Raw genomic sequence first — 66,510 nt, 5'->3', positions numbered from 1 at the left:
GTCCAGAGTCAGACAAGGAGGAGCAGACCGAGGAATTAGAAACAAATTGTGAACAGATGTTGGGCAGAATAATAAGGAATGTATGGGAGGCCCACCAGGATAGATGGATGAGGCAAAACAAGCACTGGGCTCGCTCTAGCAGCAGCTGCTGTCCTGGAGGGAAGAGTGTGGGGAGGAAGAACCAGCCTGGACAGAGAAACTTGTGCTGTGCAGATTCTGCTCCCCGGGGCCACCCCTCGCAGCAGCTCCTGCTCTGCTCTGGTTGCGCAGCAACATCACATTAGGATGCAGGATTTCAGCATCTCATCTCCCATGCTTCCACTTATCCTGTGAGCTGGGAAACTGGAGACAGGTTTCCCTCTCATTCCACCTCATCTGTGGCTGCAGATGGAGGGAGGAGAGCAAAGTCTCTGAACAGGACAGCTCACAAAAGGGGCAAAAAATTCCTTGCACAGTGATTAAATCAGTGATTTGGTTCTCCTCCTTGGCTTGTGTCCCTGACCCTAGTTGGAGAGAAAACTTTATTGCACTAACAGCTTGGGTGAGTCCCTCTTGTTTCTGTGTAAAAACTTAAAGCCCTTTTGCAGAGCAGAACATAGGGGCCCCCTGGACATGGGGTGGGAAGAGACAAAATCCTTTTCAAAAACCCCAAAGGGGAGTTTCTTTATTTACTCGTAACAGTAAAGATCAAAACGTATTTTTTGTCATTAGCACATTCTAAAATAGCTTGTAATGAGTGAGTCAGAGGAAATGCTGGGGAGAGAGTGGGGCCTGTCATTCAGCATATGAAAGGCTGGAAAAGCTCTTTGTCTGTTTTACAGATTAAAGTACAAAGATTGGAGATTACTACAGGCTGCAGATAATGGATCAGCTACAGCCTTGGAGCAGTGGACGGATGTGCTCTGGGCTGCTTCCCTTGTGGCTGGAACAATATTGGCAGAGGGGCCAGAGCCCTGACCCTCTCTGTCTGTCCTGGCTGCCATCCCTGCTCTGAAAATGCAATATTTTTTTTCTAGGAAATACTCCTTCTAAGTGCTAATATTGATATTTAAGGGTGTTTCTTTTTAAAGGGCTCTTTAAGCAAAATGGAGCTTTATCTGCGACTCATCCCCACTTGCCAATCAGGCACAGACGTCTCTGCATGTACAAATCTCTGCACACCCAGCCAAGGCTGTGGCTGTTGGAACTGGAAATCAGTCAGTGCTGGGATGTAGCAACTTCTCATCACACATGTTTGGTCACCAGGTTGGTTAATTGCTGCACTAATGCTGCACCCCATGTCAGAGAAAGGCAGACAAAAAAAAAAAATCTTAACAAATTAAAATGGCAATAGATACAAACTCCATCTGGACATTGCAGGATGGTTTTTAAAACCAGCAGCTGAATTACAGATGAGAAGACGCCAAAAGGAACCTTGTTTCCAATTCTGTTCTCTATTTGAGCAGGTCTGAAAACTCAGTAATTTTATGTCATAAAGAAACTTTCCCAGCAGCAAGTGCCTGACACTCCTGTGCTCACACCCTCAGTGACTCAGGGGCTCCTTTTCAGCAGAAAACCGGGCTTCATTTTCAGTGCTGTGGGTCATGGGTTGGCAAGGGACCGGGGATGGGACCAGGGAAAGGACATGCCCAGGGTGCTTCCCTTCACAGTGGGGCATGGATGGCTCTCCCCAAGGTGGACAGTGGAATATATCTCAGAAAGGACTGAGGTCACAGCACGGTTGACAGTAAAGGCTGGGGCTCCACATTTTGTGGGCTGGGCATTTGCAGGAGGGGAGGAGGGAGCTCCTCTGCCCCCTCTCCACGCCTAAAGGGTTAATTTCTGCATCCTCACCAAGAGGAGCAGGACCAGGAGTAGAATCAGGACCTGGTGCACTCCATCTGCCATGGCAAGGTCAGGGGACTGCGATTCCTGGCACTGCCGAGAGTGCGGACAAAGCCTATCCGAACCCAGGTAATTTGATTAGAAATTAATTGGTCTACATCAGAGCCTGAAAAATCCAGCAGATTTGCTGCTGATAAAATTAAAATTAGAAACTGAATTGATTAGCCTGTGCCAGCAAAGGAACCAAAATGTCAGAGGCACCAGCTGCACATTTGCATTTGGTACTTAACAAAGTTCTCACCAAAGCGAGTGAGAGATGTTTGACATTTCCATGATTTCTGCAATTCTAATGTATGTTTTATTGATATTAATTTTAAAATGCAAGGGAATAATGTAGTGAGGAATGACTGGAGGGAGTTTGGCCATTTCAGCTCAGTGTGTGATGTGTGGCTCCTGCTCTGTCAATGGTGGGAGCAATTGGTGTTGGACTGGGCGTGTGTCATTTTTTTGCTTATGATGCTGGAAAAAAGAAAACTTGGGAAGTGTAAACCCTAGTGAAGTTTTAATTGGGAACAGTTATTTTGAAACATTTTCTTCTCTAATATATTTTGCCATGGGGATTTATTACTGTGAGAAAATCCTATCACATTTATGCAAAGGTTTCTGCCAGAGTCTATTGGGATATTTTAATTTCAGTTTCACAATGAGATATTCAGGAATATTGTGAATAAATTGAATGATTTTACAATGGGAAATTATGAAAATTTTCACCAAAGGGGGAAATTTTTGGTTGTTTTTTAAATAAATGCTCCAAAAGTTAGTCTTCCCCTCCTCAAATCCAGGGGCATTTCCAGTGTGCTTTGTGAAATTGAGCCCATGATTGCTGGTGTTTACCAGTTGCCCATTGCTGCCAATGCCTATCACAGCTGGTGCCTGTCACTGCCCACTGGCTTCCCCCCTCCCCTTCCCAGCTCTCTGCCATCTCTCACCATGCTTTGCTTCATTTCTGTCCCTACAGACTAAAATTATAAATATGTCAGATGAAAAGCTTTGTTCTCTTAGAGTGAAGGTGAAGGAGAGCCTATAAATTTTGCAGCCTGTGTCTGAGAATCCGAAGGACAGCTGAAAATTCCCTTTAAAAGAAAAATCTGTCCTGCTTTATAAATATTAATTGCAAGTCAGTGGTAATGAGAGAGACGAGAAGCCTCTGGCTCTGATCTGTGATTGTTTGACTAATACAAGCAACAGTTTAAACACAACAGTTATTATTTGATACGACACTAAATTAGAAGTTTCACACTTCATATTAAAGGTTGGCTTATTGAGAGCAGGAGGAATGTGATTCTGCAGGTCAGGATGATGCTCGGCAGATCTGGAGATTAAATTACTGCCACATGGGTCAGAGAGGAAGGTGCTCCCTGGGTGAGGCCCCCGGGCTGTCCCCAGGGACAGCATGGGAAGAGCGAGGCTGTGCCAGAGCACCCACCTGCTCCAGGAATGGAAGTGGAAATGAATGGAAACTTACAGCTAGGCACTGAAAATGTGGGGAAAATGGAATGTTTCTTCCTGCCAGCAATGTTTCCTTAGGGACTGGGGGTCGATGCAAGTGAAGCCTCAGGAGGAGGTGGATGAGCCGCAGCTGAGGGAAGGAGCAGGATCCTGGTCCCGTGTTTCCCCCCGAGAATTCCAGGCCTGGCAAAGGGCTCCTGCAGCAGCAGAGCCAAAACAATGGGTCAGGTGTCTGAGCAGGCACCTGGTCAGCAGCTTATGGGGAGACAATGTGCAGCTCCAGAGGAGCAGGGAGTGGGCATGGAATCAATAGTCATTTGGATGATCCAGGCAGAGCTGGAATTCATCCTCTGGTACATTACCTGGGCATTACTTGTACCCAGCTGTATCACAGGCTTTGGGGAATATGGGGCATTATTTCTTTTTTATGCTAATAATTAAGTCAGCTGCTGTTTGTGAGGCGGGTTCAGGTGACAGGTGAGCTGGCAGCTTCCTGCAGTCACACCAACACCACGAACAATGCCGGTCCCAAAACCCGCCTGGGACTGAACAGAGTCTTGTGGATCCCTTGGGAACAGGTGTACAAGGAATAAGCTAAGGATAACCAGAAAAACCTCCCCTGGTTCACATCCACTCGCAATTCAAAGCCCAAGCCAGAGTGACCCTGAGCAACTCTGACCATTTGAAGTCTGTGCTATAATGCTGCTAAAATTACCAAACCTCACAATACTTAGGAAATAGCCATTATCAGAAGCTACTTTTATTGCCATGGAAACGGAAAGATAACAGAGGAAAGTTCAGCCACATCTCTCAGCTGAAGGTGGATGTGTGTGATGCTTATGGATGAGTTGCTGGTCTGGGTGGGACTGCCAGGGGCCAGGAGCTGGAGGGGTTCATGTGCACATGTATGTGTGGATATGTATGAGTGTATAAATAAAAATGTACCTGGGAACCTAAGAAAAAATACAGCTTTGTATCAAACCACCAGAATTCTTCATTTGTAGCCAAACACTTGTTGGGGGTTTAGTTTAGTCTTAGTTGTTTTCCTGTTAAAGGAATTTTCTCCCATATGCATGTTGCTAGGGGACAAATAGCTGTACTTAAGAAAGACAAAAAGGGGAGTGGGGTGGGCCTGGCTACTCCTTTGTCTACACCTGGGTGTGGGGTCAGTTCGCTCTGAGCGTCCGGAGAGAGAAGCTGCAGAGAAAGGAGCTGCTGCTTCTTTCTTTTTGGCCGTTCTTTCTTCCTGCTGGAAACAACGCCGGGACCCTAAAAGCCGCTTTCCCTGCCCTGCTGGAGACCGGGCTGTGGCTGCCCTGCCCCGCTGCTGCTTCGAGCTTTCGCTACGCTGTAGCCCTGCTCGCCCTGCCTGCCTGGGCCTCCGTGGGGTTTTCCCATCTGGATACATCTCGCCTGCCCCCCGGGATTTGCGTTCGTCCCTGCCGTTCCAGCCTGCCGTTCCAGCCTGCTGTTCCTGAGAGTCCGGGATCGGCTGCCCAGGGGTTTGTGAAGCCTTTGTCCCATCCCTTCCCGGGATCCCAGGCCGCCAGTGCCGCGTGCTCCCCGAGCTCGCTCCGGAGCGCCCCCTGCAGCCGCGGGGGAACCATCGCACCCGCCCTGCTCACCGGGAGCCGCCAGCGCCCCTGCCGGCTGCGAGCGGAACTGCACCCGAGGGGAAAGGGCCCGGCAGCCGAGAAGGCTGGGACTGGGTTTGTGTTTGCTGTTACTGCCAGAGTTGTTGTTGTTTTGTTTGACTGGTTATATACATATATATAGAGAGAGAGTAAAGAACTGTTATTCCTATTTCCCACATCTTTGCCTAAAGGCCCTTGATTTCAAAATATAATAACTTGGAGGGAAAAGGGGTTATATCTGCCACTTCAAGGGGGGCTTCTGCCTTGCTTAGCAGACACCTGTCTTTCAAAACCGAGACAACACTAAATTCCATTTTTCTGGACTTGTGGAAGGTGTAAGACTGATTCAGGCAAAACCCAGAGCAGGAAAGCCAGCACAGCACAAAGAAGGGTCACCTTGTTAACCCCTGTCTCCAGAATCTGCACCCCAGAATCCTCCTTGTCCCTCAGATTTGGGAAGAAAAACTGCGGAGCAGAGCATGGAAAGATGTGGGGCCAGGGACACAGGAGCAGCTGCTCCTCCAAGGCTATGAAGGCAGGGACAGTGCCAGCTGACAGAGCAGCCTGCAGGGCCCCTCTGCTCTGCGGAAGAAAGAGGTGATGAAATTTTAGTGACAACTTCCCCAAAGTGCACAGAGCTGTGAATGAGGGCCTCAGTGTGCTGCTCCACCTCCATCTTCCTCCTCCTCTTGTCTCAGGCGCCATTGTCTGCAGAGCCACCTCGGAGTGTTTTGTGTTCAGACTTTCCCCAGGACTTCAAGCCACCCAATTTACGTTCCTTTGAAGCAGGAGACCTGCTCAATCTCTAATTTATATTTTTTAATTAGGACACCAAAGTGTGAGAGAGCTCACGGGAAACATGTGCCTTTTAAAAACAAAGTTATTGCTTTAATAAACATGGGAGGAAGGCAGTAATGGACCAGGGAGCTTCCCCTGGTTAAAAATTTAGTATTCCAGCCCTGCTCTTAATGAGACTGAGGATTAGTCCTAGGGAACAGGAACGTTTTTCTTGGCAGTGTGATAAGGATGGATGATGTGACTGTGGGGAATGTGAATGGCATGGCAGAGTCCTGCTGGCAGGAGGCTTTGGGGCTTTAGAGCTTCCTCACCTGTCAGCGTCTCTCCATAAGGAAATTCCTGGCCAGTGAAGTGATGCTGGTGCCTGGCAGGGCACCCACACCTGGCACCCAGCGCTGCAAGGAGGAGTGACCCTCTGTGCACACAGCTGATTGCTGAAGATGCTGTGTCCTGTCTAACTGTGATCTAGGTAATGACTCTGAACTCCCGTTAAATCCCATTTCATGTTGTCCCTTTCATGATTCCTGTCATCTTCTTTATTCTGCTGTTCACTTTGAAGTAGCCCCCGCTTTGCACATGGCCCTCATTGGCACTGAGCCATTGTGTCATTATTTCTTAGGAGCACATTTGCAGAATGATCGTAGCTCTGTCCCAGAACAGAGGAGCCCGAAACACCCCAAGGAGTGCCAGGGCAGTGGTGGGAGCTGATGGGGAGCAGCAGAGCCTCAGAGCTGGTGCAGCCCCACTGTGACAGTGCCAGCACAGAGGACACTCGCAGCCTGTGGCATTCGGTGCAGCCCTGGTGACTGAGCTGTGGGAAGGCTGGTGCCTGGCGAGTGGGCTTAAAAACAGCAATGACACCTTTCTGGAAACAGAATCAGTGACACCAGAAGCCCTCCCATCTCTCTCTGTGGTCAGGGTAGCTGATTGAGCCATTGGGAACAACCCAGTGTCAGGCAATAGGAGTGGCTGCTCCTTTATTCTGCTTTTCAGCTTCTACTTCCTCTGTTCATAGTTAAAGGTGTAATTCTCTGTCATATCTTGCTTGGCAGCATGTCAGGAGCCTGTGCCAGGCAAAGTGGGAAGTGAAACTAAAGGATTTCCTTTACACACTCACTCAATGTAAAATTTTCTCAGTATTCATCAGATTGTTTTGCCTTTGCCCTTGAAAATGTGCAGAAAACTCTCACCCAACCCTGTCCACCTGGCCTGAACCTCCTCAAGGTTGGACCAATGTCTGGCTGTTCTCTGAACGGCTCCAGCTCTGTTCCAGTAGCAGGTGGAAACCCAAGGGCAGCATCCCATGGAGTGCACACAACAATGAGACAAACAAAGGAGGATGGTTTTTGCAAGACAAGCCAGTATAAAAGGCATTTATTCCTTCTTTATAGATCATTACAGCTGAAATGATATTTTTCTGCTCAGAATTCAGATGCCTGGGATCCTTTCTAAAGGTGCTGTGAGCTCTTCCATCTAATTTTGGAACAGATATATTCATACTGCTCCTGATGCACTTTGTTGTGTCCCGAAAGGCTGACAATCTGCTGGCAGAAATTGCAGAAGAATGCAAGTGAACCCAGATGAATGGTGGTTGCAGTGAGGCAGTGCCCACCACAGACCCAGGCCAGGTGAGCCGTCACTAGTCTGACCTGTGGCTCCAAGCTGTGCTGGCACATGCTGAGAACCAGATCAGCCCAGGGATGGAGATTCCCACTGCACCGTGCCCTCACTGCACTGTGACGCCCTGCTTGTCCCCAGGTGCCCTTCACAGTGAGTCCTGGCAAGGCTGGTGTACCCTCTCTCCCTGCAATCTCTCCCCCACCATTTAGGGATGTTTTCAGGCAGCCCATCCTTTTCCCCAGCTGTAGTGCAGAGTGTGACACTGCCCTGCCCTGCCAGGGGACAGGAGTTGCCTAATGCTGTCATTGGGATCATTCTGGGGGGCAGCTCTGTGTCCATTTGACATCTGCACTGTGCAACATCCCCCTGATGCCTTGTGCTCCCTGCTCTAGGGTTCTGATCCCCTGTGCTCCCTGCTCTGGGGTTCTGATCCCTCTTCTGGGGTTCTAATTCCCCATGCTCACTGCTTTGGGCTTCTGCCTTAATGCCTTTGCACTATATATATATATATATATGTATATATTTATTAGTCCTGTGTTAAGCAGTTTAATGAATCCAGGCCTTTGGGGAGAATTAACAGTGAATTAACACTGCATCTGAAAAATTAAAGGAATAGTCAAGCAAATTTCTTTTTATTGACTTTTAGTGAGCCATTTAATCCAAACATCTCGTTAACTGCAGTATAACGATACACTATAATGGGTTCTGCAGTAAGAACAATTAGCTTTGCAATTAGCAGAAGAGTGAGCGCTCTGCAACCAGCTGCACTTGGCACCAGGCTGTCAGGGACATCCTGCGGAGACCAAACAACAGCGTTTCCATGGGTAGAGCAAAACCATTTGACTTTAAGCCCCAATAATATTTCTCCTATTCTCCCAATGACCAAGGTGTGGGGCGAAGCTTGGCCTGTCAGGGCCATCTTATTTCTCCCTTGTCACTGGCATGGCATCGATCACTTGATTTGCAGGGTGACCCTCAGAGCCCTGCAGTCATTAACCCATCCTGTCAGCGCTCAGCCCATGGCCTCCCACGGTGGGTACAGGATGGATTTGCAGGGGAGCCTGGGCTGGCGAGCGTGGCTACTTCGGTGCAGGCATGGAGCACCCACTGCTGGAACCCTGCCTGCCCTAGGGATGCTCCTGGGGAGCACATGGACAGGTAGGCTGCATGTCTGAGGGTAAAGGTAGATATTTCTGCTATGGGAATTTTCTCTGTCAAAGGCGGAGTGTCTCTGTGGCTGCCCTCAAGCTTGTTTCTGGGAGAATATCCACCTGGGATTGTGCTGAAGTGTGGGATGAAATGGCTATCCATCACTCCAGGCCTGCTCTATCTGGAGCTTCTCTTCCTTGGAAAACTGAAGACAACAAGGTTTGACATCTCAGGCTATTGAATAAATAATAACCATCAAAATGTCAGCATTTAGGTTTTATTTAAATCTCCTCACCAACAACACTAACTTAAACTTTATGAGGCACCATTACAGCCTCTGAGAGCGTTCCGCCTGCCAAACAATATGTTCCATGAAAACTGATATAATCTGCTTGTTATCTGCAGCACTGCCTTGTAGTGGGGCTTTATTGATTTTCTGCACAATCACAGTAAAAAGCCTTTTTTTTCCCCTCTGGTATCTTTTTATGATTCTGGAGGATTTGTTTCCACTCATCTGTCATTTTTCACCCACTCATATCTTGGCTGGTTTATAATGGTAAAAACCCACAACTCACTATTTATTTGCTGAACCACATTAACAAACAGAAGCTGGAGTGGAGATGAGGAGAACTCCCTGGAGCTGCATGGGCACACAGACAGACACACAGACAGACACTTTGCAGGGGGTGCCTGGAGCAGGAGACAGGAGCTCACAGAAGCTCTGCCACCCTGGGAGATGTTGGCCACATCCTGCCCACACAGGTGACGTGCTGAGGGACACGGCAGTGAGGAGCGTGGTGGGGAGGCCCCGGAAGGAGGAATCGGGCTCTGCTGACACGGGTCTGTCACTGGTCTCTGCCTCAGGCAGGTGTCCTGGGACAAGGCACAGCTCTCTCAGAGCCACCACTCTCAGGGACCAGGGAAGGGCCACAGTTCTCCCAGGGGGGATGAGGGGAGCTGGTAAGTGACACAGAGATGTCGCAGCAGTGGCTCTGATTTGGCCATTGATATCTGAAGCCATCCCTACTGCGGGGTAAATGTCCCCCTGCTCATGCTCACACCTGCTCAGGGAGCTGCTGCCCTGTCCTCACTCCATCTCCAGCAATAATCTAAAGTCAATTTGCTATAACAATTGAGACTGTTGCTTTTGATGAATTCCTGTTTGCCTTTAATTTGTTACAAGATTATGAGACTTGGAGGAAATGTTCAGCTGTCAGGAAAGTGCACTCTCAGACACTTAAATTTGTGAACTTTGATATCATCAACGGAGTCATTTTCCAGGGACTCTCTTCTAACTCCCAGCATTGTCAGTGCTGGGTTTTCTGTCGTTCTCACATTTTCTCTGGCACCAGGCTGAATATTTTACATTAGGAAGCCTACCTGTGCCTTGGTGAGATTTAGATGCTTTGAAATGTCACTTGCCATATGTTGCCATGATTATTATGAATTACAGTCAGATGGAGAGCAGTTTCTCCTGGGTCTGTAGTGCCAGACCTTTGCACTTCACAGGATGCCAAAGAGGCCCTCATGCAATGCCAGTAATAAATAAATCTCATCTCTGCCCAACTAAGCACTTGCTTCATTTTAGGCTTTTAAGTTGTTCCCCCTTGAACTGAGGCTTTGGACTTGCAAGGGCCATGGCAGGACTCAGCAGAGACATTCATCCCTAGTGGCACCAGGGTCCTGGCCTGGGGGGCTGGGTAATGCCAGCAGAGCCATTACCTCAGCCCAAGGCAGTGGTGTAGGGCAACACTGTCTGCCTAGGCAGAGGATGCTGGAGCTCAATGCCAGACCCAAAACTGGGATGGTTTTCCTGCTCTTCCCCCACAATTTTGCTGCTGCTTCCCTTTAAAGCAGGCAGGGATACAAATGGGGAAAAAAAATCTCTTTGCATTTCTGAGAGTCATGAAATAATCAGGTGGCATCCTTTCCCTTCATCACTACTAATCACAAGAACAAGCTCTCACAAGGAATTGGTTTGCACTAAACCTTCTGTAAATCTTCGAAGCCACAGATGAGAGATTGCAGCACTGGAGATTATGACTTTTAAGTTTAATTCATTACCTCAAATTAGCATCAAACTACACAGCACTGCAAGCAGAGCTCATGGCACAGCCCCTGTCCTGAGCCGCGCTGCACAAACCCAGCGGCTTTGGTCGGGTGAGGCAGAGCAGACTTGAGAGCAAGGCTGGAGAGGAGCAGTTCATGTTGGTGCATGTTCCAAACAGGGTCTTCTCTCTTGCTAGAAAAGATCATTGCGTTATTAGGCAAAATAGATTTTAGCATTGATTTATCGTCCCCTTTGGAGACACCTTTTGCTACGCTGTTCCATTTAAGCTGAGCTAACATCCTGGGCTAGAAACTGTACCCCTGCAGCAGTGTGAGCCAGAGGTGAGGGAGGAGGAATCCTGCACTTAGAGTTCCCCTCTCCCTGGCAGGGACAGAAAAGGGGCAGCAGGCTCTAGGGGGATGTTAGTGATATTTGTACCTATTAATAAAAAAGAAGTCTGAAGACAGGAGATGAGGGACCTGCTGCCAGGGATGGTGGCTCTGCTCCCCTGCTCCTGAGGGAAAATGTAGGGATAAATTATTACAGCTCCAAGAGCAGTGGAAATTTCGGAAATAATTTCTGAAACTGATGACTGTGAAATTTCAATAATATCACTGAGGGGTGCTGGAAGGACTCGGGCAGTGGGAAACCCAAATCTGGGCCACCACATTCTCTGCAAGGGGGCTGCACTCATGAGAGTAAGGAAAGAGGGAGAGCTGAGCCACCCTGGTCCTGCCAGGAGCAGCATGGTCCCACTGGCCCTTCTCAAGGAGTGAGAGAGGAGAATGCAGAGGACAGGTCTGGCTCCAGAATCCTGGGAACATGCCACAGGGTGCACCTGCCCCCTCCCCGTGCCAAGAGCCATCTGTGGAGGCAGCTCATCGCTCAACACACAATCCAGGTTCATTTATATGTGCACAACAGAGGGAAATGGCTTTGCTGCTGGGATCAATCCTTCAATCTAATGCCTCTCACTCCATTGTAACTGTATTTCATAACCTGCTCGAGGATTTTCAGGTTTTTCACTTGACGGAACAAGAGCTACGGAGAGAAGGACGTAAGGATAAAGAGCTCTCATTCAATGCAGAATGACCTGGGCAGGAAAGGAAAACTCATGAGCTATGATGATACGCAGCTTATGTCTGTGCTGCACTCATGATGCTCTGTGTTATGGCTTTGTGGGGTTTTAAAGCAGGGGTCACCACCTCCTTGAGCATCTTCTGCTACTCACAAAATGCTCCTGCCAGCACATGGCTGTGCCTCAGCCCCTATGTGAGGGGAGCAGGGCTGGCCAGGCACAGCCAGAGCACCTTTGCCAACCCAAAGGGGATTTGGCAATGGCAGAGGGGGACCATGAGGGTGCAGGGGGCTGGGTGAGGGATCCTGGTCCCTGCAGACCACATTCCCTGGAAGGCTTTTCCAAGCTGCCTGCCTGGCAGCCACTGCAGACAGGGAGGCAGCCACAGCACCACTCACTCCCGAGTGCTCACTCAGCCTGAACCAAAGGCTGTGGCAGCGTGGGGATGGCCCAGTCCTTCCTCTGTGCCTTCAATCAGGTGATGCTCCAGTGAGCCAGAAACTGAACTGCAAAAGCCATTAGATCCAGCAACAACACAACCAGGCTCATGCTCAAAACCACAGACAGAGCTGTCTCCTCAGATCGACCCATCACTTCTCCTCCCAATCTTGTTTTCATTCATTTTTCATCACCCTGGCAGTGCTGGGCTGCAGCTGCATTGCAGTGTCCCAGGAGCAGGGCTGGGGTGGGCTTTTCCATCTTGGTTTTGGAGCAGACTGATGTGGGGAGTGCATGACCCCGAGCCCTGGGAACAAGCCAGCAGGGATGCTTCCCAACAGTCTCCTGGACCCTGTCCTGGGGGCAGGGGGGACCAAGGGCTGGTCCCCAAGTGCCACCTTGTCCCCAGAGCTTGCACCCACCACAGTGGGGCCGAGTCCAGGTGTGTCCGGCAGCACCGACCCTGTACTGGGAGGGCAGCAGGGGGTCAGGACACGAATACCCCATGCCCCACACCTGCCTGCACAAGGGCACATGTCCCCATGGCAGCAGTACCATAACGGTCCGTTAATTATGCCATTTAATTAGATGACAAATATTCATATTTCAGTAATGACTCTGCTCTGCTGCATTTAGCTCCTTGTGCTGCAGTGACGAAGCCTCCACCCGTTTGCTCGCTCCTAATGAACAACCACTTAGAATTTTAAAAAGTGGAGAATATCTTTCTGAGTTAATTAGCTTGAAATTAGCTTAATCACAGCTCATTTAAACTTATCTAAACAACAGCATGAGGAACTCTAGGAAAACTTGGGCTCAGCCTTACTCAGCTTTCCACCCAGTGAGCCGGCCGGCTGGAGGTTTTACGCCTCTGTATCAGACTGATTTGAATATTAATTGTGTGTGACCTGTTGCATTCAGCTCATGCAGACCCAGCCCACAACTACTTTATTTACCTGCTCTACCTCCTGCAGTAGCTGTCAGGAATAATGAATAAACCCTGAATTTGATCCTGAACAGAGAAATGTCATGCTGGAACAAGTTTATTATTTTATGTGCTTTTCAGGGTTCCTGAACACGATGTTAAGATCTGATCAGTTGAACATCTGGGTTTCCTGGAGGCTGAGGCAGGATCATGCAATATTTACATCAATATCCTGAGATCAAAGAAGGCTTCAAGTCTTCGAAAAAACCTCCATGCAGAGGGATAAAATGGAGTGCAGGAAACCACGGCTGAAATCCAAGTCAAGCCCTGTCCTGTCCAGACAGAACCTGACAGAGAAGGACATGAGGAGGTCCCTCAGTGCCACAGGGAACTGCTGGGACTTGGGTACCATAAGAAGGAAAGGATCTATATGATCCTGGGATCCATTTGGCCCAGTGCAGAGAGTGCCAGCACACCTCAGGAGTTTGTTCTCCTGTGCTTCCACCCAGACTGCCATGTTTTTAACCTGCTCTTAGCTTCAACTTCAAAGAGGGAGGCAGATCCTTTAATGCTGAATTTCAGCTTCCAGAGCAAGTTCCACAGCACATTCCCCCTGCAAGCAGCTGGGAGCTGCCTGGTAGCAGGAGATGCTGATGGCAGTACCAGCCCTGCTGCTACTGCAAATACGGGGGAGAGCAGAGAAGGGTGAAGGCAGAAACCCTCAGAGATCTCACAAATGGGACACATCCTCCAACTGCTGCCGTATGGTTGTCAAACCCCAGCCCGCTCAGGGTTCAAGCACAGCACAGAGAACCATGTCCCGGGCACAGAGGGGAGCATGGACAGGCTGGGCTGAGCTGGGCTGATGCAGTTACCTCTGACCAGAAAGGTCTGGGCTGCAGGGTGTTCCTGAGCACATGCCAAGCTGTGTCACAGCCCACTGCCCATCTCCTCACTGCAGAGATGGAGAAACACCTGTCCATCCCCAGTGCAGAGCAGCTGCTAATGGAATCAGAGGTGGAACATGGGAGGCCCCTGTTTCAGTTCCATTACCCCAGGCTGAGGCATGTTCTGCTGAGGATGAGGAGCAGCTCAATCTGGCATATCCTGCTGGGGATGACAGGCAACTCACCCAGGTACCTCTCTAATTGCAGGTTTGCTGCATGAGCGGATTATTTTCACTGTGTCAGTACTTCCCAGAAGGAGTTCCTTCAGGAACACTCTTATTTCCCATATCATGGAAAATATAAGTAGTATTTAGGGCCTGCTTCACCACTCTGGTATTTGTGCCACTCTCATTAGCTGTATGAGGCAGCGCTGTGCTGCAGCACAAGTGGAGCAACTCCTGTGTTTTTAAATCAGACACAATATCAAAATACTTCAGGGCTCCTTCAGCAGAGAAACAAACACCCTCTGCCCACTGCAGTGATACCTGGTCCCTCTGGCTTAGTAATTTACTCTGCAGTTAGCAACAAGGTGAATTTTAATTCCAGACCACTTTTTCAGTCTTGCTGCTCCTTGTGTGCGTTATGTCTAATCACAATGCAAGCCATATGGTGCCTCCAGCACTGGGACTGCAGCCATGGGGTAACAGATGCAAAATGGCCCAAGATAATAGATGGAAAAGTTTGTCTTCTCACTTTTGAGGAGTTTGAAGAGCTACCAAAAACAACAACATGAAATATTCAGCAAATTAAACATGGCTGGAGTACATAAAGTCCTACCCAGCTGGAAATTAGTTCTTCTGGGGACCCTTTCTAGGACACTTTGGAGGCACAACTCCAGAACCATGCCTGCAGGATGCACTGCCTGAGAGCTGCTAAAACATCTCCTTCACCAATCCTTTTGGGAACTACCCAAAAAATGTCCATCAGAGCCGACTGGGCAGGGCCTGGCGCAGGGAGAGGGGTGAGATGGCACCCTGAAGTCCTTCCCTTGCCTGGATTTGAAACTCCCAGACTCTTTTCCTACCCAGATGCTGGCCTTGCCTACAACACACAATTGAACTCTGCAGAGCTTACCCAGACAGGCAAGCCCCATTGTCCAAGAATTTCCAAACTCATTGGCACAAAATAATTGAAGCAAAATGAAAATTAGATTCTAAGGGACAACTTTTGCAGCTCCTGCAAAGAGCAGACCTGGTAGAGGACAAGTCAAAGCAGTTCCCAGCCCATGTCAGTACTGGGCTGAGACCCCACTAGGGCTTGGCTTTGCTGCCAGCTCTTTGCAGCCCCTCAACTGCTCCGACACAGGGAAAGGAGCGGACTGGAAGGCAGGAGTGGATTGAACACCAAGGAAAGCTCCTGAGGATGGTGTGTTTGGGTTCATTGCTCTCAGTGCATGGCCTGAGTGGTGAGGAGCTAGTATTGCTCATTAGAAAGGCGTTAAAACATGACTTACAAATGACTGCGGAGTTCCACAAATGCCACCACCCCATCAAACAGTTATTCAGTTATTGATTCGCATTAAACAAGTAGATAAATACTTAATCTGAGTAGGAGCAGTGCTCTCATCATAAAGTGAATTAGTGCCTAAAATGTCTGGCTCATTAGCAGACTCAGAGCTGTGTCACTGCTCCCAGGTCTGCAGCCAGAGCTGTTCATTACCCACATCCCCCCAGACCCCATGGCCAAGCCCCGCAGGCTGCAGGACACAGCAGGGCGGCAGCAGAGCCACAACCTGCTTTGTGCAATCTCTCCAGCAGAGGATCCATGGGTAGCAGGAGCAGCTTGGGGGGACACTGATGGCAGAACTGAGGCACCTCCCAGCTTGCCTTCCCTCAGCACCCCTGTGGCAGAAATGAGCTGTAATATGGTGTGGGATGCCAGTCTAAGGGAACAGCCAGAATCTGTGTCCCTGCAGCTCCTCCTGCAGCCTAGGCTGTCCTGGGGGGCTGTGCTGGGGCACAGGGGCCATCCCACTCCCCACCAGTGGCTTTGCAGAGGGGTGCACTGACCTGCTCCCATGTTCCCTTCTACCCACGGGTCACATCCCTCTGTGGCACCAGGGCTGGCTCCAGGCTGCTGGCAGAGGCAGTGCGGTATCAGGACTGGCAGAAAGGCCACAGATGGAGGCAGGAGGATTGTAAATAGTTTTAAAAGGTAATTAAGACTTTGGACAACTTTCTTATTACAGGTGAGAACTAATATTGATAACGATCTTCCTGAGCTATTCTCCTGTGGAAGGATTTGCTGCAGGAAAGCAACTGAGCAGCATATTAAAAAAAATCCATTCTCATCATCCCTTTTCACATCCCATCTTACTTCCCAGGGTGCCTCCTCTCCTCCCATCACCTATCAACAAACAAACAGTTTGGCTCTAATTGCGAAGGACACACTTTAAAGTTGGGAGCTGCGAGCCCAGTGAGATGGATGGGCGGGATGGGATGTTCTCCACACTGACACCATGTCCTGGCACGGGGCGGGAACCGTCTGGGCTGATTTACTTTAGATTTGATCTGGGAGTAAATTGGAAGACATGAATCATCTTGACGCAGACGCTCCGGAGATGGATTACCTGGTTTGGCAGCTTGCTCCTCTCTTTCCACAGCCATGCTTTTCTCCTTTCAGTGAAGTTTCATTTCCCAGACCCAGAAGCTTCCTGCTCCATGGCCACGCCCCAGGGAGCCCTATGCCGCTCTCCAGGTGCTCCCATGGCCAGGTTGAACCAGTGGCTGCCAGAGGCACTGGGTGATTCCCGCTGGTTGGAAGCTGGTGTCGCCCTCCAGACCAAGGCCTAGGGCTCCCTCCTTTCATCTGGCACCTCCAGACTGTCAGCCACAAATAGTGTTGGGCTGAAATAGTGTCACATTAGCTCTATCTCTTACACAAGTGAGTGCAAAGCGCACAATATCTTTCTGCCCAGGCTGCTACGGGTGCTCAGCACATCCCTTCCCAACTTCTTCCCCCCCAAGAATTGCATCTTCTTTTAAGACATGCAGCTGAGCAGCCACATGCAAGGAGCCACGTGCAAGGGCTGGATGGCTACTGCCCCTCATTGGCAAGTGACTTTTGCCTTCTCCATCAGTCGCTCTGTGGAAACCAGAGCTGGAAGCACAGGGAATAATGCTGCTCCACATTTCATTTGCCAGGCAAATGGACTCTCCCACTGTGATCTCTGTGGCTCCAGCAAAAGGCAGCACACCAAAAAGAAATCTTGACTCACTTGTTTGATGAGGCAGGACTCAGCCTTGCTCTAGTCCAGCAGGCCTAAATTCCCAGTCAAATAAGGTCCAGACACTTTCTGACCTTAAAGAATTCAGCACTTCACACCACAAATCATGAGCTAAACAAGCAAATAAGCCCCAGCCCCATTTTGCAGTGATTGTGGCAATCAGAGCCCAGCTCAGGTTGGCTCCCAGGGACTGTAAATCCTGAACTCTGCAGGCACAGCCCCGGCTGATGGTTGATAGCAAGTGATTAGACTTAATTCCACTCTTCCTCTCTTTTAAGATGGTTCATCTGGAGCCCCCACAGTGTTCCTCTGATCATGGCCCTGCACAGGAGCAGGGCCATGTGCGGGTGGCAGAGGCTGCCTCTGCTCCTGCTCAGCCACCTCCAGTCTCCCCTTCTTGGTTTCCTTCTTGTCTCCAGCTTAACTCCTGCTGGAAATGATTTTTTCCTTGGTGGGAGGGGAGGGCATTTGGAAGCAGAGGAAAATCTGGGAATGGAAGCAGCCCTCTCCTGAAGGGTCATTAGAGGAGCCCTGCACCTGACACAAGCTGCTGCTCTGGGCCAGATACATTTTGGGAGCCAACCTCTCCTGCCACTCACAGCATCCAGGCCCTGACTTGGGACATCCCCAGCTCTCCCCCAAAGCTGGTGTTTGCAGGCTATGTCATTCCACCTGGCCTGTGGGGCTCTGGAGCCCGTCTAAAGAACATGAGTTAAGAAGCAGGTTGTCTGCATTTATTTTTCAGAGATGGTGGATTTTTGATCGCAGCCTTGCTTCCTCCCTCCTCTCCATCCCCTTCTCAAACTTTCTTTGAACAAATCATTCCATTTGCAGAGTCCTGTTGCTTAATTTTGCCAGTTGCTGAGTCTCAACCTCCCGTTAATTGGTTTTGCCTGTCTTTGTGCATTCCGTTAAATGAGAAAATGCCACACATAAAATTTTAATTTTGAAAGCTGCCTTGTTTGTTTTATATTGAAATTACCCACGCCACGCCGGCCTGCAGAAACAGACACTTTCTCATTTCATTAAAAACTCTTTGTGATGATAAAAAGCAGAAATGAGATAAAAAGTGGTGTTTCCTTAAAGGCACATGAAAGTGAGAGAGATAAATCCCATGTATTGTAGGGATCAAATCCAGCACAAGGCTGCGAAGTGGCGATACCAGCAAGGAGGCTGTGCCGGCGCAGCGCAGCAATAGCTCCTCTCCCAGGACGCTGCAGGCTCTGCCTGGCCTGGCCTCTGTCACCCGCCAGTGCTTCTGTCCCCTCTGTCACCCACCACTGCTTGCCTCTGGGTATCTGCAGTGAAGCGCAGGAGCCCTCCAGCTGTGTGCATCCCCAGCCCTGCGTGACCCAGACCTGCTGATGGCTGGCACGGCAAAACCATCAGTGCTCAAAACAACAAGGGCAGAGGGGCCGTTTGCTGCCTGGTAGGTGGGTATGGGGAAGAGGACCAGCTCCTTCCTCTCCAGCCCCGTCTTTCAGACCTGGTGTGTGAGCGCACACGGGGGATTTATCCAGCTCTTCAGGAGGGACCCTCAGAAGAACCAAAGTAGCTTCAACCACTCTCCAAGAGCTGCTGGTCATGGCAAAGCAAACTTGTTGCCATCACTCTGCTGTCCCTTGCTCTGGAGCAGATGTGACCACTGAGCACAAAGGGAGCTGAGGCCAGTGGTAGTTCCTGTGCATGGGGAGGTGTTCACTGATCCCTTGGGTGCCCAGTGATCCCATATTTATTCTGCCCAATGGGATCTGTAAATCAGCACAAATGAAGAACAAACTTCCAGCTTCAGACTTGATTGCTTCACCTTCCTTAACATCAAAGTGAGTTTTTTCTACTTGATTTTCAATGTTCTTCAGCAGTTGCTGAATTGCTATTCAGCTTTGCACAATTTTTCCACCCACTGCCATTTTAAAGGTCATTTAATTATTATTACAGAGAATTACAAAAAGATAGAGAATTTTTTAAATGCCTTAAGCTGCAACAGGTTATTGGCATGGATTTTTTTATAGTCATGTTAAATGGATCAGTATTTACTGCTCAGGAGTCTTTCATCACACTGTCACCTGGTGATGCTCAGAGTACTGAGCCAGCCCAGCAGCACTGCAATGGGAGGTGCTCAACTTTTCCCTTCAGGAATAGTCAAAGACATTTCTTTGGAAATTTCAGACCCCCAATCCCCACAGCATTCCTCTCCAGGAAGCTCTGGGCAGTTCTGCAGCTCTGCAGACCCTCCTGCAGGACCACAGAGATTGCAGCTGTGCGGAAGCAACCCAAAGCATGTGACAACAGCAAACCCCAGAAACTGAGGCTGCTGGCAAGGCACAGCACACTTCTGAGGAGTCAGAACAAGCTGCTGGCTCACTGCTGTTCATGGTTCTTAAGTAGCTGTTGCATGCACAGGTTTTTCCCTTAATTTCATCAGCACATTAATGAGTGTCTGTTAAAGCAAACCTAAATGGGAACCAAAAGCCAGCCTCCTGTTTTCATGAAAACATGTTTTCTACCAAAATGCAATTATTGCTGGTAAATGGGCAACTTTCCACCTTCACAGAAACACTGCATGGAGCAGGGAGGAAAAGAAGGATGTGCTGCTCTTCCAGGTTTGCAGAGAGGCAGGATCACCAACAGGGACAGGGGTGAGGCACATCAAATCCACCTCCTGCTCTGACCAATTGGAATTTGCTGGTAGTTACTGTAGAGAGAATTTAAGATTATAAACCAAAGGACAAGTTTCCATTTCTGCACATCAGATTAGACAGACAAGCCCAGCAAAGAACATGCATTTATCAGCAGGACTGGGAGCGGCATTAACCAGCCTTGGCCTCTCATTCACCTGCTCTCTGCATCGCATCATCCTTCTCATCCCAAATGCTTGTTTCATAAAGCTGGGACAATCAATCAGAACATTTAGTCTAAACTGTAAAGCCTTGCTTAGGCCTCTAGGTGGAAGGCTGAGAAAGCAAATCTGATTCTTAGGAAAGGGGTAGTTGTCCCAAAGAGCAAAACAAAAGTGCAATCACTTCTTTGCCCCCTTTACTTGATGTCATCTGTGAATCAGGTGTGTGGGCTTGGGAGGATGTTAAGACTGGCGAGTCTTAACTGAAACTGTCTGACAAACAGACCTCAGATCCCACATACTGAATATTGTGTCTCTTGAGTCTCCACTCCAGAAGCTGTTTTGCAATAAATGCATCACTTCTGCACACGGTTGTGTAAAAGCGGAAAGACAGGCTGGGGCCGGGCTGGGCTCTCCCACCGTGGCACAGCAGCAAGGATCAGGACTGGGGCTGGGGGTGGCAGTGGTCCAAGCAGCCGGCCATAGCATCCTGAGTACAGTGCAGTGCCAGGGGAGCTCCCCCTGCCGCGGACACCACACGAATCCACATCTCCCCAGCAGCAGGCAGGGTCCAGCTCTGCTCCAGCCCCACACCAGCACGGCACGCCCGCGCCGGGGAAATCCCCAGCTGAAGGGAGCGAAAGCACGGTCTTGCCTCACTTTGCTGGGTTGTTCCCACAGCAGTGCGAGCGGAGGGAGAGGCCGGTCCTGTTTGCTCGGCTGCATCGTGAGCGTTGCACAACTGCTGCGAGGGGTGCGAACGCGGCGCTCCCCTCCGGTACCGCACAGCTCAGCGCTCGTGTCCGCGCTCGTGGCCATGCCAGGCATTGGGAACGACCTTTCCCCTGCTTCGTGGGCCAGTTAACACCTTCTCCAGGCGTAGCCTGAGCAGGTAGGAACCACCTCCTGGCCCCTGCCCGCCACCACGCTGACAGCTCCTGAGTCATATCAGATGGGCCGCCGGCGCTGACATCACGGGAGCCGCGAGCGGAGCTGCGGCTGTTTGTCTCGCTGCCCCGCTGACACACATCCGTCCCGTGGGAGGGCCGGGGCGGCCGGCGCTGCCCCACATTGCGCAGGCCGGCGGGCAGCGGCACGGCCCCCGTGGCCACGCGGCCCCGTGTCTGGGGTCCGCGCTGACCCCGCCGGCCCGGCCCGGAGAAGGAGGAAATGAATTTCCTGACAGGCAATGTGCGATCAGAGCCAGGACCTCTCATTCCTAACAAAAGCGTTGGGGAAACCCAGCCTGTGTCCCGAGAGATTCATGATGAGCCCACTCAGCAGAGAAGGTCCCAAAGTTGTCCAGGAATTAACCACTGGGTTTGGGACTTCAGCGAGGCTGCCACGTCCTTCCCTGACTTCCTGGGTGCCCAGAGTAGACACTCCTGGTCTGCCTTCAGTTCCTTAGAATGAAAACCACTTCCCAGATGGATGTGACTTCTTAGGAGGTATTTGCTTAGCAATAGGCATAAATCTTCTGCTCTTCACATTGCTCTGGGTGGGATAAAATAGTCTTTGACTGTCTATTTAAATATCTTATGTTAATACCATGAAGTGTTTGTTCAACTTCTATTATTCTTTTAGTTCTGAAGTAGTGACTGCTCCCAGGCATGTCAGAGAACAGCAAATCCAGAGCTGCAGACACTGCATCCAAACTAAACCGGGGCTGAGATACTGGGATATTTCTGGATAAGGGGACCACTGACATTTTCTGGCAGAGACGCCACATCTGGGAAGAGCTTAGCAAAACAGTAAATGCTGCTGTCACAAGCACTTGCGCAATTGCTTGGTTTTCCTCAGCATTATTTATTACTTGAATTTGTTGCTTCTCTCTGCTCTTGACCTAGCTGCTGGAAACCTGAGGTTGCCTGGTGAGCCAGGGGTGCTGCTTCAGAACAGAGAGGGTGCTGGTGGAGTGTGGATGCTCTGGGTACTGCTGCTAGACATGATGCTGGGGCGAGGTGATCACAGAGGGGAGGAATCATCAGATATTGAATCCCTGATGCATCCTGGGCAGGGACAGTGGGACTGTTTCCCCCTGGCTTTGGCACAGGGATGTGGAGGAGCTGCTTTCCTAGGCTCAGCTGAGACCCTGCACAGCCCTGGAGACAGCCAAGGTGATGGTGAGGCTTCTGCTGCTTCTGTCACTTCAGCCCTCAACAATAACAGATTTATAGTCCAAAAGCCCCTCAAAGCCTGGCTCTTTTCCTTGACAAAAGCGCATGAGAAAAAATTGTCAGGGTGTGCCCAATCCATCTGTCATTGAGGAAATAAGCTCGTCCTATAACTTAATGCCATCAATCACTAAGACCAAAGGTAGAGATCAAGGCTGCTTACTTGGAGGAGTACCTAAGGCCATGTCTAGTCAGGCACACAGTGACAGCCAAATAAATTTCCTTGGTATGGTCCCTTGAAAGCATGCGCTCTCCTCCAGAGCTCAGAAACCTGCCTGCTCGGCAAGGAGCCCTTGGGCTACTCAGAGAGTAGTTACTCTGCAGACTGCTTATGAGGATCTCCTTAAAAGCCATGGAATAAGTTTAAATTAGAATGTTTCAGAGAAAAATCCATCTACTTGTCTGCAGCTGTGTAGGAATCCCATACTCATGGGTGAAGGCAGCACTGGGAGGACGTCAAGCAATGTGACAAGGACTGCAGGTATACAGGCTCCAAACGTGAGTTCTGCACATTCTTGATAAGCTTCTCCTCTAGTCCTCCCTTGCTATATATTCCTTTTTGCTGAAAAGACCTAAGCCCCATTTCTCCTCTGGAATCACTACAGCACACAGCACTAGGGTCTGGAGGCCAGGAGATCTTGCCCAACATACGAGTGGGGGTAACCTTTCCCCAGTGCCTCCACTGGGCATGTGTCCAAACCAAGGCTTTGCTCAGCTGGTGGGCTTCACTCCAGCAACCCACAATGGTGCTGCCATCAGAGACTTCTTTATCAAGGCCAGCCAGAGCAGCAGATGGTCTCTCAGGTAGCATCTCCATGAACCTGAGTGGCTGCACTGTAAAAGCAAACTACCATAAAGGGATGTTGCTCAGCTTTGCTTCCAGCATTACTGCTCAGCTTTCCTCACGAGGCATGGTGACCCTTTTCAAAAGAAAGGGCATAAATCGTTATTTGCTTTTCCTTTAATTCCAGAATGTTCTGAGTCCTCTGTTATAAATTATACTGCTCACTGTAAAAGAAAATCCAGAGGCAGCTCTGCGAGCCTGTTGAGTGCCTGAGCTGCAGGTGATAGGAGAATTCAGTTCATCACCAGAAGCACATGTAGGTGAGTGCAGTGAGATGAGCCATCAGGTCACTCCACAGATGAGCAAGGCATTTAGGACACCAAAGCTGTCAGAAACATATAGATCCCAAGGCAGCCAGCCCCAGCCCTATCAGCTCCCAGAGAAGCTGAAGAATGAGCTCAGCTTGGAGCAGGTACCTTAGTAGGTACCTCATTGCTCAGTGTTTGTCTATACAGGATTCTTAAGAAAATTAAATTGAATTAACTAAATCTAAAGTAGAACATTAAAATTCTGCATTGAATTCTCATCCAGAATTAAAGGGGCCTTAATTCAGTTTAATTTACTCCCAAATGCTACTAAATAAGGCCATTTAAATTGTCTTTAATTAACATAGTGGTCCCATATAGGCTTTTATAAATGAGGTTTAATTAGTCCTTTTTTAGAAGTGAGCTAGCTGCCTTGAGCTTCCATAGGTAAGCAGCCAGGTACGGGGCCACTTTGCTGACAGGGCTCCTGGTTGCGGCTGGTTAGCAGGAGTTGCAAAGTGCTGGCATCTCTTCCCAAGGAACTGGCATGAAGCCAGCTTCTTCTCACCAGCAGATAATAGGATCCTTGAATATCACTTGTTTTGACTGTGTTAAATGTATGAGTGGGAGATGAAAGGCTCTGCCAGAGGACGAGCTCTTCCTTTAAAATGTGGGACATGGGGGTGGTAATCCCTAGAAAAATGTGACATCAGGATTCTACGAGACTTGTTCATGAACAAGGAACCAGGCTGGAGGAAAGCTTACACAGAGTCAGCAGAGAAGTGGATGGAGGTGGAGGACTGGGAGGGACTGAGCCCATCCATGGGATAGGGCTCCTGCTGTCATAGAGCACCTTGGGGTCCCTGCTGCCCCTGGATGCTTTAGTTCCTTTTTTGCATACTAGAATTCCCAACTCGGCAGGATGAGATGCTGCTGGATGCTCTTAATGACCATCCTGAGGGCATCTGGCCTTGCTTGTCCCTGTCCTCCCCTTGGTCTCACAGGCTCTTCCTTGGAACAGCCCAGTGCTCTCTTGTGCTATGATGGGGACTTCCACCTCTTTCCTGTGGCCACGGATGTGTCGCAGATGGACGGAGACGTGAGCCCTGCTTGGCAGCCCAGCAGTGCCAGCTGGCAGCCTGTCCCACCACAGAAAGGGATGATGCAGCTGCCCGGCTGTGGGCACAGCAGAAGAAGCAGTCTCTTGCCTTGTACATGGTGGTCAAGGGCCTCAGTGTGTCTGTGATCCCAGCAAAGGCTTTGTTCTGTGAATCTTCATATCCTCAGAAGCTGCAGCCTCCACCATAGCCCTTGCAGTACCAAAAATAAGAAGTACTGTTCAAAGCAGTTTGCAAATGTGAAAAAGAAAAAGAAAATAGTCAAAATCACCCATGAGGAGCTTTGAGGTGTAACCAGCATGTGACTCCTCTGACTTTTCAGGTGGAGAAGCCAATAGCCTCCCTCTCTCTTGGCTTCTCTTTCACCAAATTAGAGCCATGCAGCTGCTGTCACTGCTTTGCATAAATCAGGAGATTCATCTTTGTGCATCTTCCTTGGGGTATTTCCTATAAGAAGTACGTCTGTGGCCATACTTTCTGGTGCAATAGACTTCAGTCTGGAAGAAAAAGCACACAAACAGTGCTTAAATTCATGCCAACTGGAGTAGATTCCAAGGGAAAGAAGTGTTGGGAAAGCACCTACTTAAGAACTGAGTAAGGATTATCTCTGATCTGAACCTCGCTCTGTGTGTGTCTTACTGTTGAGCACACAGTGCGGTTTCAGACATGGCCAGAGACAAGGAAAAATGATTGTTTCGGGGTAACCACAAGGAAGATGAATGCAAATGCATTCCTGTAACTGGGAGAGTTCCTCACTCCTGAGTTGGGCTCCAGTACATGGCCTCAGGGAAGCAAATTTGCAACTACCTTCATTAAATTGTTTAAGCATGATTAATCAGAAGTCAGAGATGTGAAGTTTTTGCACGTTTCACAATGTAGATTTTAACCCCTGCAGTTCCATACAGTCTGCACGTATGGTTTAGCCCGTGGCAAGGGACAGGTACTAGTGGGTGACAGATGCTTTCTGACAGCGCTTATCTCCTCTGCACGCCCGGGTTGATAAGCCACCACTGGCTGAATCACAGCCACCTGCATCACTGGGATCCAAGTGTCGGAGAACCCATCCCCTCGCAGTGCCCCGGCCCCGCCTCGCCGGCCCGATTCAGCACGGGAGCGCCGGGGCCGGGCCGGGCCGGGCCGGGCTGGGCGGGCCGGGGCCGGGCTGGGCGGGCCGGGGCCGGACCGGGAAGCGGTCGCCGCTCCGCCCCTCGCTTTGCCCTTCCGCCCTGCGCGGCGCTCCGGTATAAATTGGCGGCCGCCGCCCGTCTTACTCTGGCCCCATGGATAGGCAGCGGCAAGCCGGCAGTGGCAGCGGCCCGGTGAGCGCGGGGGGGATCGGGGCGGACGGCTCCAGGGCGGGGGTTCGGCTGGGCCGGGAGGGGAGCGGGAGCGGGGGCCGGGGTGCGGGGCCGCTGCTAACGCCGCTGTCGCCCCGCAGGTCCGGGCGGTGAGCGGAGGCCGCGAGTCCCCCGCCGGGAGCCATGAGCGCGGGCAGCGTCGCCCCGGGCTGGCCTGAGGCGCTGCCGGCCGCGGCCCGGCCTGCAGCGGGGATGAGCGCCAGCGAGAGCCCCGAGGGGCCCGGGGACGGGCCCGAGCTGCAGCTAAAGGTGGATTTCTTCCGCAAGCTCGGCTATTCCTCGGAGGAGATCCGCGTCGTGCTGCAGAAGCTGGGCCTGGGCGCCGACACCAACACGGTGCTGGGGGAGCTGGTGAAGCACGGCCCGGCCGAGCGGGACGGCCCCGAGGCTCCGCCCGAGCCCAGCGAGGCCCCGCTGGTCCCTCGGGGCGGCGCCGGCAATAAGTCCCCGGCGCCCGGCCCCGAAGAAACGGAGAGCGACAACCTGAAGCCCATCGTCATCGATGGCAGCAACGTGGCCATGAGGTGCGTCCGGGGTGGGCGTGGGGCTGTCGGTGTGTGACCTCTGGGTACGAGCTCTACCAGGCGCACAGAGCTCGGAGATTGGTCGCTCTCTCAAAGCAGCCGCTTCTGGGTGCTTGGAAGGGGGCTGGTAATATTTTCTAAGGTGCCTCTCTAACACGCACGGCTCTCACGAGGACGAGCACCACGTTTGCCGGTGCGGGCCGGTCTTGGCACTGCTCTGCTTGCCCAGAGCCGCCAGTCACGGGGCAGTGATGAGGGCAGCAGTGCTTCCTTTGAAACAGACGTTTCCTCCTTTGCGCTAGCGCTGAGGGGATAACTGAAGAGACGTTGTCCTCTTAACTAGTGGCTTTGTCTAAGTTTCCGTAGCAGGAAGTTGCTCAATAAATAATTACAGGGTTAATTAGAGAAGGCTTTGTAATATGGAGCTCCATTGGAGACCTGTCTCCAAATTGTGCCTCTTGTATTTTGGTGAATTTCTGTACAAGGTAGAGAACGATTAGATGTCAAAGGTGTCACCAAGGCAGGGCTGTGGCTCATCTGCAGCATCTCCTGCGTCCCAGTGTTGCTGGAGCAGGTACTGTTGGACACTGTGACTAGAGGCCCCAATATACATGAAGCATCCAGAGTCTCAGGGCTGGACATTTATTGGTGTGATGTCCCAAATTTTCGCCCTGGGTTTTGCTCCCACAATGGTGAGCATTGCGTGCCCTCACCCCACCCCCAGCAGTATGTGTTCCCCACCTCTGCACAGTGGGGGTTCTGGGCTCTTGAAATGTAACGCACCAGGTTCTGAATTGGGTTCTGAAAGCTTTTTTCTGTTACAGCTCAGAAGCTGCCTCCTTTGTTGCTTATGTTTGTGTATGCAGATTTTATAAAAAATAACCTCTGGTGCGGGTGGAGCTGCCATGTGGGTTGCAGTAGGTTTGTCTGAGGTGAAAGTGCTGCATAGAGGTTTGTTTGCAGGTGTGGTTTTCTCCCAGCCCTGGCTGACAGTTCTGAGAAAAGATGGGGCAAGGGCTACTGTGCCCATGAGTCCCAGGGCAAATGAAGAATGGTGATGGCAGTGGAACAGGGCTGGAGAGTGAAAGCTGTGCCTGGTGTCCCTTAAGAGAACCTGTTCTAGTTCCTACCCTCTCCACAGCTCTGGGAACACTATGGAAAATGGCCTATTGTGAGCCCAGGCTGATAAGTGACTTTGGCAGCAAAGTTTACCTTGGATAAGTGCTTGGGCTTTAACAGGCTTAAAACACAGCAGGATTGGCTGTGTTTGTTAATGAGGAGCTTCTTACCGGTGAAAGTTACCCAAAAATGCAGAGGGGAAATCACAGCAGCTGTGAGTCAGGGCAGGCCAGAGCACAGGGTCTGACATGAGAGAAGCAGTCTGGCTTTTTTAAGCAATTTGCTAGAAGGGGAATTCCATTCTGAAACTTCCTGTATTGATGGTGTGATGTTCCCTGCTGATTCATTTGCAGTGTGTACTGTGGCCTCCCTCAACAGCTCTTGACAAACTTATGCAAATCATAGTGGAAATTAGCTTTTACTTCCTTCTAAGGGAATTTTTCCTTGGCTGCTGCCAAATCAGATCAGCCCAATTAGCTGCCTTCTGGAGATTTGGAGTTGGTAGCAGGGACTCAAAAAAATAAAAAACAACCAACAACCCCAAACAAAAAATAATCCACCAAAAAGCATTTGTTTTTCACATTTATCTCTTTAAAAATTGCAGTAACCTGTGCCTGGCTATTTATAGCTAAATCCATCTGATATTGGAGAAAACTTTTAGAGCATCTTCTGATGGTGATTGTCAGTCTTCTGTAATTTAGGATTCTTACTGGAGTTATGTTAGGTGTCTCTTTAGGTGTTAGTTCTGTTGCCAAGTGTTTAGTTCTTCTAGAATAAGTACTTTTGTACAGCTCTTCAACTTTCTTTGTAGTTTCAAGAAAGCATGAGGCTGGGAGGGGAAGTGAAATTTCTCTGTAGTGGTGCTGCAACAGTGCCTCTGCAGGAATGGCTCGGGTGAGGGGCCTACTGGGCTGCCAAGGGGTGGTGGGAGCCAAAATGTTGTTCAGGTGCAGATGGAAGGAGTGCCCAGGTGAGGAAGATCTTCCTGAATTCTGAGAGCAGTTCCTTTTGGTGTAGGGCATCTTCCCAGAATGCTGTCACAGAACACAGGCATTGGATCCCCAGAGTGACATATCAGGCTGGAATAGAAGTGTTGAAAGTTTGCCAGAACCACTATCAGCAGAAGGGCTGATTGTACTGTAAATACTACTGCTTGTAAACCAGGAGGGGTAGCTTCCTCCTAGATGGTCTGGAAACTTATTGATATAACCTAATGAATAATTAAGAAACTTTTTGCATCAGTCCGTGGCTTCTGACAAGGTTGTCAAACTTTGTTCTCCAAGTGCCATGAGCTGTTCACTCATCCAGCACTGATCACAGGAGATGTTACCATTTTGTCCAAATAGTGCATTTGTAGATGAGGTTTTTGAGCCGTCATGGTATGAATTGTCTTTCCTTGAGGTGAGAGTGCATAAAGTATCTTGTTTTCCTGAAGTGATCAGAACAACTTTGCAAGCAAGCCCCCCGTGAGGGTACAGTGCACCCTGGCAGGAAACAGCCACTGGCATTAGCTGTCAGAGTAGCACAAAGGGTTTCAGATCACATTGTACTCTGGGCTAAAAATAACCTTCAGAAGCCCAGGGTTGAAGCAGAGGCTGTTTCAGAGCTGCTGCAACAGTTCCAGCTGCTGTCTCCCTCCCTCCCTCCCTCCCAGTGAGTATTTGGGTGTTTACTGGTATCCTGAAATGAACAGGAATGCTGGGCAGGTCCGAGTGAGGATTTTGTTACACAAGGTAAGCACCTGTGTTTGCTGCCTGTGCTCCTCAACACTTTACTGAAGCTTGTCCTAGTTGCTGGCTGCCTTTGCTCTATGCATTGCCTGACTAGCCTGTACTGAATCATGAAGGAATTAAAGTCTTAATTTTCTCCTTTGCAGCCATGGGAATAAAGAAGTGTTCTCCTGCCGAGGTATCCTTCTGGCTGTCCAGTGGTTCTGGGACAGGGGACACAAGGATATTACAGTCTTTGTGCCATCATGGAGGAAGGAGCAGCCCCGACCAGATGTACTCATAACAGGTATGAAAATATGAAAACCAAAAGTAGCTTTTTGGGCTGACTGCTCTGTCACTTAATGAGCTTGCAGAGTTCTGGCTAAGTCAGTAATTAACTTCAGAATGGAAAGTCTGAGTAGTAGCAGATGCAATGAGCTGATCTGACCAGGGAGAATTAGTCATTAACCTCTCCCCTAAGCCAGCTTTTGCCTAAATCAGTTGAAATAATTCAGAAAACAAGGAATGTAATACTGCTCTGCTTCCTAACTTCTTGTCTTTTATTTCTTGAATTTTTTCCTCTTGCAGGGACTCACTTTGTGCTTTGTATTTAACTGAAACATATTTAGGCAGAATGATTCAAATTGAGGGGAGTTTGCTCTGAACTTGCAAAGAGATTTCTGAGTAACTCAGGACAGTGTGAGCAGGGTTGAGTACAGTCCGGGTTGTGGAGAAACGGAATGACTTCACGTGAATTTTTTTGTTCATTTATAATGTTACTCTGTTTGTGCAAAGGCCTTTGGGCCGTGCAGTTGTGCTCACAGTTGTGTTTGCTCTAGACCAGTACATTCTGCGTGACCTTGAGAAGAAGAAGATCCTGGTGTTCACGCCATCGCGGCGGGTCGGGGGCAAGCGCGTGGTGTGCTACGACGACCGGTTCATTGTGAAGCTGGCGCACGAATCCGACGGCATCGTTGTGTCCAATGACACCTACCGGGATCTGCAGAACGAGCGTCCCGAGTGGAAGAAATTCATTGAAGAGCGTCTGCTGATGTATTCCTTTGTTAATGACAAGTATGCTCGTGTCTTCCTGGGCTTTTAAGAAAGATCTGTGTGAGCATGCTGGTTTGTTCTAATGAAGCAATAGCAAATAATGCATGAAAAGAGAAAAATGCTAGTAGCGAAATAAAGAAAAGCTGTAGGATACAAAGGCAAAAGAAGTTGGTGGCATCCCAGTAGCTGCTCCTAGTTTAGAGCTAGGAGCTCCAAGGAGAGCTTCAGGGTGCAATTCCCTCGCAGGACAATTATTAGCAGGCTCAGCAGCAGGTACTAATTCTGGTCAACAACCAAGCATTGAACCTCTTCTGTGCTTGAAGGGAAGCATTTTGTGCTGGTGTGGACTGGGTGGCAGGAGGGTTATCTCTGTGGGAATTGGGAGAGCTTTGTAGGGCTCATATAACTTTTGATCTTCAGTGAAATAGGAGGCTTTGAGAAGAAACCAAACCTCAGCTCAAAGAAGTGAACTGCTTCTGACTGAGATTTGTTTTTCCTTAGGTTTATGCCTCCAGATGATCCCTTAGGGCGTCATGGCCCCAGTCTGGATAACTTCCTCAGGAAGAAACCTGTAATTCCAGAACACAAGAAACAGCAGTGCCCTTATGGTAAGATGTGCCTTGTTTATGTGAAGAACAAGGTGTCTGTGCAAGTGTCATTCATAATCTAGTCAAATCTAGCTGGTCACTCCATGCTCTGGCTTTCCTTACAGGGAAAAAATGCACCTACGGAATTAAATGTAAGTTCTACCATCCTGAAAGGATCAACCAGCCCCAGCGCTCGTTAGCTGATGAACTCCGTGCCAACGCAAGGCTGTCTCCAACCAGAAGTACCAGTGCCAAGGAGGAGAAAAAGGGCAAAAGGGGTTCCCAGGCAGAGCTCTTGTGCTCTGTGCCCACAGAGAGCGACAAAAGCTCTTTGCAGAAGGTCTCTGCAGAGAGGAAGAGCTTGGCCCACAAAGCCAAGGCCAGTGACATTCCGCTTCAGGCCAAAGGCTGTGTGTCGGGCAGTGTCTCCCCTGACAGGTACCAGCAGCCTCACATGGACTCTCTGTCTTACATCTCTCAGGAGCATCTCGACTCAGGCATTGGGTCTCTGGAGAACCAGCTGTCTGACATGTGGCCTCACAGATGTACCAGTCATTGTGACCATTCCCATGCGGAGCAGGTGGCCGTCTGCACCTGTGGTAGGCAGAGACCTGTCTACCCACATTCTCCCAGCTTAGAGCAGAATGGTCTGATCTCTTACAAGCATGGCTCCCATAAATCTTCTTCCTCTGGTGCTAGCTTCTTGCAGTACAGCCCTGAGATGTCTCACTCAGGAGCACCCCACTCTCTCTCAGGCTATGGAGTACCTGTGCACCCAGGTACCGCGGGGCAGTACAGCCTGCCCAGTGAGTTCAGTGCTGCCCTGCCCCACTCTCGGGAGTTCTGGTCCGAGCCGTACGCACTGCCTCAGGTGAGATCCCCCGGTGTGCGTGACCCCTGTGCGGTGCAGAGGGCCCCAGGGCCGGCGTACGGGGACTCGGGGCCCTGGGCTGGCTCGGAGCAGTTTGCTGAGGAGCGGGCCAGCGTGCACGTCAAGCTCTGCGGCATCTTCCACCCACACCTGGTTGATGCTGTGATGAGCCGCTTCCCCCGGATGCTGGACCCCCAGAGGTTGGCAGCAGAGATCCTCACCTACAAGGCCCAGAACCCAGGTATGTGAGGCAGGTGCCAAGGGCAGCTGGGCATGGGGAGAGCTTGAAGGGCTGTTTTTGCCTCTGCAGCTGCCACAGATGCCTTCTGAGTGCTCCTTCTTATTCCTTTGGAAGTACTGGACTCCAGCTGGAGGTTGGATGCCAAATGTGTGCTCACAGCAAATTCTGCTCCAGCTATGACTGCAGGCCTGTGGGAGAGGTGAGAGCACCCCAGGGTTCCACCTTCCCCAGGGGCTGCTAAGCAGGGAGGGAGGCTACAGTTCTATAGCAGGACTGTTCCTTTGGGGTTCATGAGAGATTGGCACACCCCAAATTCCTGCAGTTGTCCATAACTGCATGTGAGAGAAGTGGGTGCTGCCTTTGTAGTGGCCTAAGGCTAGTTTTTGAGAACCCACATGCCTTGCCAATGCTGTTGTTAGGTCCTGGCTAAGCCTCTTCACTAAATCCCACCATTCAGATCTGCGGTGAATGTTGGGTTATTAATGTAATCTGAAACTGGGTTTATCTGACTGGTTTTACTGGTGCACTTCTTGAATGATGTTTTCCACACCCCTCCCACCTCAGCTTATCTTCCTGAGGTGAGGTAATTCTGCCACATGGACCACAAGTGCCTAGTGAGCTGCTCAGCTCCCAGGAGCCAGGGGCAGAGTCCTTGCTCCAGAGGAGTAGCCAGCCACTGCTCCAGAGCTGCATGTGAGTTGTGTGTTGGGCATGTGCTGAACACTGCAGTGTCAGAGCAGGTGGGTGAGCACAGCATGCTGTGAGCACTGCTCTGGAACTGTCACCTTGCTGGTGCCTGTTCCAGGCTGGCTCTGTACAGCATTGGCAAGGATTTGTCACGTGCCTTTTGCCTTCAGAGAGCAATAGAACAGCTGCATCACATCTGGACTGCTGCCAGGGCCCTTCCTGGGGAGTCTTTAATATTTTGCTCTGTAAAGCTGTTGCTTCATCTTCTTCCTCACCAATATATTCCCCTGTCCCCTTTGGCTGTGCCCAACTAGAGCAGCATCCAGAATTGTAGAGTAAGACTTATTTGGCAAGGCTGTTCCTGTTCACTTCCTCTTACTCTGTAAGATGTTTTCTATTGTAGGTACTGTAAGAGATTTTAAATATGCAAAACAAATTGCTGTAGTAATTGGTTCTGGTCCTGGAGTTCTGCTGTGCTTAGGATGCAGAAATGTTCCTGACACTTGAAGGCCAGAAGCAGTTGATTTGTTGATACACATTGTATCTCTGTGTGTTGTTGTTTTCTAAATACAATACGCCCTTCTGTGGTTAAACCAAGGTTATTGAGTGGCAAATTAGGAAGGGGAGAGTGGAATGCAGCTGAAACCCTCCTGGGAACAGTGTTGTCTATTCCTGCTCTTCCTCTGATGTCCGCGGAATGACCTGCCCAGACTGGCACCATGTGCCACGAAACCACAGGGACACAGAAACCTGTATACCTGGTTAATAATGATACATTACAAATTAGTAATGTTTCATGTTAGTAAGCAAAATGCTTCTTAATTTTAAGTAACCTGATACTTTACATATTTGTAAATTACAGAAAAAATGTTTTTTAATGTTATTGTTCAGCACCTTGCTGCTTGCAGTTTTAATCAGTGCTGTTCTCACCTCAGCCATGTTACTTGGCAAGGTGGGTTTGGGTTTCTGGTGAAATGCTGGTATCTGCTGCCTCTCTTGCAATGAGAAGATTAACATTTTATATTCCCCAGCTGACACTTGCTGAACTTTCTGTATCACTATGCAGTATAGTCATGTACTGAATAGCCATGTGACAGCCACGGCAAAGGAAGAACTGTGTTATACAAATAAAAACTGCTGAGTTGACATATTTGGTCTCTGGTGGCTTTGTGGAACAACAGTCAACATTTTGGCTGGCGTTTTAGGAAAGTCAGAGAAATTATCCTTCCTCCCCAGGGTTCCTCTGACAGGCTTTGGATCTCTGTGCGCAGTCTGAGGGCTGGTTATTGACAGGCTGTTAATCAATGCAGCAAGACCAAAACATCCATGTGCTGTGGCAGATAAGGGCATGTGCAGTGTTTGCTGTTTATTTGGCTTTACTGGGGTTGCTCACTGCCTGGGGCAGGCGCTGGCAGGGGAGGTGGGACGAGAAGCAGCACTGGCTCTCAGCACCACAGTGTGGGTGTCTCAGGTGCTAAGGCACAGCACACTCCTGGGAATTTTGGAATCAGTGTGGACTGTGTTTGGCTTTAAGGGGCAATTCCACAGTACAGCCTGGAAATAAATACATATTTTATTCAGTTACAGTACATCTGTGTCAGATATGTGGAATATGTGAATGGTAACATGTCCAGACTTCGCTCTGAAGATTTGTTATGGACTGGGAGGGAAGTGCAGCGGGAATATCGGCGCTCACCTTGCGGTGTAAGGATCTTCCCTTCCCACCTGCTCCACTGCAGCACAGCATGTTCTTATCTCACTGGTTAAATAACTTTATGGTCTGTATTGAAACTTGTGCTCTTCATTTACCACAGGGCAGTGACTCTAGTTAATCAGAAACCAGGGGGGCAGGTGCTCCAGAGACCAGCTGCATTTCAAAACAAACCTGCAACCTCACAGTCTGAAAGGTCTTTACTTACTGTGGGAGAGGAGCCCTCTGAGGATGTTACTACAGTGACAGAGCTCACATGGCTCTGTGCGTGTATGGTGGGGGGGATGGAGTGGTGTGTCAGGCATTTGAGCACACCTTTAACCAGGTGAGCAGTTTGCTGCTGTCCATAATGGGATCTGTAATTGGAAAATGCTGCAGGATTTTAAGGCTTGTGTTCCTGTATAAGACAATAGGTAACTTTACGGGATGTGTAGAGGGGGTGAATGTTTATTTTTGCACCTCTCAAAGCTGCACTGAGACGCAAGTAAAGCAATCAGTGCCGAGGTTCATTATTACAACCAGGAGAGGAAGAGCTGGAGCTGACTGACTTGGGTTGTGATGTTTCTATTACAGTGACAGTCCTGGGGGCACATGGAGTAGTTTGGGAAGGTCAGGCCCTAGCACAGATCTGGTCAGTTATTCCCCCAAACTGCTGTGTGTGCTGCTGGGGCAGCCAGCCAGCCCAGCCACACTCCCACTGCTGTTCTCCAAATTTTCTCCTTCATTCACACAAGGTTCTGTGTCCCCATTTCCCAAGCTCAGTGTGGTGCCAGAGATTTGGGAAATGACAATTTTTTCCCCCTATACACTCCTCAGTGCCAGGAGTGGTGGGGCTGCCTGTCTGCACACCTTGGCAAGCCTGCTGGGACTGTTAAAGTGAGGGTTTTGGGGTGCATGCTTTGGCTCAGCACTTCCTGGGGCTTGCTGTGACTGCTGGGTGTTTGCTTTGTGTTCCTGGGCAAGCCAAAATGGGTCAGATCTGTGTGTCAGCTCACTGGGCTGTTGGAGGGAAGGAGGTCACACAAGGGCCTGTTGAAGGTTTCCTGTGCTCAGGGGCTTCCCAGCCCTCATCCTGTCAGCTGTGTGCTACTGAAGCCTCGTGCTGAGCTTCAGGAGAGGCTGGCTCCTCCAAGCAGGGCCCATCTGCTCTCCAGGGCTTGCTTGCCTCTCCCTGGCAGCACTGCCCTGTGCTGCCCTTGCTCCCTGAACTTCCATTTGAACTCAGCTGGTTCCCTCCCATTGGGGGCTTCCAGGGTGTGGCTAACTCAGTTCTAGCATTTTAAGGCATTTTCAGAGGCAGAAAGCTGAAAGGTTCCTGTGCAAGCTGTGGGAAAGGAGATGGTGTGTGTGGGCACCATCACAGGGGCTGTGGTGATGTATGTGCTGTACATGGGAGCAGATTCAGCATCAACTCCCCTGTGTTCCCCCAGTGCTGAGGCTGCTGGGCTGTTGCTCTCCCCACAAAGAGGAACAGAGGTCCTGAGCATGGCAGCAGCTCTGCACCCTGTATCCCAAACTGCTTCTGCAGCACACCCTCCCTTTAAGACAGGACTGCAGGAAGAGAGTAACTGCAAAGTAAATATTGCATACAAGAGAACGGAAAGGTGCTGGGAAGGAGCTGGGTGCTGCCCCAGGGCAGTGGGGGGGGAGGCTGATGCTGGGATGGTGATGGTGGTGCTACCTGTGCAGATGCTGTCAGCACTTGCCCTCCAGCCACAGGCTTTTCAGTTCTATCACCTTTCCTAAGGGCCCTGAATCCCCCCTGGGAAGCTAAAGCCCTGTCTGGGGCAGCAGCCACCTGCTCAGCCCTTTTGACAAATCCACTGAGGCTCCTGGCCTGGACTGAGGAGCAATGTTGCACAAATGTGTTGGAGTAAATACAGCTTCAGGTTAAGCAATAGGGCAGGAGGCCTTGGATGGTGTGGTGGCTGGGGAGAGGTTTACATGGCCTGTGCATGGCCTGTGCAGTGACTCTTGCCTTGCTGCAGGTGCTGTGGTGAGGGGCTGCTCCAGCAGGGGGTAGAGCTGGTGGCTGTAGCTAATGCTGCTTGATGTCACCCTCCACCTCCTGCACCCTGGCCCCTGAGGGCTGGCTGGCGATTTCTAGCCCAAGGATTGCCACAGGAGAGGTGGCTACAGCAGGAACATGACCTTGTCACATCACTGTCTGGTACTCCCATGGTCTCTCAGCATGGATGCTGCTGTGATTCCTGTGGGAGTGGGGGGAGCAGCTTGGGACTGGGGTTTCACTGCAGCAGGGCCCCCAGAGCAGCTCATCTGCAGGACTTGGTTTACTTTGGTATTTCTGAGCAGCACGGGGCTGTCCCACCTCTACCACACTGGGGCCAGGTGGGTGCAGGGTGAGTCAGGCCGCTGCTATTTGGGTTGCATCAGCTCCCTGCGTGTGGGAGCTGCACGGGCACGTTGGGAGGACAGATCCCTGCCGATCCTGCCTGCTGCAGGTGGGTGCTGGTCCCTGCTCTGCTTCAGCAAGAGCTCATCCTGTCCCCAGAGAGCTGGGCCTGGGGGCGACTGCCAGGCGCCGGTGCAGCTGTCCCGGCTCTGCCGGACAAAGACCAGGCAGACACAACTGATGGAAAGTGGCTGCCTGTATTGAAGAGTGGGAGCCTGGGGCAGGATGCAGCCCCCCTGTGCTGGGCCAGGCCTGGGCACCAGGCAGCCCCTCAGCCCTGCAGTGCCGGTGCTCCCGTGGCTCAGCATCCCGGGCCCAGTTGTTCTGGCCAATGAGGGGCCATCAGCCATGCCTGGGGAGCCGGTTGCCCTTGACCGCTGTCTCAAGGAGCTGGCCCAGGGTTGCGACATGTGCGGGAGTGGCTGACTGAGAGGATGGATCTGGCCGATCAGGAAGTCAGTTGGGTGAGTTTTGCAATCGTCACCCCCAGAGCAAGGTGACTGAAGCCAGCGCTGACCAGACTCCTTGTTCCTGGAACCTCCCACCAAGCAGCAGAGCCGGAGGATGCTCCTCGGTGGACTTCACCAGAGCCAGCCCCCATGGGGCAGAGTCAGCCCAGGGGCGGCCCTGGGCAGAGAGGGCTGTCACATGTCCTGGGGTAGACCCAGGGCCAGTGGCTTGTCCTGACCTGCTTCCCAGCTGGTTCCTGCTCCTGGGAAATGGCTGCAGTTCTGCTGGCTGGGGCCAGGCCCAGCCAGCACCGAGGGATGGAGGCACATACAGGGATACAGCTGGGCCTGTGTCCTGCAGGGCCTGGGCAGGGAGGAATGTGTGGATCCTTCCTGGTTTGCTGAGGCCCTGCTCACATCTTCACTTACATTTTCTGCCTGTCAGGCTGGATGAAACTACGTGGTTTCTGTGGTGCCTCCATCCATTGGCATCCTGGAACAGACAAAAGGGAGGGGACACCAGTGGGAGTACCCAGCCAGGCTCCTGGTGGGAACTGACGCAGAGAACTGGGAGCCTTTCCCAGCACCCTCCTCCCAAGTACCTCCCCAGGCTGCCCAGTGCCACCCAGGGCCCAGATGGGAGTTGGTGCATTGCCCATACTGCCCATTAGCAGAAGTCAGCACATTGCCCCATCCCCAGCTCTGGTTGCAGGTCCCCCCTCCCCAGCTACTGGTTCCCTGGGCCCCCTGCAATTCCCAGCCCCTACCTTCTGGGCTCTTTCCCTCACTCCCACTGGCACTTTGGTCCTCTGCTTCCCCGAGCAGCTCAGGGCTGTCACCCCTGTTCCACTGCCATGGCAGCTCCTGCAGCTGGAATAGGGTGTGAGGGTCTGGAGTGCCAGAGGGGACTGTGGGGGCTGGACCCCACAGGGGACTCACCCGTTGGTGCAGGCTTTGCTGTTCCCGCAGCAGCTCCAGGAACCGGCTGCTCCACAGAAGCTTCTCAGCCCCCAGCTCCGTGCAGAGGAAGCGCACGTCGGCCTCCAGTGCCTCCAGCCTCCGCAGCATGGCCTCGCTGGCATCACCATGCTGCTGCAGCCCCACCACTGCCCTGGCACCACAGCTCAGCTCCTGCCAGTCCCCCATGACACCTGCCAGCCCCAGGGACACCCCCGGGCCAGGGACGTACCTGTCTGTCCAGGCTCCAGTGCAGAATCTGAGTCCCCATCCTCCTCCTCCTCACTCCCCTCTAGTCTCAGCTGCAGGGCTGTGCCGAGCTGGAAGCCAACACGGACAGTGGGGACTGACAGGTCCATGGGCAGCTGAGCCCAGAGGGCCCCTGGCACCATCCCTGTCTGGGGAATCCCCCTCGTGCCACTCAGTGGGCCATGTCACCGGGCTCGGCTGCGTCCCGAGGGTTGGCGAGCGCCGCGGGCCTCCCACGGGGGGAGTTACCTCCTCGGTGACCTGGAAAGCGCCATCCCAGCAGCTCTTGTAGCAGATCAGCAGGACCTGGGGGAGAGGACGGCTCACACCTGCCCTGTGGAGTGCAGAGCCTGGAGCGATGTCCCCGTGTCCCCAGGGCTCCTGGTGGGCACAGCCACACAGTGCCTTGAGCCAAGGACCAGCCCCCCGGCACGAGGGTGCCAATGCCGCAGCCGAGCTGCCGGGTGCTGTGGTGACGCGCTCCCCCCCTCCAGCTGCCCCAGCGGCTACAAACCACAGCCCCCAGCACCAGCGGCACAGCGATCGCCCCCCAGAGCTCCCCTGCCCCGGCTCCGCCCGCCCGCCACATTTGGAGCCGGCACAGGTGCGAGGAGGTCCCCGGGGAGGTACCGACCCACGTCAGGCTCCAGAGCCCCCGCAGCCCCCGCAGCGCCGTCCCGCAGAGCGACAGCAGCCACCAGCAGCCGGCACGCAGGAGCCGCCTCCAGCACGGCCCGGGCGGTGCGCGCTGCCGGCCCATGGCTCCCTGCGGACCAGGAGACACAGCTGACGAGCCCCGGACTATGGGAGCCATGAGCCAGGAGAGCGAGAGGGGACCGGAGCGTCTGTGGGCCGGATCCCCCCACGCGGGACCCCCGCTGCCCCCTCCCCTCTGCCCCCTTACCCAGCCATGCACCGGGCGCGTCCCCTCCTGCCCCTCGGCGACCAGATGAACTCCTGCCTAATCCTCTTGGTGACGGGGCGGTGCAGGGATTAGCGTTTCTCTAACGCTCCACCTTTGGGGTCCATAAGGACAGTGGCTGCTCTTCTACTCTTTTCTTTGCTCAGGATTCATCTTTCACCAGCAAAGGACTCGGGATATATTTCTAACTGCTACTTTTAGCTTTAATTAGCATTCAGGTAAAGCCTGTGAAGTTCCCTCTAACTCCTGTGCCCAGGCACTGGCTGTCCTGGGGGTCTTTAGTCACTCAGGCACTTTAGGAAGTAAAACCGAAGTGCTCCGAAATCAAATGGAAGTTTTAGGCACAACTGCTGGAGTCAGGACCCAGCAGGGAACAGCCGATCCTTTAACTGAGTCAAGTGTTTGCCATTTCTCTTTCTGCCCCGATCAATGTGCTCCCCCCAGGCTGCTGCCATCAGACATCGACCTGGGCAGAACAGCTGTCCCCTCCTTTGGTGACAAGCACAGCTGCAGGCACAAATGGCTGCATTGCCCCATTGTCCCTGCAGCACCCCAACGTGTCACAGGGAACGTGGAGCTGACCCTGCCACACAACCTGCCTGCACATAGGGCTCCAAGCTACACCAGCCCTTTGCTGCTTCTCCAAAATGTTCTGCCTGAAGAAGTCTGGCAGCTTTCCTCGAGGTCAGAGGTGCAGCAGAGACTTCAGCCTCTGCAGTCCAGGTTCTCCAGCCATCCCTGCTTGGAGCAGCAGCAGCAGCAGCAGGAGAACTGTTTTTTGTACTGAGGCCAGGGAATGAAAACCATCAGCTGAGAATTCCTTTTTCCAGAACTATGGAAGAGCAAGGCCTTGCTGTTTCCTAGATCTTCCACCCCGCTGTACTTAAACTCTGTAATTTAAAACACACAGAAGTAGGCCAGCTTCGTAGCTTGGCCTTTAAGCTGCTCTATCCCAACCCCCCCGTGGAGAAGCAGCCGCCAGTCCTCGAGCAGAGACACAGCTCCCTGTGGGATAAGCCAGCTCCCTCTGGGAACAAACAAGGAGCTGCCTTGATCCCCGGATCAGATACAGCCCAAAGGAGAATTCTGCTCCTGCGCACTCACCTTCGCTCAGGCCCTGCCCTGCACACAGTGGGGTGCCTGGAGAGAGCTGAGGAAGACCCCAGGGGGGAGCAGAGGTGCAGCAGAACACACGTTCTGCACGTTCCTCGGCTCTTCCAAGGGCTGTGCACACTCCAGGGACTCAGTCCCATGGCCCCTTTCCCACATCTCCCTCCAGCAGCAGGGGTTACACAAACACATCCCAGCACAGAAAAAGAAGGCAACTCCCCATGCTGAGCGAAGCAAAGCTCAGTTCAACAGCAACACCAAGATTCTGACCTGGCTGCTGTGAGGAGCACCCAGCCCTCACCCCTTTGTCCTGCTCCAGGGAAAATCCAGCTGGCTCAGCCCTGATCTGCAAGCAATATGCCCTCACCAGCAGAACCATGGACATCCCAGTCCTGCCTTGCAGCAGGATCAGCCAAACACAGCTGGGGATTAGAGCCTGGCACTCCCTGCAGCACTTAGTTACAGCTACCCCGAGGAGAGAAAGCACCAAGTGAACCTCCCATGGGCCATGGGACAAGGAACAGCTCCAGTGCCAAAGGGGAAGAATTCCAGAGAAGTCCTCATAACGCAGGTGGAGACTAGAAAAGCACCAGGAGTCAAAGTTTGGACTGAATAAACCATGAGAAGAGACAAACATTGAACTTTTATTGTTTATGTACAAATGACAGAAGTTTGTATTAAAAAGAGAACCCACCCAAAGTCAGCGACAGAGAAGAGCTGGCTCTGAGCTCTGGCCCTTCCTGCACCTAATGCACTGAGGAATATCGGGAGACGGTGTTTAAAATGAAAGTAAGAGAAAAGGGCTAAACTACCTTCTTCTCTGCTTGAGTAAGAATCAAAAGAGCTGCTCCACAAAATGAAGAACCTTCCACTACACGGACTAAACAAATAAACCCAAAGTCAACTTGTACACTTCAGCTTTAAAAAAAGCACAACAAAACCAACAAAACAAAACAAAAACAAAAGAAACAAACCTGCAAAGCTAAATATCAGCAACAAAAGTAATCTAAGTCTCACAACATGGATGGGACACACTGAATCCTACCCCAGTTCCAGTGGAAAAGGAAATGCCTCTCTGTGGGTCTGCAGGTGACAGGGGGCAGCAGTATCAGCCGTTTCAGGAAGTTCCCGACCAAGGTGGAAGCACAGAACAGTCAGGAATTCAGAACTACTACAACTACTACATCACCTTCGTCTTCCTGCAACTCAGGTGATTTAAAAATGATGCAAAGTACATGGTCCAGGATTTCCTCCCCCCATCCAAGTCCCTTAGAGTGAGTCACTCCTGCTGCAGCTGCCATCCTGCTTCAGAGCTTCTCAGTGGGGAGTCACAGACCTAAATCGCAGGAGCATCAGCACTGATGGCTCTAGTAGTCCTGCAGAGAAAGGACAGCACAGGCACGTTAACACCTTCCCACCTCCAATTCTGCTCTCGGAGCTGGGGGTCTCAGTCCTCTCTCATCTCACACACCACTAGTTGCAGGCAAAACAGATCTTTTACTTGCAGATAAACATTGAAAAGGAGGGACCCTTCCAACCTTGAGTATCAACTCAAACCAGATTTGATGCTCCAGATCATGACAAGATAACAGGATGCAAAGCAGCTTTTTCCATGAGAAGCACACAGGAGTTATCTGTGACCCGGGCTCAGAACAGCCCACCTGGCCTCAGCTGCTGTTACAGCCAGGAGACAGTGCTGATCTCACACTGTGACACTCCTCAACCATGACAGTAAGAACTTAAATGACAGCAGCAGGAGGGTTTTTTTAAGCTTGGGTGTCAGCCAGCCCCTCCGGTGAGCAATGAAAACACAGAGCACGGATACTTACAGCTCTTGGCTTTTTGTTTAACTTGAGATCAATCCTGTGGTTGGAAAGACAAGAGAAACGTCCATGTCAATACCTGACCCAACACCGGAGCTACTTCACAGGGCACAGCTACGACAGAGACTATGGTTAATCCATCCATTTCCAACTGGCTGAGCCAGGGCACTGTCCCAGGGTTACTGGGCACGAGAGCAGCAGAGGAGAGTGGAGTTATTATTTGCCAAAAAGCAGATTCCAGCCACTCCCAGACAGAGTTAATCAAGGGGCACAATCAATCACAGGGCACTTAGGTGAGCAAAGGGAACTAGGCATGCTCTATGTTAATTTAATCTGCCAGAGGTGTGACTATGCCACAGGTAATTATCCAGACATATTGTGAGAGTTATTTACTTGGATAGAGAGAGGAGTTAGGATAACAGGGATTATATGAGCCAAAGGTATTGAGTTTAGTACATTTTTCCAGAAGGAAATATCCAAGTCTATACTAATCTCCTTAAGCAGCAAAGCCAAAAGAATCAGTTCTAAAACTAAGTTTTAAAGTTAAAAAGTTTTATCTATTTAAATATGAAACAGAAAGGTAAAGAAGAGTGAAGTTAATTTATAATTTGCTGAAGTTATTAAATAAAATGTTACCTCCATCACGCTTTTCTGTTTTTAAAAAAAACTTCCCAGCCTAACCTAATATACATACCTACAATTAAACAGATAAACTAGGGGTTAGCGAGGTCTCAAAAGGCACATCAGTGTCTACACACTAACAACACAGCACAAGTACTAATTCAAGTCAAACTTACTCAAAGTCATAATCAAACATGCCAGACGGGCTGAGGGGCAGCATTTGAAAGGAAGAAAGCAATAGAAATTAATATACTAATGAATTAAATCAATTAGTTGATTAGCCACCCTAGCGAGATTGCTAAAAAATAAAATTAAATAAATAATAAAGCCAGTGTTCAAACATCATCAAGTTCTTTAGATATCTTAACCAGGGCTGGGCACAAAAAGCACTCCGGGTTGGCGATATAATGTCCCCCTCCCCACTGGATTTCTGGGAACAAGAGGTGTTAGCAGAGAGGTGGGTTTGGCTTACACAGGGGATTTTAGGAGCTGAAAGAGGGGCAGCTGCCAGACCCAGAGAGGGCAGAGCTCAGGGGCAGGAGAGGAACCCGAGGGCTTGCAAAACCAAAGTGAGGGGTCAGGAAGCAGGGGATTTGGGGAGGTGGCTGGGCTGCCAGGGCAAGGCAAGGCTGGCTCAGGCAGAGGTGACACAGAACTTGGTGCCCAACCCCGCCCTGGGCTGTTCCCTGCACGCCCCCAGCGCTGCTGTCCCCGGCAATGGCAGCCCAGGGACATTTGGCCAGAGCTGAGCAATTTGGTGACTGTCCCACCCCCTCATACAAGTGCCACAGTATGGCCTCCAGACACGGCTCTGTTCACAGCTGACACTGGCCAGGAAGGATTGATCACGGAATCCCATTCCAGGACTGCACTGCTAAGAGGAAACAGCACTGGATTCCCTCAAACACTTGTTAGCCGTGAAAACAGCTGAGCACACTGAAAATATCCACCCTGGCCTTCCTGTGGTGTGGGAGGGAGCAGGGGGACAGCACAGCCTCTGTAGCCCACACGTGAGGCCCTGTGTGCTCCTGAAGCCAAACGTCCCCATGCTGACCCAGTTCCCCACACGGGAACCCCAGAGAGGCCGTGCTCCTGCAGGGGCCTTTCCCAGCACCTCACGGTTCTCCAGGAACAGGGCAGTGAAACCCAGAGTTGTGCTGGCAAACGGAAGAGCTTCTGAATAAAGAGAAAAGCCAATATTTCTTTTTATTTTTCTCTTTTTCATGCCAGACACCTCAGGGGACAGACCCACAGGTCTGGCTGGAGCACCTGCGGGGCTGTGGGGCCTGGAACACCCTCGCTGCATGATCAGGTACTGGGTTGTTGCTGGGGCTTTTTAGCCTACATATACTTGAAAATTGTTTGGTCTTATCTGCCAAAATTTAGGGGATAGTCAGTAACAGCAATCACAATTTTAACAGAGCTTTTATTACAGACAAATTTAATTATCTTTTTATCTTTTTTAATTATCTATCTGGCCTTGCTAAGCATTACAAACAGTCAGTTCCTGCCTCACCGAGCCCCTCGGAGTGTCTTGACAGGGCCTGGGAACACAGGAGCTGCTACAGGTGAGCAGGGCAGGGCTCCTCTGTCCAACAGCCCGGCCTGGCAGCAGCCACCACAGCTGCAGAGGGGGATGTGAAGGAACCCAGAGCCACAGAACCTGCTGGGGGGCAGCTTCCCCCCAGCTCCTGTCCCTAAAGTCCGGGTAATGGACCGGAGCAAAAGGATTTATGTCAGTTCCAGCACCTGCCCTGCACCCCACCATGTTGTTGCCCATGCTTTGTCCAGGGAAGCGCCTGAGAGAGTATTTTATAATTTGTTTGAAATGGCAGTTTTCTTAAGCTGTACTTCAGTTTTACAGGTTGTTTCTCTGGACTTGTTCACGGATGTAGTTTCTTGTGTTATTCCTGAACTTCTTCCAAATATCTACAGGCAAAAAAAGAGATTTGAACTTCTTTGGATTCCCAGCTCATGAGGAACCAAAGGGACATCCAGTCCTTTCAGACATTTGCCCAATTCAGGCTGCTGTAGGAAGGAAATTCTGACCTAAGAATTAAAGACATGCTAATGACTCAACACTTAGTAAAGGCAAAAAAAGGAGTTAAGCATTTTTCAAGCATTGTACCTACCTCGTGTCCCCACCCCAGCTGTCCCCACCCCCACCTTGTAAACTTTTACCACTTTAAACCCTTTCTCTAATTGCGTGGCAGGTCCCTTAAAGAGGAAAGCCCATCCCTAGCCAGAGCTAACAGTTCAGAGCCAGCACAGACGCTCCGGAGTTTTAAAAACTCCATTACTTCTATTAAATCCTTAGGCCTCAGCTTCAGCAATCCTTCCAGAGAGGTGCAGCTCTGCAGTGTCTCCTCTCCATGGTTTTGCCCCTCGTGGCCTGACTCACAGGCACTGTCACTGCTGGCAGCCTGGGCTGAGGGCACAGGGACCAGCTCATTGCCCTTATTACACCTTAGGGGCAGAACTGGACAAGTAAATCCAATCAGAAAAGAGTTCAAGGAATCTGTTTCACATGAATTTCAGGTCAGTTTAATAACAAACACTCTGAAGTGAAGGTGACACAGCAACTCCTCTATGCCAGTACTGAGACTCGGCTGAGATGTGAGAGCTGGAAGGGGCTGCAGTGGAAATCCAGATACTGGGAGTGTCCAAAACCCCAGAAACATTCCCATTTGCTTTCCACCCTCCTTCAAAGAAAGCACTAACATTCCTGTCCTACTGGGCTCTGCAGAAACCAAGCAGCAAGCTCAGGAGGTCAGGACCTGCTGGAAGGAATAAGCTTTATCCTGGGGACACGGGAGAGCTGAAGAAGCTGCCCAGAAGCACAGCTGTGCCACAGCTGGAGCGAGCACCCTGTGCTGCTTGTTTAACTTCCTCAGCACTTTCCCCTCTTCTTCCAAAACCAGGAAAACCACCCAAACAACTGACCCCAGCTGCCCATTATTCCCGCATGTTACTGGTTCCCCTCAGACAATAAATTCAATCCAGCCCCAGCCAACTGTCCAGGTGTGGCAAGGAGGCTGCTGGTCCCACTGACCTGTGTCTGTTTTTGTTCTTTCGCTTTTTGTGGCTGCTGTGGTGGCTCCCAGAGGAAGTGGAGGAAGCAGCTTTCTGGGGCTTCACACCCTGCACGGAGCCATCTAGCTCTTCAGCATCCTCCTGGTTGGGCTCATTCTCCTGGTTGTGGAAGTCTGGAGAAGTGTCACTCTCTGTGCCACTGCCCGGCTCCCCTAGAGCAGGACAGACCCAGGTGAGCACCAGGGTGAACTCCCAGCTGCCCTGGCACAGCCCTGAGTGGGAGAAACAATCCCAGAACAGCAGCAGAGACACCTGAGCCCTGCAACACCAGGAGGTGAATCACAGAACCTGGGAAACAATTCTGCAGGATGGACAGGAAGCTGCTCCTCAGCACTGAGGCTCTCTGGAACCACATCCTATTTGGTGCTCATCACAAAAATGTTTTTAAATATCCTGGAGTTGAGTGGTCCCTCCCCACATCTCCTGTGACTGACACATCTACAGCGACGCAGTGCTTCAGCTCGTCTGGCCTCTTCCTCCAAAGAGCACAAAACCAATTTTCAATCCCTTTTACACACAACAAACCCCTGCTGAGCGTGGAAGGAACTTGGCAAGTCAACAGCCAGGAGCAGCCTGAGGGCAGCAGACACAGGGCCTGGGAATGGGAGCCCAAGTCCAGCCCAGATCTGTAAGGCTGAGACAGGGCTGAACGGTGGGGAGAGTGTAATTCTTCCCAAATTCACAGAACAATGACAAAAAGACTTACGCTTCTCAATGAGCTGGTCCTGGACTCCAGCTAATGCACTGACAGCCTGGAAAACCAAACGGGATGTCAAGCCAGGCAGGGATTCACCTCCCAATGCTCAAAGCACAGAGCCCGGATCACACAGACACACAGTCCCTCTGAAGTGCCCGTGGCCCCACGTGGCACCGGGGGTCTGCAGCAGAGACAAAGCCAGGGGACGGCAGAGACGCCAGTGACAGGCGTCCTCCCACCCCCCAGGCACCCGCAAAAGGGGCTTTGGAAGAGGCTGCAGGGTGGGATGGGGATGCTCAGGTCAGGGAGCCAGTGCAGGTACGGCACTTCAAATGGGGAAGGTGTTCTGCAGGTGATCATGGCAGGACTGGGGCACCCAGGAACAGGAATGAGGATGGGATGGGGAAGGAACAGGAACGGGGACAAGGAAAGGGATGGGAATGGAGAAAGGGATGGGGACAGGGATGAGGAGAGGGGTGGGCACAGGGACGGTTATGGGGACAGAGGCATCTGCTCATCCCACCAGCACCCATCCCGGCACTCACCGCTGCTGAGGTGACCGAGGACTTGCTGAAGAGCCTCTCGGCCTCCTTGAACTTGCGGTTCCTCCGGTCGTTTTTGCTGTTGGAGTTCCTGAAACAGAGAGAGGCGCGATGGCGGGGCCGGGGGCGGGGGGGGGGGGGGTGCGCTGGGCAGGTGGGCAGCGCCTCCGCCACTCACTTCTGGTTGGTGAGATACCGATCCCAGCCGCGGATGATGTTCCCGTACATCTGCGTGTCCTCCAGGTAGCTGCCCTCGAAGGCGTAGATCTGCCGCTCCAGGTTTGCCAGCGTCTCCTGCCGGGAACACCGCCGCGCATGGAGCAGGCCCGGCCGCGCCGCTCCGGCCCCGCCGCTTCCCCAGCCGGCCCGCCGCCACCTAGCCCACACCGACCCCCTCCCCGGCGCTCACCGCCAGCTCCTGTTTGCGTTTCACCAGCTCGGCGAGCTCCCGGCGGGTGTCCGGGATCTGCGGGGGCCCCCCGGCCTTGGCGTGGAGCGCGGCCATGGCGGCGCGGCCTGCGCGGGGCGGGGCGGGGCGATGCCGGCAGCGGCCACTGGGGGCAGCGGCGAGGCGGGAGGGGCGGGGGGTGGCAGCACGGAGTAACGCACGAGCCGTAATAAATTAGAGATTCTGGGACTCTGGGGTGCCTTTTCCTGGTCTTAAAATCAAGAATCATACACGGTTAGAAGGGGAAAAGGGATTTTACCTTGGTATTTATTTTAAGGATCCTTAGGTGCACATGTCCAGGTCATATGCACCGAAACGCACCCCACCGAGTCTCCCTCAAAGATCAGGTATAACATCATAGGTTTTACTAATTAGCAGATCTATCAAAGATTCCTCAAGGAGAGACTCGACTGAGCCCCCCTCCCCAAGGAGCCTTCCCCTGGATGGTTCTATCTTGGTTTACAGAATGTGTTCTGGAGAGGACCTTGGGGTCTGTGACACACTGATCCCTGGCTACGAAGCTTCTAAAATGTTGAGTCTCTCAGCTTGACAAACAAGTCCAAGAATGTAGGCAAAAAGCACTAAGAATACAGAAGTTGTAAAAAGGTATAACAGGGGTATAAAAGAAAAGGCAAAAAATCTTCATGGCATCATCTGGGGTCTTTAAGGTCCCTCCAAGCCAGACCTTTCTATGATCCTATTGACCCATGTCACTCTGATCCTCTGCAGTGACACTCGGGGGGCCGGCACAGCAATGATGTCACTTCACATTCCTGTGTGAACCCTATCAGGGGACACAGAATGAGCCACCTTGGCCACACTCAGGTGAGAAAGGCCCAGCCAAGGGGAATGATACAAACCTGCAGCGCTAACAGCCTCTCCAGTACACAAATCGTGCCGTTTTAAACTTATTTGGTTTCTTTAATACAGAAACAAGTACTGAAACTTCATCTCTTCCAAGGAAAAAAAAAAAAAGGACACTAGAAAAATAGTACAACTGAAAGTAATCAGGGCTAAATTTAAAAATTGTTTATTTAAAAACCCTTGGAGTAGATATAAAGGAGCTCCTCCTGCTCAAACTCCATCCTACCTGTCTGAAATCCCACAGCAATGCCCCATATTTACACCATCCACGTGTACAACAAGCACCGTTTGTGTACAGTCCGTACACAGCAGGGACGAACAGGTGAGACCACAAACACCCAGGTGAATCAGTAAAGTGTGGGACATACACATTTAACATAAAGCAACATGGAGGAGACACCAAAGACTATGCAACTCCCAGTGAGTGGGACTGGTGCTTCTCTCCCTAAACACTCATTTCTTTACAGCGAGAAGACTGTGTTAAACAAGGGACTTGGGTAAGTTTTTATAAAAAGACAACTTAAATAGTGCAAACTCTGGTTAAAACACGTCACCCAACCAAAGGTGTTTCTGTGTGACACAAACAAACCCTGGGGTGGGGTCAGAAATAATGGCTCCAGCATTCAACCCAGACACTCCACATCCACAACAGTTTCAGCATCGTGTGTGGGAACAGGAAACTGGGGGCCCTCAGCCCTCAGTCACAGTCTCATCACCTGAAATTCCAGGAACTGTTTAACTTGTTTCACATTCCTTTGTAATTTCCAGGCAGAATGCCACTGAAATGCCCATCCCTCAATCACCATGAGGCAAATTAAATAGCCAAAACATACAAATACATGAGGGTCTTTGCCACGTTTCTGCCATTTCAGCAGTGATCTGGGTAAATTCTCCTGTCAGGCCTCCCAACAGGCAGAAGAATTTGGCAAACTACTGAACAAGATGTGCATCAGGTACTCTTTAACTAACCTTTCAGTCTGTAGCATTTTCAAAGGGCTGTAACAAAACAAGTCATAAAAGTAATTTTCCAGATGCTGTCTGTGTTTGACATGGTTTGCTGGAAGAGTCTGGCAACATCTGTGGAGGGTTTCCAGCACCAGAGCTTTCACGTCCAGGTGCTCTTCGGCTTGTTGGGGGAAAAATAAAATAAAAGTAAAGCTGTATTTCCTGATATGCAAAACTATCAAAGATGAATAATGAGCAAAGTCCCCCAAAACAAACTATGGGAACAGACCAGCAACAGAGAAAGGACTTTAAGGCAACAAGAGGCATCAGTGCTGCGATGCTCCGTGTTCACATCCCAGTCCTGTTCAATTGCAAGGAGTTTCTCTCCTCTGCCCCTCCCCAATGTCTTCCTCATCCGTTAACTGTCAGACTCTTCCTCCTTCTCCTCATCTTCATCATCGTCCTTTGCATTGGCCTCAGATTTATCTGAGGATTCATGGAGCAGGACATACTCTCTGCTGCTGAACCCAAACTTGAGTACGTCCTTCTCCTTCAGTTCATAGTAGCGCTGGGGCTCGATGCGCTGGTTGTTGAGGAAGGTGCCGTTCCCCGAGCCCAGGTCGATGATGTAGGGCCTCACCCTGCGGCCCACGGTGCCGTCAGCTCGGGTGTACTCCACCAGCCTGGAAAACAAAAACACTGGCTGAACCACCAGAGAGACAGGAAACGTGCTCCAAAAGCAGGTGAGACAGAAATTGTGCTCCGCGAGCAGGTCGGTTTGTGCCGTGAACACTCATCCATCCCGAGATCGGAACAGCCCAATGAGAGCAACAAGAAACTGTGTGAGACAGAGCAGGTTCTGAGAGAGGCTGCATCATTCCCTAAACCTCCGATGATGTAACATAGCAACTCCTGCACCGGGACAGATGTTCTCCACGAGAGCTGGGCTATTCTCCAATACCAACAGGAGCCCCCTCTGCATCAGAGCACAGCAGCCCTCACTGTGAGAGAACAAACCAACAAACCTCTTCTTGAAATGCTTTTACTGTCAATCACACCTGGTAAGTTATTCCAACCTGGATTCACACCCCATTCTCTGTCTAACCCCGCTATATGATTTCTCTGCTTGTGGCTAAATTAGAGGAATTTCAGATATTTTTGGTCACTGCTGGGATAATCCACAGCAGTCACACATAAATTCCATTTCTATTTTACTGACAGTGAACTCGCATTTGGTTTGTGTGCTGTTTTCCTTCCGAAGTTCCCAAGCCACTCACCGGTACTGGAAGACGGCGTGCTGCTTGGAGCAGGAGGGGTGGTCGATGGGGATGTCGGCTATGCGGCGGTGCCGGCCCAGCAGGTACGCACTCTGCCTGTGGATGTACATCACCGGCAGGAACTCGTCGTTCTTGAAGGGGTACAGGCGCCAGCGCGTCTTGGGGATGCGCGCCTCGGGGGGCTCGCTGTACTTGATCACCACCCCCCGGAACGTGTTGGTGTCCTCCAGCAGGGCCCCAGACAGCTCGAAGCTTGGCTTCTCCTTGTTCACAGCAGCTTTTTCTTTGGGTTTGCTCTCAGACTGCCGGAGCTCTGGGTTCTGGTCGCCGCTGCCCTCAGTGCCCTGTCGGTGCTCTCGCCTCCTCTCATTGTAGAACTCCCTCTCTGCCTGCTGCTCCCGCAGGTTCTGCATGTCCCGCTCATGGCCGCGAGTTCCCAGCCTGTCACTGGGGTTCTTCTTTCTGTCTGAGTGGTCCCTGTGCCTGTCCCGGTCACCACTCCTGTCCCGCCGGTGCTCCTGCTCTGATGGGTGTCTCTGCTTCCGCTCCTCATTCCCCCTGCGACAGTGATCATCTCGCTCCTGGAAAGGACAATCAGAATGAAAGAGCAGCAGATCTACCTCGGCCTTTCAGAAAATCCCAATCCTACACATGGAAAACACATACTGGGACAGGTGTGGGCAGATCTGACACAACATGGAACAGATTTCCGTGCCAAACTACTTGGGTTCCCAAAATTTACACCAAATAAAGCACAAGAAACAGGCAGTGTCACCTGCTCCAGGCAAAGGACACAGCTCCCAGGGACGCCTGTGCTGTGGCACAGGCTGGGCTCAAACAGGAGCTCCAGTCACTGGTGGCACAGCCTGAGCTGGGAGGCGGGAGTTCCTGACTTGCCCAGATCCTCCCTCTGCTCATGGGACACGATGCAGGGCCCAGTCTGAACGGACAAGTAAAGAGACGCCTTCTGTACCCGGCACGGCCGAGCCTCCGGGAACTGCGTCCGCTGCGGCGCCCGCAGGGCCCCTCTGTACTCACAGCACCATTTACCTGCTTCACCCTCACGGCGCCGTGGTGCGGGCTGTGGCTGCGGCTCCTCCTGCCTCGCGGGGAGCGGCTCCTCCGCCCGGACCGGCTCCTCCGCCGGGGTGACCTGGGGAACAAGGGGAAGGCGTGAGCGGCGGGGCCGGGCCGAGCGTGGGGCCAGAGCGGCCGGGCCTCCCTACCTGCTGCCGCGGCTGCCAGCGCGCGGCCCTGCCGGGCCCCGCCGCTCCTCGCCCGGCGGCGACGGGCTGCGCCGGGGGCTTCGCCGCTCGGCCTTCACGGCCGCCTCCCGCCGCCGCCGCTGCTCCCGGCGCCGCTCCCCCGCCGCCGCCTCCATGGCGCCCGTCCCGACGGGAAGTGCCGCCACTTCCGGCCCGCGAGCACTTCCGCCCGCGAGCGCTTCCGCGCGGGCGTTGCTGCGCCTGCGCGGGGCAGCGCGCGGTGGCGGCGGCGCGGTCGCCATGGTGACAGGGCCGCGGCCGCCATGGCGGCGCCGCCGGACTCGCTGCTGCGGTACTGCCCGCCCGCGCTGGTGTCCCGGCGGGGAGAGAGGGCCTCCGCGGGGGTGAGCGGGGACGGGGGGCACGCAGGGTGATACCGCGCTCCGCTGGGGGTGAGCGGGCCGGGGGCCGAGAGGACCGCGGTCCCCCGCCCGCTCCTACGGTGCTGTCCTCTCCTGTTCCCGCAGGGTCACCCCCTGAAGGGGACCCCCCCGCGAACCCCCGCGAGCATCCCCTCCACGCAGCAGCCGCAGGAGCTCTTGAACGCCATCCTGCCGCCGCGGTGAGCGGGGCTGGGCCGGGGCCGGCAGCGCCGGGCGAGCGCCCGGTGACTCCGGTAACGACCGGGTGCTTCTCTGGCAGGGAGTGGGAGGAGGCGCAGAAGCTCTGGGTGCAGGAGGTGTCCACCGCGCCCAGCACCCGCCGGGACGTCGTGCTGCTGCAGGAGCAGCTGGACCGGCAGCTGCAGCAGCGGCAGGCGCGGGAGACCGGGCTGTGCCCCGTGCGCAGGGAGCTCTACACGCAGTGCTTTGGTCAGTGCCCGCGGTGCTCGTGCTCCTCACACAGCTGACACTCAAAGGACAGGCTGTCAGGAGATGCCTACACATGAACACCAGCTTAAAATCCTCTTAGTTATCCTCTTAGTTGCGCTTAAACCAACAGTTTATTTAAAGTAACTTAAACCCGTGTGTACCTTACACACTCTAATGACAGAGAGCTGGTCTCTGAAAGGCGAGGGATGGCCCCAGGTTGGAGAGCAGGATCCTCTGAAAGCTCCCCCATAACTGCAACAAGTCATTACACATTTTTAAGTGTTTGCTTTTACAGCTTTAGGGGATCAGCATCACTGGCATTACCTGAGGAGCTGTACCATCACTCGGCTTTTACCTGCTGCACTTAATGCTACAGCTGCAATGTAACAAAACAAATCAATTACTACTATTCTAGTAAATTCTTGGTTGTGTGGTGCAGGGAATGGGTAAGAGGAGCAGCTCTGGCCCTGTGTGTGTCCAGCACTCCCAAAGAACAGGCTATTGTTCTTATTTGCAGACGAGCTGATCCGCCAGACCACGGTGAGCTGTGCAGAGCGGGGGCTGCTGCTGCTGCGGGTCCGGGACGAGCTGCAGCTGACCCTGTCTGCCTACCAGGCGCTGTACGAGAGCAGCGTAGCCTTCGGCGTGCGCAAGGCACTGCAGGCCGAGCAGGGCAAGGCCCACATGGAGAAAAGGGTGAGTGGGGCTGTTCACCCCATGGTAGATGGGGTGAGCGTTCTGCATGTGCTACAAAACATGATAGCAAATTTTATATCCTTAAATCCATTGTTTCCATTTCCACGGGATGGCGGCAAAGACCATCAAAATATTCAGCTCACTGTCCTTGGGCTTAGCTGCACTTCTGAAGCTTGTTCTACAGCTTTAAAGACTGTACTACACACACCTTTGTCCTGTCTTAACTGCAAATTGACTATTTGCCAACAAAACTTGAGACATCCGTACTGTTTTCAAAGATTGCAGAGCTGGAAGAGGAAAACAGGGAGCTGGAAAAACAAGTGAGCGAAGAGAAAGCAAAATGTGAGGCTATTGAAAGGCAAGAAAATGAACGGCGAGAAATAGAAGAGAAGAAACACAGCGAAGAGGTTCTGTTCCTCAAACGGACAAACCAGCAGCTGAAGGTCAGTAAAAATCCAGAATTCCAAATACTAGTGGTAAAGTTCTCATTAAAGCCATTAAAGCCCTAGTAACACAACACACCATTTAACATTAAATATTACCCAAGAACAACTGTGCGGGGACTGGATAATTATTTGTGCATGTGGCTTTGGGGAGAACAGAGCTTCTGCTCTGTACTTCATTTTTAAAAGGAAAATCCCACATCTTTTGAGTAAGGAAAGAATGTCACCCTGAACAACATCAAATGTTTCTGGCTACAGCTAAAAATATTTCCCTTAGAGCAAGCTGCTTTTCCTGCAGATCCTACTTTCTAACCCACATTTTCAGGCTGTCTTGGAATGTTTTAGGACACAAAATCTTGGATCAGATGTATGTGTTGCCCCTGAATCCATTTCTTCCTTGAAGAACCTGTACTTCACCAGCTGTGTGCCACTGCTGTGGGTTACTGTGGTGGCTGCTCCCATCAATCCACTAACTGGCATCAAGTTGTCTCAGTAATCACAAAACTTGCTGTTCCCCGCTACTCTTGTCCCAGAGTCAGTTTGTGTTCCAAATGCTAGAGAGCCAAATACTTAATTTAGCTCACATAGTCCAGCCTGAAATCGGAGAATTTAGACCACTGTTTCAACAGCTTTTATTTAATTTCCCCCTCGATGCTTCACATTCTAAACCGAGTCTCTCATTGTACGGAGCCAAGGCCAGCTCTGTTCCCCCCAGAATGCAACAAGTGTGCATGCCAGGAACGACAAACTAATTTATAAAACATGTAGGAATGGAACGGCTGGGGAACAAATCTGGCCTGGCTCTCCTGGCAGCAGTGCAGCGTCCCTCAGCTCCTCACAGTGAACATGCAACAGAAAATGTAGCCCTTCATAGCACTGCAGGTTTATTTTTTATGTTAGGGAATCTAATTTGTCTCACTGTCTCATTTGTTTTTCAGACCCAACTTGAAAGCATTGTTGCAGCAAAGAATTAATTGTTCTGTTGTCCTCAAGGCAGGCTCAGAAGAGCTGTCAGAGCAAGAAGCTTGCAATTAGTGACAAAGATTTGTCTTCCTAAAACGATCTTGAGTTTTCACTTACCAGTAACAGCAGGCAGTGTAACTGTGTTCTTTCTCTCTTGAAGAGTTGGAATTCAAGAACTTCATTAATTACTGTTCCCTCTTTCAGTGCCATCTCAGCAGTCAGCTCTTTGAACAGTGAACTTGTCTGGGACTTGCCTATTGGTAACGTGCTAATGACCTTCAAAGCAATAACTAATATTTTTAAATGCTAACTTCTGACATTATTAATTTGAAAATGTTGTAGAAGATATATAAAAGTGTCTACAAGAAATATAAGTCACATGCACCAAGAAAGAAATGGCGGCTCACTCTTGGACAGGTGTCTTGGGGGTATTTCCTTGAGTACCTGCAAGCTGGTGTCAACTGTACATCAAAATCCCTTGTTGGAACCATCAGCAGTAACTGAGCACAGGCAACACCAAAGCTCTGGGTGTGATCGTTTCTAGTGAAATGAAGGGGCACGATGGCAGTCATAGATTCACTTCTCAATGGAAGCAAATGAAATCCCTGCTTGAGGTACCTGTGTAAGCAGCTGGTTACATAGCAAGTGAACATGGGAAAGAGAATTCCCTGTAGTCATGTGAAAAACCCCATAAAGCCAGTTTCCAGAAAAAAACCCACCCAAACCCCACCACTGAGCAACACTGGAATAGCTGCTTGGCTACTGCAGTGTTTGCTGGCCTGGGACGGTGATGTGGAAATACCATCAGCTCCAACTGCAAAAAGAACTTTCAGATGATGCAGAAACAAAGAGAGATGCTGCTCCTGGGGCCAGGACAGACCGGTCACACTGGGCTTTGAACAGGAACCACAAGTTTTATAGTAAAAAAAGCCACCGCATACTAGAGCTGTTTTATGTAAAATTTAATAGAATAAGCAGCTATTGCTTATGTTTGTATTTTTTGTGCTTTGATCTTTGTTCCTCCAAGCCAGTTTTTTTCTTGTTCTTATTCTTATTTTTCACGTTGTGAGTTTCATAATACCGGACTCCGACTTTCTTGGAGCGCTGCTGCCTCTCGGCTCGTCTCCTCTGCAAACACAAAACACATTAGCAAATCCCCAGCATCCAGAGTCTCAGTGTCTGCAACTCTCCAATGGTGTTCACTTCGCATTCCACATGCCTTAAGTAAAATAAATAATTTCAAACAAAATGTTACTAATATGACTCTATACGGAACCCACCCCCACCGGCTCTTCTGACAGTAAGCTCCACTTCAGTCTTTACAGAGGAAGTCAGCAAGATACAAGATGCAGTCTGGTGTGCAGAGTCAGGTAAGAGGGGTGTAACAGAAGTTGTGACAGAATATTCATAAGAGAATCAGTTTTCATTCCCCTTCTGTTCATGCCCAAAGTCTCAAAGCTCTTCAGTGATAACAGGCAATCCAAGGATAAAAAAGCCAGCTTATTTCCCTGCTCAGTTGTACTATAGGAAATCACACTTACTTCTTTGGATGTGAGTTTCTTACAAGGCTGTTTATCCAACTGGTCATCATCACCATCACCTTCCTCTTCTGCTTTCCTCTTTCTTTTCTTCTCTGTGCTGCCTGCAAACAGCAGAGATCACACACTTGGTATCTTCCAGAACACTCATTTGTTTGAAGAACTGAGGTCACCATCTCAACTCCTCAAGCAACATATTCCCTTGGCTGCATTTAAGAGTTTCTACCCAAACAACATGAATGTTCCTCACGAGAGAATCATCAGCTATTACAGTGAAAACTGCTCTCAAGAAGCAGATTGTTCCAGCCCCATTCAAGTCCAGGAAAATTCCAGTCCTGTCTCCCACCCAATTGTGCCTTTACTCAAACTGACTACAGCAACTGAAGCTATAGCAAAACCTATAGCCTGAAGTATCTCTGCTTTTATAACATCCCAAACCCCGTCCACTCCTTCCTGTGTAACACCCCAGCGAAGGGGAGCTGCTTTGGCTGCAGCCTGCCCAGAGCCCAGGCTGCTGGAACTCAACACTTGCCCTGACTGTATCTTCCCTCACTAAGAGGGATGTCTCCCATCACACAAGTGTTCTATAGGAAGGCTACAGCAGCTCAGCAGCAGCCCTCGGGTCAGCTGAAGGGAGATTTCAGTAGTTTTAGGGGAAAAGAACTTGCACACGGGATCCAGTGGATGCTTCTCCCCTTAACGCCCTTTTTTCTCTGGCTCATAGGATTTCCAAATGTAGATTAAGAACATCTACTAATCTTGTTTTACCTCTGTCTTCAATTTCTTTGGGTTCTTCAGCCTTCTGCATGGATTTTGCAAACACTTTGTCACTCAGTCCCTTAGGGATTCTACAGAAGATAAAACCAGTAATAAAAGATTGTTGTTACACAAACTGTGACCACCTCTGAGAAGCCATTGGACTCCAGCAGATCCCAGTCCCCCGTCAGCATCAAAGCCACAGTCTTTGCACGAAAATATTGCAGTACCCTTGTCACTGGAGTTGCTGTGCCCATGCGCTATGTGAGAGAGAAAACGAAGCACTCAAACCTTGAAATCTCAGTCCTCACAAGGCTGGTGAGTGAGCTTTGCTAAAACTGGGCCAGCTGTATGGGCCAGGATTCTCTGCACATGCACAAAGACCCAGGCATATCCAGCCTTGGTATTACCCAACATCAAGGAGAGATCCAAGGACAGTATTGCTGCCCAGAGTACAAAGAAAATGGTAATTTTAATCCATAGTTTAAGAGGCAGCTTTCCAAAAGTGAGAACATTTTTAATTTGCTGGTAAATAGCACTTCTTGGAATAATCTTTCAAAAACAAAACTGCTACTTGGCCAAATTTCCAGCCCTTATAGCTAAGCCAGATAAGCTGTGGCAACTTGTGTGTGGCAGCACAGGGGAACTTTGGCAAGTCAAGAATGGAGTCAAACTACAGCAGAGCCTCATCAATCCTTTTTTCCCCTGCAGTGTATTGGACAGATTCAGGTACCTTATTGCTGAGAATCTCTTGGCCTTGGCTTTATCCAGAAATTTTTTGTATTTTGCAATCTTGTCCTCCAAAGCCCTAAGAACTGCTTTAGAGCTCTCCTGGGCACCTGGTGCAGCCACCTGCAATTGCTCCTCTCCCGGATCCTGATGTTGCTCATTCTCCTCTTCCTCCTCCTCCTCCTGCTTCTCCTCTCCAGAGGAATCATTGTCTGTGTCATCAAAACCTGGCACATCCACAGGAACCAGGTCTTCTTCTGAGAACTGAGGTGCCACATTAATCCTGCCGAAGTTCTGCCGAACGTGGGACATGAGCTGCCTGATTTCGGTGTTTGTGTTGTTACCCTCTTCTGGTCCCACACCTGATGCCACTGACTCAGAGACTTTCTCCTCAGTACTATCTTGGCTGGATGTCACAGATGCTTCCAACACAGGAGGCTGCAAGGAAGAGCATCATGGATATATTATCCCCCAAAGTCTGTCCTACCATCTTCAGGAACCATTTCCATTTTGTCTCTTCGGAAAAAGCCTAAGATGACAACGTGATTACTGACATTTCTGGTAGTCAGTAATGGCTCAGACATCTCTGTAAAGAGCACCTGGTCTTCACCAAATTCAAGTGTCACTGAAGGACCAGGCTTGGGCAGAGCCCAGGACATGCACTGCCCAAGTCTCATGGCACTCTGGGAAAAGCAGCAGTGAATACCATTAGGAAAATCAAATATGTGGGAAGAGGAGGCACAAGCATCACATTCTCACCTGGGGACCTGGTTGACCTGGTTCTGCATTTGGTGGCTTCACAAAAAAAGGGATTCTGCCCCTCTGCCAGTCATTGAGAACCATCTTGCTCACAGTCTGCAAGTCAGGCTCACCGCCCTGAAAAAACACAGGAACAATTTATGTCTGTGTTTGCAGGGCACACAGCCCTCCCATGCCCTGTAAGCAATAGAAACATTCCCATGTCCCATGTTCAGAACAGGCCACATGCTCTTCCAGCCCGCAAATGCAGGAAGATGTTGCACCTTTAGCAGTTTTCCAGTCCTAGCAGCAAGTTTTTCAAGGAAGTCTTCTGTATCCGTCCAGGAATCAATTTTGTATGTCTTCTTGATGTATTCTGCTTTGGCTCTTTCCAGCACGGCACCAATATGGTCTTCAGGGCTCTTAATCTTTTCAACTTGAACCTGAAAAGACATGGTAGAGGATCAACCCTTGGAAGTGTGCACTCATCCCTCTGAGACCATCACAGTGACAACAGGAAAGCTTTCCAGCATCCAGTGCAGACACATACCACTCCCTTCAGCACAATGTCTGTCTCCGAGTCTCCTGATGGATAAACCACCCCGGGGCAGTCAATGAGAAAAATCCGCCGCATCAAGGTGATGTACTGCCAGACCTGAAAGACATCAGCAGTTCCCCATCAGTGCCTTCCACACAGTCCTTGTTTAATTTTTGAAGACCAGAGTCAGAGAAACAGAGCCTGACCCAGTGTTTGGATCAGGAGAGCGCAGACAGGGAACGAGGGCAGCTGAGCGTTCCCATCACAGCACTGCAGTAGAGCAGAGTGGGAATTTGGGAACGCTGCCAGAGCAGTGCCTCAGAGCAGGGACTGTCCATTAGCCTCTCCTCAGTGTCACACAACCTGTGCAGGTCAGTGCAGAACTTGACAAGGTCATTAGGCTGATTTCACATGAATTCTGCCTTCGACCACATTTGTATCTTTAACACAGGGATGTTCCTACCTTTGTTTCCCCTGCAATGGGGGCGACGCTGCAGACCTTCTTGGACCGCAGGGTATTGATCACTGAGCTCTTGCCAACATTGGGATAACCAATGAATCCTACACTGATCTGCTTCTTGTCAGAGTGTAACTGGTGAGAAATAACACATCCTTTTACACCTCGGAGTGAAGGAATTACCTCCTGAATTACCACGGCAGTCCTGAACCCCAAATGCTAACAAAGCAGAAGACCACACAGTAATCCCCCCAACCAACCACAGATCCCCAAAATTGTTCTGTATTTTGTACCTTTCCAAACTGCCTTAGGAGCTGTATGAAAGCACCTTTGCCAAATGGGTTTGTGAGGCTGGCATGGAAAGCGAGTGTTGGATACTCCTGGGAAAGGACAGCAACCCAGCGCTTCTGGAGAGGCAAAGAGGACTGGGTTAGAGACCCTGGGCTGGAGAGTGACACTATGTGCTCAGAGAGGACACAGCATCTGCACTGGGCTCACAACTGCAACTGAATATTGCTAGGGAAGAACCTTTGAAGCACTTCCCCAACCCAACAGCCAAAAGCACTGAGTATTGTTTGTATAAAAGACAAACAATTTCCCAAAAACGCCTTCACTGCTAGCTAAAACTCATTATTTTAATGACATAAATCAAACCAGCTGGGGTGGATATGGATCCTAGGCAGACTAACATTCAGCATACTCTGGAGACAACAGCTGAACTGAACTCCAGACAGAGGAAGTAGGGAATTTGTGGCTGGTGTGTGTTGCTCAACTTGGCCAAACTTGGACAGATTTACATGGTAATAGTTACTTTTACTGCAGGCAAGCAGAGAACTCCCAGTGCCCCAGTTGCAGTACGCCCTTTCAGACCAGCATGGGGACTGGCATGGAGCTACAGCATAGCTACAACAGGAACAAAGAAGGTCCATGGAATAATAGGCAGGACTGTGCTTACAGTGGCCCAAGTAGGAACGAGATCACATTTGTTCAGGACAAAAATGAGATGTTTCCAGTGCTTCTCCTTTTTAAGGTAGGATTCCACATGAGGGGAGCGAGTGCCTATGGGATCCCGAGCATCAAGAACTTGAACAACAACATCTGATGAATCAATCACCTGAAAAATAAAAAATTCACACTGAAGTAAAGGATTTTGCAGAAAGCAAAATATCTGTACCTCCCAAATGAAAACTAGTCATATTTGAAACTACATCATTAATTTTAAAACCTTGTATCCTTCACAAACTGCTACTTCCCCACAGACTAGTGAAGTTCAGACTAACATCCACTGATGCTCCACTCTCTGTTCTCCTAAATCCCCTCCAAATTCAGCCTGGACAGCTGAATGACTTTTACCTGTTCTTATGCACCAGGGAAAGAAAACACTACACTCAAATGGGAAAACTAAATGGCTGCAGCACACAAACCCCCAGTGTTTGTCATCCATTCAGCAACAGCTCCCTTCTACCATTTCATAATGGATCAGGGTATAAAGGATGTTTTCTGGATCAATATGAAACACACAACCAAGCAGGAACCTGCTGTTAGTCCACTAAGTAACTACAGCAGGGAGCTGTCATTTTACAACTTGCTTCAAGCCAAGTGAATTTGTTTCACAGCTTTTTCCTGCAGTTTTGGCAGCCTCTTAGTGAAATCTGTTTTGCTCAATCATTCCGAGTGCTTTTAGATCCAAATGAAAAGGTTTTAAGCTACATTCAGAAATTCAGAGCAAAAAGTCAGGCAATTTCACACCTAAGAGTCACTGAGAGCACACAAACTGCTCATACCACCCCAATTCACTCAGTCTCCAGCTCTCTGGCAGCCATGGCAGCTCATGGGGAATTGAGGGTCAGAGCTCTCCCAAGATGACCCTATCAACATGCCAGCTGTTTTTAGCCTAAAGAAACTTAAGGGAACATGACTCTTTTACTTGTGGTGAAGACCCAGGAATCCAAGAGAAACTTACACCTTCACTCTGCCAGTCCTCTTCTAGATCATGGATTTTGAGAATGTTTGTTCCTGTAGGACAAGAGCTCAAGAACCAAGCTCAGCCAGGCAGATTTGGAAATGAAAATCTACTCTTTCTCATTGTTGCTGTACAGGATTTCAATGCTGTGCTGAAGCCCCTAACTGTGTAAAGGCTGACAGATGTGACTGCTGCAAATTCCAAGTGCCATTTACCTTGTAGAGCTCACCCCAGATTCTTTTGGACTGTCCTTTCTTAAAGATTTCCTCTTGTGCTTCATCCCTAGAAGACATCACCAGAAACATCAGCAACCACAGATACAGGGTCAGGGTCTTCTTCTCTTCTCTAAAGCCATTTACAGACAAAAGATGGGACAAAGCCCAAGTAATAGCTGGTATTTAGCCAAAATCCCATATTCGGCTTTCCTTACTCCTCACACAGTAACAGCATTCATGGAGGTACCAGATACTTCTTTAAAAACAAGGCTGGCTTTTCATACATGTAAACAATGAAACATTCTTCCTTTCCAGTCACCTTACACCGGTGTCCTCTGTCACCAGGTCTCGGTCTTTGCCCTGGTCATAAGACTCTGACGAGGCCTCAGCATTCTCCACCAGAGATTGCATGTCACTTGCAGACAGAGTTGGTCTTTTCCTTTGTGATTTGGGGCCAAACGTTGTTTCAAATGTTTCTGTGTCAAGAATGTGAACTCTGGAGGTCTGAGGGAAACATAGGTTGGTAAAAAAATAAACCCCAAGTACCATTTTTTCCATCTCTCATGACACACAGTGAAGGAGCCCCGAGTTCAGCACAGCCCTGGCAGCCTGTAACAAGTGACAGGCACTTCCCTAACAAAGTTTGAGTTTTCCAGCTCAAGCTTTGAGAAACACAAGAGTGGATATTTAATAAGCAACAAAACATTTTGCACTTGCCAACAAACCATGCTTCAGTTCTTCCACCATAAATGGTGTCAAATGCAATTACAACAACTGTGATGAAAATTCAGCTGCTATGTTTGATCATTTCTTATTTTTCTAACAAGAGCACAAATCTCGCCAAATTCTCAGATTTTTGTCAGGGATAATTACAATCAAAATTGCAGTTTTAAAAGCTTGCAATGAAAGCTGGTTTTTCTTGGAACAGCAAACAATCTATCGCTGAAAGCAGCAATTTGTTTCTGCAATGCACATTTTAACACAACCTTTCCCCTAATTTAAATAACGTTCTTATGACATGAACTTAGAAAGTTTCCATATGACAAAATAGCTACCAAGAGTCCAAAGTAATGGTTTAGACACCGTGAAAAAATATGGCAGCAACTAAAACTTGATGTACTAGAAACAAAGGCTGAATGAACAAGAATTTCTGATACAGGATAAAACACACGTGTTTGAGTTCAAATTCATCGCATGAGGGTCTGCAGTGCAAAGCAGCCTCAAAAAAGGCCCAGGAGCTGTTAGAAGCATTAGAACATCAGCTGGCACACGAACCTAGCAGAAATTAGATCATAGTATGATAATATCATAACCTATCACAGAAGGCTTTGGGCTGGAAGGGCCCTTAAAGCCCATCTCGTTCCTCCCCTGCCACAGGCAGCGACACCTTCCACTAGCCCAGGGTGCTTCAAGCCCCACCCAACCTGGCCTTGGACACTTCCAGGGATCCAGGGGCAGCCACAGCTTCTCTGGGCACCCTGTGCCAGGGCCTGCCCACCCTCACAGGAAATAATTTTTGGGGTAATCTGCTATTGGAAAATGAGAATTTTTATTAAATAATGTATCTCTCTTCGCCATCACACTCGATGCCCAAAGTGACAGGGAATCAAAACCATCCTTCCCAAGGAATCCACTGCCCCTCCTAAGGCTTCCAGAACCCAATATTTCCCCAGACTGAGCAGAGACAGCACAACTGTTCACAGGTAAATCACTGTCCTGGCAGCCCTGTGCACACACCTGCACAGCGAGTGATACCCACGTGTGGTTTGATCCGGTCATAGAACAGGGACATGGGCAGCTTCTTTTGCTTCATGATCACCCTGTAAGGATCTTTCATCACAGTCTCCATCTCCTCCTGAAACTTCTGTAGGGATGATTGCTTGATCACACGAGTATTTCCTGCATGTAAAAAACAAAGATTACACCTGGCCATTCCTGATCTTAACTGCTCCAAAGACCCTGGGGACATTAATAAAACATGAACTTTCCATCTAGGATCAAACATACCAGTGACAAACCCTGAGGGTTTTACTTGAGGCAAAGCCCAAATAGCACAAATAGGCAGCCAATCCCTTTCTTTTCCACCATTTAAATGAAATTTTAAAAGTATCTCTAGGACACTTAACAGCCATACGCATAGGCAAACCCCAGGAAATGCCCATAGCAGCCAAAATAACCACTCTTAGGGGAGTGTGTGGAAAGCAAACCCCCAAAGCACAGGTACAGGTGAGGGCCGACAACAGCAGGGGTCCCTCACCTTCCCTTTCAGCACCTGTCCCACACAGCTCTCAGACCACCACTCCAAAACTAACACCTTTCAACACACTAAGTTCAACAGCTTTTAAGCTTTCTGAGTCTGGAAGTTGGACAAAACTCACCAAACCATTTGATATTTGGTTCCACTCTTGCAACTGTGCCCGGTGCCACTGTTGACTGATACTGCAGAGGTTTGATCACTTTGCCACGTTTGTTCCTAAGGGACAATTGCAGACATGTCAGTGCACAGGAGCAGCACTGACCCCTCCAGCCCTTGTGTGTACCAGGCCAGAAGCAGAGCCACGAAATGCAGAGAGACCCTTCACCTACAGCCGGCTCTGCTGCGCGTTCCGTGCAGGTGAGCTAATCCAACCCTGAGCGGCAGCAATGGCAGTCAGAGCCCTTGCTCTCACTCCAGCCTGGCCAGACCCTCCCTGCAGCTGGTTGTGTCAGCCCAGGAAGGGCTCATGGGGCTGCAAAAGGCATCAAGTACCATTTTCTAGTAAATCCCACTGTGTTCTCTCATGGAGCCTTTTAACCAGTTCTGCCCACCAGCTCTGCAGGACTCATCAATACAGGATTCACCAGATGAGACCTAGTTTAAATTCAGCAATATTTCAAAATCCCTCCTCCCAGTTTGCTCTCCAAACAGTGGGAAATTTGGCAAAAGAAACCAAAAGTGCTGATGTGAAACAGGACTCTCAGAACTGCCATGGCACCGACACGGTGGGCGTTGCTCCCCTGCCAGCGATCCCTGAGTGCAGCACAGAGGGTGCTGCAGCAGGTCCCTCCTTGGGGCACAGGGGGACCCTCTGTGAAGACGCTGAGGGGAGCTGAGGTTCTTCAGGCATTTTGGGGGGAGGAGCTTTTGAGCTACGCTGCTGTGGGAAATTCGGGAATTCTGGGTGTTTTGGGTCTCATGACATTCCAGGCAGATGCATCGAGTGTTTCCCAGCTGTATTCCTGGTACATCGCTGGGCTGCTGAGAGCTCGGGATCAAGCTCCCCAGCTCACGGGCTTACAGAGCACACGATGCAGTGACACCGTGCCAGTAAAGAGGCGTTCTGTCGCCTGTCCCTGGCGCGGCCCTGCCCGGCCGGTACCGGGAACGCGGCCAGGCCACGACCCACCGCGCTCACCTGCGCTCCTTCTGCCGGTACATGTTGAGGCGCCGGATGGTCGCTCGGTCTCGCATGTTGTTCCCTCCCTCGCCCCCGACGCGATCTGCGGAGACAAGAGAATATCAGCCCAGGTCCGGTCCGGTCCGGTCCGGTCCTGCCCGGCCCGGCCAGCGGCTCCGACCGTACCGGGGTTGGTGCTGGCGCGGGAGGGGTTAATGGAGCAGCGGCCCTTGTACCGCGGCTTCACCATCGTGGCGGTGCCGGTGGCGGGCCGGGCCCGGAGCGCTCGGGACGGGCCGGAGACACGCGCGCGGCACTTCCGGCGCGCGGCAGCGTTTGACGCACTTCCGGGAGCTGCCGCGCGGCGCCGCAGACGCGGGCGGCGTCTCCGGGCAACCACGTGCGGGCCCGGTTGCCCCGGCAACACGTGGGCTCGGCCCCCGCCCGGCCCCGGGAGTCCCGGGGTCCCCCCATGTCCCCCCGCGTTCCCCACATGCCCCCGTGTCCCCCACGTGCCCCTGTGCTCCGTGTCACACCCCCGGTGCCCGCCCCGGAGCGCTGCGGTCTGGCCGGGTCCGGCCCGGGGCCGCGGGGTGTTTGAAGGCCCTGGCGGGGGCGCTGGCACGGGAGCCCCCATTGTTTGGGAGTTGCTGTTTGTTCACAGACGCATAATGGGAATAGCTCGGGAGAGCGACAGTAACGCTCCCTGCCACTCGCTGCTGTGCGGGGGCTGCTGGTGGGCCACTGGGGCAGCGGGAGGGGCACTGGGGCTCCTGGAGGGCACTGGGGCTCCCGGAGGGCACTGGGCTGATGGGGCCACTGCGGCTGCTCGTGGGACACTGGGGCGGCTGCTGGGGCACTGGGGCAGCCGGAGGGGCACTGGGGCTGCTAGAGGGCACTGCCGCAGCAGAGACTCAAGCATAAAGCAGTGCTGGTGGGTGTTTACAGGCGCACCGGGCTGCTCTTTCTGGGTTACTGGCAAAGAATTTTAAAAATTAGCAATAACAACACTGGTGTTTTATGTGCTTGTAAAGAATTGCATGGACAGTGCACTAACAAATCAAATCTGTGCAAGTTTTGTGTCCAAAGTCTAAGTCCACATTCATGTTACTGCCAGATTTTAATAGCAATTTGAAAGCTCCTCACCTAGGGGAAATGAACAAAGCTGAACTGAAACAGTGTTAATTGATACCAGAGCTTGGGCTAGGGCCAAGCTCAGCACCTTGGGGAATACTTCCCCAAAACACAGCTCTGGCCCATCCTTCCTAAACACTTATTAGCAGCAGAGTTTTCCCAGCCAGTGCAATGTCCTTCTGGTGCTGCTAATGCTCCTTT

At 50.9% G+C, this 66,510-nt stretch overlaps 6 protein-coding genes across 15 annotated transcripts; 2 read left to right on the top strand and 4 right to left on the bottom strand.

The window, feature by feature from the left end:
• The first annotated feature begins 25,609 nt into the window (after positions 1-25,609).
• Positions 25,610-33,714, top strand: ZC3H12A (zinc finger CCCH-type containing 12A). Its single transcript, XM_032132498.1, has 6 exons — positions 25,610-25,734; positions 25,854-26,297; positions 29,293-29,432; positions 29,965-30,199; positions 30,680-30,786; positions 30,891-33,714. The coding sequence occupies exons 2-6, from the start codon at positions 25,897-25,899 to the stop codon at positions 31,883-31,885; spliced, it is 1,878 nt and encodes a 625-aa protein (XP_031988389.1). The 5' UTR covers positions 25,610-25,734; positions 25,854-25,896; the 3' UTR covers positions 31,886-33,714.
• Positions 33,715-34,121: 407 nt separating this feature from the next.
• Positions 34,122-39,877, bottom strand: LOC116455088. 4 transcript variants are annotated; one of them, XM_032132510.1, is made up of 6 exons: positions 39,248-39,877; positions 38,978-39,109; positions 38,593-38,649; positions 38,327-38,414; positions 37,905-38,243; positions 34,122-37,630 (listed from the first exon to the last, which is right to left on the bottom strand). In XM_032132510.1, the coding sequence occupies exons 2-6, from the start codon at positions 39,101-39,103 to the stop codon at positions 37,563-37,565; spliced, it is 678 nt and encodes a 225-aa protein (XP_031988401.1). In that variant the 5' UTR covers positions 39,104-39,109; positions 39,248-39,877; the 3' UTR covers positions 34,122-37,562. The 4 variants fall into 4 exon arrangements, with proteins under 4 accessions (XP_031988401.1, XP_031988402.1, XP_031988400.1 ...); XM_032132511.1 differs by lacking the exon at positions 39,248-39,877 and having other exon boundaries at positions 37,905-38,007; positions 38,077-38,243; positions 38,978-39,191; XM_032132509.1 differs by lacking the exon at positions 39,248-39,877 and having other exon boundaries at positions 38,978-39,191.
• Positions 39,878-40,999: 1,122 nt separating this feature from the next.
• MEAF6 (MYST/Esa1 associated factor 6) lies at positions 41,000-47,691 on the bottom strand. 6 transcript variants are annotated; one of them, XR_004244298.1, is made up of 8 exons: positions 47,561-47,691; positions 47,330-47,445; positions 47,155-47,242; positions 46,619-46,664; positions 45,872-46,064; positions 42,835-42,892; positions 42,205-42,238; positions 41,000-41,751 (listed from the first exon to the last, which is right to left on the bottom strand). XR_004244298.1 is itself a non-coding variant. In XM_032132516.1 (8 exons), exons 1-8 carry the CDS (start codon positions 47,654-47,656, stop codon positions 41,743-41,745), a joined length of 612 nt encoding a protein of 203 aa, XP_031988407.1. In that variant the 5' UTR covers positions 47,657-47,691; the 3' UTR covers positions 41,000-41,742. The 6 variants fall into 6 exon arrangements, 5 of the variants coding, with proteins under 5 accessions (XP_031988407.1, XP_031988408.1, XP_031988410.1 ...); XM_032132516.1 differs by lacking the exon at positions 42,835-42,892 and adding an exon at positions 42,996-43,025; XM_032132517.1 differs by lacking the exon at positions 42,835-42,892.
• A 915-nt stretch (positions 47,692-48,606) lies between these two features.
• Positions 48,607-52,066, bottom strand: SNIP1 (Smad nuclear interacting protein 1). Its single transcript, XM_032132499.1, has 4 exons — positions 51,912-52,066; positions 51,736-51,838; positions 50,686-51,266; positions 48,607-50,091 (listed from the first exon to the last, which is right to left on the bottom strand). The coding sequence occupies exons 1-4, from the start codon at positions 52,064-52,066 to the stop codon at positions 49,827-49,829; spliced, it is 1,104 nt and encodes a 367-aa protein (XP_031988390.1). The 3' UTR covers positions 48,607-49,826.
• Positions 52,067-52,168: 102 nt separating this feature from the next.
• Positions 52,169-55,860, top strand: DNALI1 (dynein axonemal light intermediate chain 1). 2 transcript variants are annotated; one of them, XM_032132514.1, is made up of 6 exons: positions 52,169-52,294; positions 52,418-52,512; positions 52,593-52,762; positions 53,280-53,458; positions 53,737-53,901; positions 54,840-55,860. In XM_032132514.1, exons 1-6 carry the CDS (start codon positions 52,214-52,216, stop codon positions 54,873-54,875), a joined length of 726 nt encoding a protein of 241 aa, XP_031988405.1. In that variant the 5' UTR covers positions 52,169-52,213; the 3' UTR covers positions 54,876-55,860. The 2 variants fall into 2 exon arrangements, with proteins under 2 accessions (XP_031988405.1, XP_031988406.1); XM_032132515.1 differs by lacking the exon at positions 52,418-52,512.
• GNL2 (G protein nucleolar 2) lies at positions 55,811-65,509 on the bottom strand. The gene is made up of 16 exons (XM_032132497.1): positions 65,362-65,509; positions 65,194-65,278; positions 64,177-64,271; positions 63,558-63,697; positions 62,118-62,302; positions 61,799-61,865; positions 60,576-60,734; positions 59,914-60,027; positions 59,627-59,755; positions 59,176-59,280; positions 58,910-59,068; positions 58,647-58,763; positions 57,892-58,325; positions 57,171-57,250; positions 56,406-56,506; positions 55,811-55,992 (listed from the first exon to the last, which is right to left on the bottom strand). The coding sequence occupies exons 1-16, from the start codon at positions 65,423-65,425 to the stop codon at positions 55,843-55,845; spliced, it is 2,184 nt and encodes a 727-aa protein (XP_031988388.1). The 5' UTR covers positions 65,426-65,509; the 3' UTR covers positions 55,811-55,842.
• Between the last annotated feature and the right edge of the window lie 1,001 nt (positions 65,510-66,510).

Source organism: Corvus moneduloides, chromosome 23 (genome assembly GCF_009650955.1).
Source record: "Corvus moneduloides isolate bCorMon1 chromosome 23, bCorMon1.pri, whole genome shotgun sequence".
Lineage (NCBI taxonomy): Eukaryota > Metazoa > Chordata > Aves > Passeriformes > Corvidae > Corvus > Corvus moneduloides.
Note: the sequence above shows the minus strand (reverse complement) of the source record. Positions and strands in the feature narration are given on the sequence as shown.

What these genes read in the sequence shown, in the direction of transcription:
- ZC3H12A (XM_032132498.1), top strand. Translation starts at nt 25,897, where the DNA reads ATGAGCGCGGGCAGCGTCGCCCCGGGCTGGCCTGAGGCGCTGCCGGCC. An exon ending in GGCAGCAACGTGGCCATGAG is followed by an intron (nt 26,298 to 29,292) that starts GTGCGTCCGGGG and finishes TCTCCTTTGCAG; the next exon opens with CCATGGGAATAAAGAAGTGT. An exon ending in TATTCCTTTGTTAATGACAA is followed by an intron (nt 30,200 to 30,679) that starts GTATGCTCGTGT and finishes GTTTTTCCTTAG; the next exon opens with GTTTATGCCTCCAGATGATC.
- LOC116455088 (XM_032132509.1), bottom strand. Translation starts at nt 39,157, where the DNA reads ATGGCTCCCATAGTCCGGGGCTCGTCAGCTGTGTCTCCTGGTCCGCAG. An exon ending in CTTTCCAGGTCACCGAGGAG is followed by an intron (nt 38,415 to 38,592) that starts GTAACTCCCCCC and finishes GTTGGCTTCCAG; the next exon opens with CTCGGCACAGCCCTGCAGCT. An exon ending in ACTGGAGCCTGGACAGACAG is followed by an intron (nt 38,244 to 38,326) that starts GTACGTCCCTGG and finishes GTGCCAGGGCAG; the next exon opens with TGGTGGGGCTGCAGCAGCAT.
- MEAF6 (XM_032132516.1), bottom strand. Translation starts at nt 47,656, where the DNA reads ATGGCCGCGCTCCACGCCAAGGCCGGGGGGCCCCCGCAGATCCCGGAC. An exon ending in AACGCAAACAGGAGCTGGCG is followed by an intron (nt 47,446 to 47,560) that starts GTGAGCGCCGGG and finishes TGTTCCCGGCAG; the next exon opens with GAGACGCTGGCAAACCTGGA. An exon ending in ATGTTTGATTATGACTTTGA is followed by an intron (nt 42,239 to 42,995) that starts GTAAGTTTGACT and finishes TTCCAACCACAG; the next exon opens with GATTGATCTCAAGTTAAACA.
- SNIP1 (XM_032132499.1), bottom strand. Translation starts at nt 52,066, where the DNA reads ATGGAGGCGGCGGCGGGGGAGCGGCGCCGGGAGCAGCGGCGGCGGCGG. An exon ending in GCTGGCAGCCGCGGCAGCAG is followed by an intron (nt 51,839 to 51,911) that starts GTAGGGAGGCCC and finishes CTTGTTCCCCAG; the next exon opens with GTCACCCCGGCGGAGGAGCC. An exon ending in CACGCCGTCTTCCAGTACCG is followed by an intron (nt 50,092 to 50,685) that starts GTGAGTGGCTTG and finishes TTTGTTTTCCAG; the next exon opens with GCTGGTGGAGTACACCCGAG.
- DNALI1 (XM_032132514.1), top strand. Translation starts at nt 52,214, where the DNA reads ATGGCGGCGCCGCCGGACTCGCTGCTGCGGTACTGCCCGCCCGCGCTG. An exon ending in GAGAGAGGGCCTCCGCGGGG is followed by an intron (nt 52,295 to 52,417) that starts GTGAGCGGGGAC and finishes CTGTTCCCGCAG; the next exon opens with GGTCACCCCCTGAAGGGGAC. An exon ending in AACGCCATCCTGCCGCCGCG is followed by an intron (nt 52,513 to 52,592) that starts GTGAGCGGGGCT and finishes CTTCTCTGGCAG; the next exon opens with GGAGTGGGAGGAGGCGCAGA.
- GNL2 (XM_032132497.1), bottom strand. Translation starts at nt 65,425, where the DNA reads ATGGTGAAGCCGCGGTACAAGGGCCGCTGCTCCATTAACCCCTCCCGC. An exon ending in CAGGTCAACCAGGTCCCCAG is followed by an intron (nt 58,326 to 58,646) that starts GTGAGAATGTGA and finishes TCTTCCTTGCAG; the next exon opens with CCTCCTGTGTTGGAAGCATC. An exon ending in CAAAGAAATTGAAGACAGAG is followed by an intron (nt 56,507 to 57,170) that starts GTAAAACAAGAT and finishes TGCTGTTTGCAG; the next exon opens with GCAGCACAGAGAAGAAAAGA.